General features: G+C 46.2%; 1 protein-coding gene across 1 annotated transcript; it reads left to right on the forward strand.

Moving 5' to 3' along the window:
- Positions 1 to 24,140: 24,140 nt before the first annotated feature.
- Positions 24,141 to 55,199, forward strand: LOC146076000 (uncharacterized). The gene is made up of 3 exons (XM_083185758.1): positions 24,141 to 24,301; positions 34,990 to 35,116; positions 47,969 to 55,199. Exon 3 carries the CDS (start codon positions 48,139 to 48,141, stop codon positions 49,258 to 49,260), a length of 1,122 nt encoding a protein of 373 aa, XP_083041884.1. The 5' UTR covers positions 24,141 to 24,301; positions 34,990 to 35,116; positions 47,969 to 48,138; the 3' UTR covers positions 49,261 to 55,199.
- Positions 55,200 to 64,100: the final 8,901 nt, after the last annotated feature.

The following is a 64,100-nucleotide window of genomic DNA, read 5'->3' on the forward strand; positions in this document are numbered from 1 at the left end:
GGGTTTCACCAATTTTGATACAACTGGGCTGTGCAAATGAAAAATTACATTTTTTACACAAAAATGCAGTTCTGGCTCAAAATTTTTCATTTTCACAAGGAATGAAGGAGACAAAGCACCCCAAAATCTGTGCCCCAATTTCTCCCGAGTACGGCAATGCCTCACATGTGACCAAAAAATACCATTTGGGTGCATGGCAGGACTCAGAAGGGAAGGAGTGATTTTTGGATTTTGCAGCTCAGATTCTGGTGGAATGTTGGGGGGTGCTATGTCGCATTAGCAAGACCCCCGAAGCACCAATACAGTGGAACCCCCCCCACAAGTGACCCCATTTTGCAAACTACACCCCTCAGGGAATTCATCTAGGGGTATAGTGTACATTTCAAACCCCCAGGGGTTTCACCAATTTTGATACAACTGGGCTGTGCAAATGAAAAATTACATTTTTTTACACAAAAATGCACTTCTAGCTCAAAATTTTTCATTTTCACAAGGAATGAAGGAGACAAAGCACCCCAAAATCTGTGCCCAAATTTCTCCCGAGTACGGCAATGCCTCACATGTGACCAAAAAATACCATTTGGGTGCATGGCAGGACTCAGAAGGGACGGAGTGATTTTTGGATTTTGCAGCTCAGATTCTGGTGGAATGTTGGTGGGTGCTATGTCGCATTAGCAAGACCCCCGAAGCACCAATACAGTGGAACCCCCCCACAAGTGACCCCATTTTGCAAAGTACACCCCTCAGGGAATTCATCTAGGGGTATAGTGTACATTTCAAACCCCCAGGGGTTTCACCAATTTTGATACAACTGGGCTGTGCAAATGAAAAATTACATTTTTTTACACAAAAATGCAGTTCTGGCTCAAAATTTTTCATTTTCACAAGGAATGAAGGAGACAAAGCACCCCAAAATCTGTGCCTCAATTTCTCCCGAGTATGGCAATGCCTCACATGTGACCAAAAAATACCATTTGGGTGCATGGCAGGACTCAGAAGGGAAGGAGTGATTTTTTGATTTTGCAGCTCAGATTCTGGTGGAATGTTGGTGGGTGCTATGTCGCATTAGCAAGACCCCCGAAGCACCAATACAGTGGAACCCCCCCACAAGTGACCCCATTTTGCAAACTACACCCCTCAGGGAATTCATCTAGGGGTATAGTGTACATTTCAAACCCCCAGGGGTTTCACCAATTTTGATACAACTGGGCTGTGCAAATGAAAAATTACATTTTTTACACAAAAATGCAGTTCTGGCTCCAAATTTTTCATTTTCACAAGGAATGAAGGAGACAAAGCACCCCAAAATCTGTGCCCCTATTTCTCCCGAGTACGGCAATGCCTCACATGTGACCAACAAATACCATTTGGGTGCATGGCAGGACTCAGAAGGGAAGGAGTGATTTTTGGATTTTGCAGCTCAGATTCTGGTGGAATGTTGGTGGGTGCTATGTCGCATTAGCAAGACCCCCGAAGCACCAATACAGTGGAACCCCCCCACAAGTGACCCCATTTTGCAAACTACACCCCTCAGGGAATTCATCTAGGGGTATAGTGTACATTTCAAACCCCCAGGGGTTTCACCAATTTTGATACAACTGGGCTGTGCAAATGAAAAATTACATTTTTTACACAAAAATGCAGTTCTGGCTCCAAATTTTTCATTTTCACAAGGAATGAAGGAGACAAAGCACCCCAAAATCTGTGCCCCAATTTCTCCCGAGTACGGCAATGCCTCACATGTGACCAAAAAATACCATTTGGGTGCATGGCAGGACTCAGAAGGGAAGGAGTGATTTTTGGATTTTGCAGCTCAGATTCTGGTGGAATGTTGGTGGGTGCTATGTCGCATTAGCAAGACCCCCGAAGCACCAATACAGTGGAACCCCCCCACAAGTGACCCCATTTTGCAAACTACACCCCTCAGGGAATTCATCTAGGGGTATAGTGTACATTTCAAACCCCCAGGGGTTTCACCAATTTTGATACAACCGGGCTGTGCAAATGAAAAATTACATTTTTTACACAAAAATGCAGTTCTGGCTCCAAATTTTTCATTTTCACAAGGAATGAAGGAGACAAAGCACCCCAAAATCTGTGCCCCAATTTCTCCCGAGTACGGCAATGCCTCACATGTGACCAAAAAATACCATTTGGGTGCATGGCAGGACTCAGAAGGGAAGGAGTGATTTTTGGATTTTGCAGCTCAGATTCTGGTGGAATGTTGGTGGGTGCTATGTCGCATTAGCAAGACCCCCGAAGCACCAATACAGTGGAAAACCCCCACAAGTGACCCCATTTTGCAAACTACATCCCTCACGGAATTCATCTAGGGGTATAGTGTATATTTCAAACCCCCAGGGGTTTCACCAATTTTGATACAACTGGGCTGTGCAAATGAAAAATTACATTTTTTTACACAAAAATGCAGTTCTGGCTCAAAATTTTTCATTTTCACAAGGAATGAAGGAGACAAAGCACCCCAAAATTTGTGCCCCAATTTCTCCCGAGTACGGCAATGCCTCACATGTGACCAAAAAATACCATTTGGGTGCATGGCAGGACTCAGAAGGGAAGGAGTGATTTTTGGATTTTGCAGCTCAGATTCTGGTGGAATGTTGGTGGGTGCTATGTCGCATTAGCAAGACCCCCGAAGCACCAATACAGTGGAACCCCCCCACAAGTGACCCCATTTTGCAAACTACACCCCTCAGGGAATTCATCTAGGGGTATAGTGTACATTTCAAACCCCCAGGGGTTTCACCAATTTTGATACAACTGGGCTGTGCAAATGAAAAATTACATTTTTTACACAAAAATGCAGTTCTGGCTCCAAATTTTTCATTTTCACAAGGAATGAAGGAGACAAAGCACCCCAAAATCTGTGCCCCAATTTCTCCCGAGTACGGAAATGCCTCACATGTGACCACAAAATACCATTTGGGTGCATGGCAGGACTCAGAAGGGAAGGAGTGATTTTTGGATTTTGCAGCTCAGATTCTGGTGGAATGTTGGTGGGTGCTATGTCGCATTAGCAAGACCCCCGAAGCACCAATACAGTGGAACCCCCCCACAAGTGACCCCAATTTGCAAACTACACCCCTCAGGGAATTCATCTAGGGGTATAGTGTACATTTAAAACCCCCAGGGGTTTCACCAATTTTGATACAACTGGGCTGTGCAAATGAAAATTTACATTTTTTTACACAAAAATGCAGTTCTGGCTCAAAATTTTTCATTTTCACAAGGAATGAAGGAGACAAAGCACCCCAAAATCTGTGCCCCAATTTCTCCCGAGTACAGCAATGCCTCACATGTGACCAAAAAATACCATTTGGGTGCATGGCAGGACTCAGAAGGGAAGGAGTGATTTTTGGATTTTGCAGCTCAGATTCTGGTGGAATGTTGGTGGGTGCTATGTCGCATTAGCAAGACCCCCGAAGCACCAATACAGTGGAACCCCCCCACAAGTGACCCCATTTTGCAAACTACACCCCTCAGGGAATTCATCTAGGGGTATAGTGTACATTTCAAACCCCCAGGGGTTTCACCAATTTTGATACAACTGGGCTGTGCAAATGAAAAATTACATTTTTTACACAAAAATGCAGTTCTGGCTCCAAATTTTTCATTTTCACAAGGAATGAAGGAGACAAAGTACCCCAAAATCTGTGCCCCAATTTCTCCTGAGTATGGCAATGCCTCACATGTGACCAAAAAATACCATTTGGGTGCATGGCAGGACTCAGAAGGGAAGGAGTGATTTTTGCAGCTCAGATTCTGGTGGAATGTTGGTGGGTGCTATGTCGCATTAGCAAGACCCCCGAAGCACCAATACAGTGGAACCCCCCCACAAGTGACCCCATTTTGCAAACTACACCCCTCAGGGAATTCATCTAGGGGTATAGTGTACATTTCAAACCCCCAGGGGTTTCACCAATTTTGATACAACTGGGCTGTGCAAATGAAAAATTAAATTTTTTACACAAAAATGCAGTTCTGGCTCCAAATTTTTCATTTTCACAAGGAATGAAGGAGACAAAGCACCCCAAAATCTGTGCCCCAATTTCTCCCGAGTACGGCAATGCCTCACATGTGACCAAAAAATACCATTTGGGTGCATGGCAGGACTCAGAAGGGAAGGAGTGATTTTTGGATTTTGCAGCTCAGAATCTGGTGGAATGTTGGTGGGTGCTATGTCGCATTAGCAAGACCCCCGAAGCACCAATACAGTGGAACCCCCCCACAAGTGACCCCATTTTGCAAACTACACCCCTCAGGGAATTCATCTAGGGGTATAGTGTACATTTCAAACCCCCAGGGGTTTCACCAATTTTGATACAACTGGGCTGTGCAAATGAAAAATTACATTTTTTACACAAAAATGCAGTTCTGGCTCCAAATTTTTCATTTTCACAAGGAATGAAGGAGACAAAGCACCCCAAAATCTGTGCCCCAATTTCTCCCGAGTACGGCAATGCCTCACATGTGACCAAAAAATACCATTTGGGTGCATGGCAGGACTCAGAAGGGAAGGAGTGATTTTTGGATTTTGCAGCTCAGATTCTGGTGGAATGTTGGTGGGTGCTATGTCGCATTAGCAAGACCCCCGAAGCACCAATACAGTGGAACCCCCCCACAAGTGACCCCATTTTGCAAACTACACCCCTCAGGGAATTCATCTAGGGGTATAGTGTACATTTCAAACCCCCAGGGGTTTCACCAATTTTGATACAACTGGGCTGTGCAAATGAAAAATTAAATTTTTTACACAAAAATGCAGTTCTGGCTCCAAATTTGTCATTTTCACAAGGAATGAAGGAGACAAAGCACCCCAAAATCTGTGCCCCAATTTCTCCCGAGTACGGCAATGCCTCACATGTGACCAAAAAATACCATTTGGGTGCATGGCAGGACTCAGAAGGGAAGGAGTGATTTTTGGATTTTGCAGCTCAGATTCTGGTGGAATGTTGGTGGGTGCTATGTCGCATTAGCAAGACCCCCGAAGCACCAATACAGTGGAACCCCCCCACAAGTGACCCCATTTTGCAAACTACACCCCTCAGGGAATTCATCTAGGGGTATAGTGTACATTTCAAACCCCCAGGGGTTTCACCAATTTTGATACAACTGGGCTGTGCAAATGAAAAATTACATTTTTTACACAAAAATGCAGTTCTGGCTCCAAATTTTTCATTTTCACAAGGAATGAAGGAGACAAAGCACCCCAAAATCTGTGCCCCTATTTCTCCCGAGTACGGCAATGCCTCACATGTGACCAACAAATACCATTTGGGTGCATGGCAGGACTCAGAAGGGAAGGAGTGATTTTTGGATTTTGCAGCTCAGATTCTGGTGGAATGTTGGTGGGTGCTATGTCGCATTAGCAAGACCCCCGAAGCACCAATACAGTGGAACCCCCCCACAAGTGACCCCATTTTGCAAACTACACCCCTCAGGGAATTCATCTAGGGGTATAGTGTACATTTCAAACCCCCAGGGGTTTCACCAATTTTGATACAACTGGGCTGTGCAAATGAAAAATTACATTTTTTACACAAAAATGCAGTTCTGGCTCCAAATTTTTCATTTTCACAAGGAATGAAGGAGACAAAGCACCCCAAAATCTGTGCCCCAATTTCTCCCGAGTACGGCAATGCCTCACATGTGACCAAAAAATACCATTTGGGTGCATGGCAGGACTCAGAAGGGAAGGAGTGATTTTTGGATTTTGCAGCTCAGATTCTGGTGGAATGTTGGTGGGTGCTATGTCGCATTAGCAAGACCCCCGAAGCACCAATACAGTGGAACACCCCCACAAGTGACCCCATTTTGCAAACTACACCCCTCAGGGAATTCATCTAGGGGTATAGTGTACATTTCAAACCCCCAGGGGTTTCACCAATTTTGATACAACTGGGCTGTGCAAATGAAAAATTACATTTTTTTACACAAAAATGCAGTTCTGGCTCAAAATTTTTCATTTTCACAAGGAATGAAGGAGACAAAGCACCCCAAAATCTGTGCCCCAATTTCTCCCGAGTACGGCAATGCCTCACATGTGACCAAAAAATACCATTTGGGTGCATGGCAGGACTCAGAAGGGAAGGAGTGATTTTTGGATTTTGCAGCTCAGATTCTGGTGGAATGTTGGTGGGTGCTATGTCGCATTAGCAAGACCCCCGAAGCACCAATACAGTGGAACCCCCCCACAAGTGACCCCATTTTGCAAACTACACCCCTCAGGGAATTCATCTAGGGGTATAGTGTACATTTCAAACCCCCAGGGGTTTCACCAATTTTGATACAACTGGGCTGTGCAAATGAAAAATTACATTTTTTTACACAAAAATGCAGTTCTGGCTCAAAATTTTTCATTTTCACAAGGAATGAAGGAGACAAAGCACCCCAAAATTTGTGCCCCAATTTCTCCCGAGTACGGCAATGCCTCACATGTGACCAAAAAATACCATTTGGGTGCATGGCAGGACTCAGAAGGGAAGGAGTGATTTTTGGATTTTGCAGCTCAGATTCTGGTGGAATGTTGGTGGGTGCTATGTCGCATTAGCAAGACCCCCGAAGCACCAATACAGTGGAACCCCCCCACAAGTGACCCCATTTTGCAAACTACACCCCTCAGGGAATTCATCTAGGGGTATAGTGTACATTTCAAACCCCCAGGGGTTTCACCAATTTTGATACAACTGGGCTGTGCAAATGAAAAATTACATTTTTTACACAAAAATGCAGTTCTGGCTCCAAATTTTTCATTTTCACAAGGAATGAAGGAGACAAAGCACCCCAAAATCTGTGCCCCTATTTCTCCCGAGTACGGCAATGCCTCACATGTGACCAACAAATACCATTTGGATGCATGGCAGGACTCAGAAGGGAAGGAGTGATTTTTGGATTTTGCAGCTCAGATTCTGGTGGAATGTTGGTGGGTGCTATGTCGCATTAGCAAGACCCCCGAAGCACCAATACAGTGGAACCCCCCCACAAGTGACCCCATTTTGCAAACTACACCCCTCAGGGAATTCATCTAGGGGTATAGTGTACATTTCAAACCCCCAGGGGTTTCACCAATTTTGATACAACTGGGCTGTGCAAATGAAAAATTACATTTTTTACACAAAAATGCAGTTCTGGCTCCAAATTTTTCATTTTCACAAGGAATGAAGGAGACAAAGCACCCCAAAATCTGTGCCCCAATTTCTCCCGAGTACGGCAATGCCTCACATGTGACCAAAAAATACCATTTGGGTGCATGGCAGGACTCAGAAGGGAAGGAGTGATTTTTGGATTTTGCAGCTCAGATTCTGGTGGAATGTTGGTGGGTGCTATGTCGCATTAGCAAGATCCCCGAAGCACCAATACAGTGGAATCCCCCCACAATTGACCCCATTTTGCAAACTACACCCCTCAGGGAATTCATCTAGGGGTATAGTGTACATTTCAAACCCCCAGGGGTTTCACCAATTTTGATACAACTGGGCTGTGCAAATGAAAAATTACATTTTTTACACAAAAATGCAGTTCTGGCTCCAAATTTTTCATTTTCACAAGGAATGAAGGAGACAAAGCACCCCAAAATCTGTGCCCCAATTTCTCCCGAGGACGGCAATGCCTCACATGTGACCAAAAAATACCATTTGGGTGCATGGCAGGACTCAGAAGGGAAGGAGTGATTTTTGGATTTTGCAGCTCAGATTCTGGTGGAATGTTGGTGGGTGCTATGTCGCATTAGCAAGACCCCCGAAGCACCAATACAGTGGAACTCCCCCACAAGTGACCCCATTTTGCAAACTACACCTCTCAGGGAATTCATCTAGGGGTATAGTGTACATTTCAAACCCCCAGGGGTTTCACCAATTTTGATACAACTGGGCTGTGCAAATGAAAAATTACATTTTTTACACAAAAATGCAGTTCTGGCTCCAAATTTGTCATTTTCACAAGGAATGAAGGAGACAAAGCACCCCAAAATCTGTGCCCCAATTTCTCCTGAGTACGGCAATGCCTCACATGTGACCAAAAAATACAATTTGGGTGCATGGCAGGACTCAGAAGGGAAGGAGTGATTTTTGCAGCTCAGATTCTGGTGGAATGTTGGTGGGTGCTATGTCGCATTAGCAAGACCCCCGAAGCACCAATACAGTGGAACCCCCCACAAGTGACCCCATTTTGCAAACTACACCCCTCAGGGAATTCATCTAGGGGTATAGTGTACATTTCAAACCCCCAGGGGTTTCACCAATTTTGATACAACTGGGCTGTGCAAATGAAAAATTACATTTTTTACACAAAAATGCAGTTCTGGCTCCAAATTTTTCATTTTCACAAGGAATGAAGGAGACAAAGCACCCCAAAATCTGTGCCCCAATTTCTCCCGAGTACGGCAATGCCTCACATGTGACCAAAAAATACCATTTGGGTGCATGGCAGGACTCAGAAGGGAAGGAGTGATTTTTGGATTTTGCAGCTCAGATTCTGGTGGAATGTTGGTGGGTGCTATGTCGCATTAGCAAGACCCCCGAAGCACCAATACAGTGGAACCCCCCCACAAGTGACCCCATTTTGCAAACTACACCCCTCAGGGAATTCATCTAGGGGTATAGTGTACATTTCAAACCCCCAGGGGTTTCACCAATTTTGATACAACTGGGCTGTGCAAATGAAAAATTAAATTTTTTACACAAAAATGCAGTTCTGGCTCCAAATTTTTCATTTTCACAAGGAATGAAGGAGACAAAGCACCCCAAAATCTGTGCCCCAATTTCTCCCGAGTACGGCAATGCCTCACATGTGACCAAAAAATACCATTTGGGTGCATGGCAGGACTCAGAATGGAAGGAGTGATTTTTGGATTTTGCAGCTCAGATTCTGGTGGAATGTTGGTGGGTGCTATGTCGCATTAGCAAGACCCCCGAAGCACCAATACAGTGGAACCCCCCCACAAGTGACCCCATTTTGCAAACTACACCCCTCAGGGAATTCATCTAGGGGTATAGTGTACATTTCAAACCCCCAGGGGTTTCACCAATTTTGATACAACTGGGCTGTGCAAATGAAAAATTACATTTTTTACACAAAAATGCAGTTCTGGCTCCAAATTTGTCATTTTCACAAGGAATGAAGGAGACAAAGCACCCCAAAATCTGTGCCCCAATTTCTCCCGAGTACGGCAATGCCTCACATGTGACCAAAAAATACCATTTGGGTGCATGGCAGGACTCAGAAGGGAAGGAGTGATTTTTGGATTTTGCAGCTCAGATTCTGGTGGAATGTTGGTGGGTGCTATGTCGCATTAGCAAGACCCCCGAAGCACCAATATAGTGGAACCCCCCCACAAGTGACCCCATTTTGCAAACTACACCCCTCAGGGAATTCATCTAGGGGTATAGTGTACATTTCAAACCCCCAGGGGTTTCACCAATTTTGATACAACTGGGCTGTGCAAATGAAAAATTACATTTTTTACACAAAAATGCAGTTCTGGCTCCAAATTTTTCATTTTCACAAGGAATGAAGGAGATAAAGCACCCCAAAATCTGTGCCCCAATTTCTCCCGAGTACGGCAATGCCTCACATGTGACCAAAAAATACCATTTGGGTGCATGGCAGGACTCAGAAGGGAAGGAGTGATTTTTGGATTTTGCAGCTCAGATTCTGGTGGAATGTTGGTGGGTGCTATGTCGCATTAGCAAGACCCCCGAAGCACCAATACAGTGGAACCCCCCCACAAGTGACCCCATTTTGCAAACTACACCCCTCAGGGAATTCATCTAGGGGTATAGTGTACATTTCAAACCCCCAGGGGTTTCACCAATTTTGATACAACTGGGCTGTGCAAATGAAAAATTACATTTTTTACACAAAAATGCAGTTCTGGCTCCAAATTTTTCATTTTCACAAGGAATGAAGGAGACAAAGCACCCCAAAATCTGTGCCCCAATTTCTCCCGAGTACGGCAATGCCTCACATGTGACCAAAAAATACCATTTGGGTGCATGGCAGGACTCAGAAGGGAAGGAGTGATTTTTGGATTTTGCAGCTCAGATTCTGGTGGAATGTTGGTGGGTGCTATGTCGCATTAGCAAGACCCCCGAAGCACCAATACAGTGGAACCCCCCCACAAGTGACCCCATTTTGCAAACTACACCCCTCAGGGAATTCATCTAGGGGTATAGTGTACATTTCAAACCCCCAGGGGTTTCACCAATTTTGATACAACTGGGCTGTGCAAATGAAAAATTACATTTTTTACACAAAAATGCAGTTCTGGCTCCAAATTTTTCATTTTCACAAGGAATGAAGGAGACAAAGCACCCCAAAATCTGTGCCCCAATTTCTCCCGAGTACGGCAATGCCTCACATGTGACCAAAAAATACCATTTGGGTGCATGGCGGGACTCAGAAGGGAAGGAGTGATTTTTGGATTTTGCAGCTCAGATTCTGGTGGAATGTTGGTGGGTGCTATGTCGCATTAGCAAGACCCCCGAAGCACCAATACAGTGGAACACCCCCACAAGTGACCCCATTTTGCAAACTACACCCCTCAGGGAATTCATCTAGGGGTATAGTGTACATTTAAAACCCCCAGGGGTTTCACCAATTTTGATACAACTGGGCTGTGCAAATAAAAAATAACATTTTTTACACAAAAATGCAGTTCTGGCTCCAAATTTGTCATTTTCACAAGGAATGAAGGAGACAAAGCACCCCTAAATCTGTGCCCCAATTTCTCCCGAGTACGGCAATGCCTCACATGTTACCAAAAAATACCATTTGGGTGCATGGCAGGACTCAGAAGGGAAGGAGTGATTTTTGGATTTTGCAGCTCAGATTCTGGTGGAATGTTGGTGGGTGCTATGTCGCAATAGCAAGACCCCCGAAGCACCAATACAGTGGAACCCCCCACAAGTGACCCCATTTTGCAAACTACACCCCTCAGGGAATTCATCTAGGGGTATAGTGTACATTTCAAACCCCCAGGGGTTTCACCAATTTTGATACAACTGGGCTGTGCAAATGAAAAATTACATTTTTTGACACAAAAATGCAGTTCTGGCTCAAAATTTTTCATTTTCACAAGGAATGAAGGAGACAAAGCACCCCAAAATTTGTGCCCCAATTTCTCCCGAGTACGGCAATGCCTCACATGTGACCAAAAAATACCATTTGGGTGCATGGCAGGACTCAGAAGGGAAGGAGTGATTTTTGGATTTTGCAGCTCAGATTCTGGTGGAATGTTGGTGGGTGCTATGTCGCATTAGCAAGACCCCCGAAGCACCAATACAGTGGAACCCCCCCACAAGTGACCCCATATTGCAAACTACACCCCTCAGGGAATTCATCTAGGGGTATAGTGTACATTTCAAACCCCCAGGGGTTTCACCAATTTTGATACAACTGGGCTGTGCAAATGAAAAATTACATTTTTTACACAAAAATGCAGTTCTGGCTCCAAATTTTTCATTTTCACAAGGAATGAAGGAGACAAAGCACCCCAAAATCTGTGCCCCTATTTCTCCCGAGTACGGCAATGCCTCACATGTGACCAACAAATACCATTTGGGTGCATGGCAGGACTCAGAAGGGAAGGAGTGATTTTTGGATTTTGCAGCTCAGATTCTGGTGGAATGTTGGTGGGTGCTATGTCGCATTAGCAAGACCCCCGAAGCACCAATACAGTGGAACCCCCCCACAAGTGACCCCATTTTGCAAACTACACCCCTCAGGGAATTCATCTAGGGGTATAGTGTACATTTCAAACCCCCAGGGGTTTCACCAATTTTGATACAACTGGGCTGTGCAAATGAAAAATTACATTTTTTACACAAAAATGCAGTTCTGGCTCCAAATTTTTCATTTTCACAAGGAATGAAGGAGACAAAGCACCCCAAAATCTGTGCCCCAATTTCTTCCGAGTACGGCAATGCCTCACATGTGACCAAAAAATACCATTTGGGTGCATGGCAGGACTCAGAAGGGAAGGAGTGATTTTTGGATTTTGCAGCTCAGATTCTGGTGGAATGTTGGTGGGTGCTATGTCGCATTAGCAAGACCCCCGAAGCACCAATACAGTGGAATCCCCCCACAAGTGACCCCATTTTGCAAACTACACCCCTCAGGGAATTCATCTAGGGGTATAGTGTACATTTCAAACCCCCAGGGGTTTCACCAATTTTGATACAACTGGGCTGTGCAAATGAAAAATTACATTTTTTACACAAAAATGCAGTTCTGGCTCCAAATTTTTCATTTTCACAAGGAATGAAGGAGACAAAGCACCCCAAAATCTGTGCTCCAATATCTCCCGAGTACGGCAATGCCTCACATGTGACCAAAAAATACCATTTGGGTGCATGGCAGGACTCAGAATGGAAGGAGTGATTTTTGGATTTTGCAGCTCAGATTCTGGTGGAATGTTGGTGGGTGCTATGTCGCATTAGCAAGACCCCCGAAGCACCAATACAGTGGAACCCCCCCACAAGTGACCCCATTTTGCAAACTACACCCCTCAGGGAATTCATCTAGGGGTATAGTGTACATTTCAAACCCCCAGGGGTTTCACCAATTTTGATACAACTGGGCTGTGCAAATGAAAAATTACATTTTTTACACAAAAATGCAGTTCTGGCTCCAAATTTGTCATTTTCACAAGGAATGAAGGAGACAAAGCACCCCAAAATCTGTGCCCCAATTTCTCCCGAGTACGGCAATGCCTCACATGTGACCAAAAAATACCATTTGGGTGCATGGCAGGACTCAGAAGGGAAGGAGTGATTTTTGGATTTTGCAGCTCAGATTCTGGTGGAATGTTGGTGGGTGCTATGTCGCATTAGCAAGACCCCCGAAGCACCAATACAGTGGAACCCCCCCACAAGTGACCCCATTTTGCAAACTACACCCCTCAGGGAATTCATCTAGGGGTATAGTGTACATTTCAAACCCCCAGGGGTTTCACCAATTTTGATACAACTGGGCTGTGCAAATGAAAAATTACATTTTTTACACAAAAATGCAGTTCTGGCTCCAAATTTTTCATTTTCACAAGGAATGAAGGAGACAAAGCACCCCAAAATCTGTGCCCCAATTTCTCCCGAGTATGGCAATGCCTCACATGTGACCAAAAATACCATTTGGGTGCATGGCAGGACTCAGAAGGGAAGGAGTGATTTTTGGATTTTGCAGCTCAGATTCTGGTGGAATGTTGGTGGGTGCTATGTCGCATTAGCAAGACCCCCGAAGCACCAATACAGTGGAACCCCCCCACAAGTGACCCCATTTTGCAAACTACACCCCTCAGGGAATTCATCTAGGGGTATAGTGTACATTTCAAACCCCCAGGGGTTTCACCAATTTTGATACAACTGGGCTGTGCAAATGAAAAATTACATTTTTTACACAAAAATGCAGTTCTGGCTCCAAATTTTTCATTTTCACAAGGAATGAAGGAGACAAAGCACCCCAAAATCTGTGCCCCAATTTCTCCCGAGTACGGCAATGCCTCACATGTGACCAAAAAATACCATTTGGGTGTATGGCAGGACTCAGAAGGGAAGGAGTGATTTTTGGATTTTGCAGCTCAGATTCTGGTGGAATGTTGGTGGGTGCTATGTCGCATTAGCAAGACCCCCGAAGCACCAATACAGTGGAACCCCCCCACAAGTGACCCCATTTTGCAAACTACACCCCTCAGGGAATTCATCTAGGGGTATAGTGTACATTTCAAACCCCCAGGGGTTTCACCAATTTTGATACAACTGGGCTGTGCAAATGAAAAATTACATTTTTTACACAAAAATGCAGTTCTGGCTCCAAATTTTTCATTTTCACAAGGAATGAAGGAGACAAAGCACCCCAAAATCTGTGCCCCAATTTCTCCCGAGTACGGCAATGCCTCACATGTGACCAAAAAATACCATTTGGGTGCATGGCAGGACTCAGAAGGGAAGGAGTGATTTTTGGATTTTGCAGCTCAGATTCTGGTGGAATGTTGGTGGGTGCTATGTCGCATTAGCAAGACCCCCGAAGCACCAATACAGTGGAACACCCCCACAAGTGACCCCATTTTGCAAACTACACCCCTCAGGGAATTCATCTAGGGGTATAGTGTACATTTCAAACCCCCAGGGGTTTCACCAATTTTGATACAACTGGGCTGTGCAAATGAAAAATTACATTTTTTTACACAAAAATGCAGTTCTGGCTCAAAATTTTTCATTTTCACAAGGAATGAAGGAGACAAAGCACCCCAAAATCTGTGCCCCAATTTCTCCCGAGTACGGCAATGCCTCACATGTGACCAAAAAATACCATTTGGGTGCATGGCAGGACTCAGAAGGGAAGGAGTGATTTTTGGATTTTGCAGCTCAGATTCTGGTGGAATGTTGGTGGGTGCTATGTCGCATTAGCAAGACCCCCGAAGCACCAATACAGTGGAACCCCCCCACAAGTGACCCCATTTTGCAAACTACACCCCTCAGGGAATTCATCTAGGGGTATAGTGTACATTTAAAACCCCCAGGGGTTTCACCAATTTTGATACAACTGGGCTGTGCAAATAAAAAATAACATTTTTTACACAAAAATGCAGTTCTGGCTCCAAATTTGTCATTTTCACAAGGAATGAAGGAGACAAAGCACCCCTAAATCTGTGCCCCAATTTCTCCCGAGTACGGCAATGCCTCACATGTTACCAAAAAATACCATTTGGGTGCATGGCAGGACTCAGAAGGGAAGGAGTGATTTTTGGATTTTGCAGCTCAGATTCTGGTGGAATGTTGGTGGGTGCTATGTCGCAATAGCAAGACCCCCGAAGCACCAATACAGTGGAACCCCCCCACAAGTGACCCCATTTTGCAAACTACACCCCTCAGGGAATTCATCTAGGGGTATAGTGTACATTTCAAACCCCCAGGGGTTTCACCAATTTTGATACAACTGGGCTGTGCAAATGAAAAATTACATTTTTTGACACAAAAATGCAGTTCTGGCTCAAAATTTTTCATTTTCACAAGGAATGAAGGAGACAAAGCACCCCAAAATTTGTGCCCCAATTTCTCCCGAGTACGGCAATGCCTCACATGTGACCAAAAAATACCATTTGGGTGCATGGCAGGACTCAGAAGGGAAGGAGTGATTTTTGGATTTTGCAGCTCAGATTCTGGTGGAATGTTGGTGGGTGCTATGTCGCATTAGCAAGACCCCCGAAGCACCAATACAGTGGAACCCCCCCACAAGTGACCCCATTTTGCAAACTACACCCCTCAGGGAATTCATCTAGGGGTATAGTGTACATTTCAAACCCCCAGGGGTTTCACCAATTTTGATACAACTGGGCTGTGCAAATGAAAAATTACATTTTTTACACAAAAATGCAGTTCTGGCTCCAAATTTTTCATTTTCACAAGGAATGAAGGAGACAAAGCACCCCAAAATCTGTGCCCCTATTTCTCCCGAGTACGGCAATGCCTCACATGTGACCAACAAATACCATTTGGGTGCATGGCAGGACTCAGAAGGGAAGGAGTGATTTTTGGATTTTGCAGCTCAGATTCTGGTGGAATGTTGGTGGGTGCTATGTCGCATTAGCAAGACCCCCGAAGCACCAATACAGTGGAACCCCCCACAAGTGACCCCATTTTGCAAACTACACCCCTCAGGGAATTCATCTAGGGGTATAGTGTACATTTCAAACCCCCAGGGGTTTCACCAATTTTGATACAACTGGGCTGTGCAAATGAAAAATTACATTTTTTACACAAAAATGCAGTTCTGGCTCCAAATTTTTCATTTTCACAAGGAATGAAGGAGACAAAGCACCCCAAAATCTGTGCACCAATTTCTCCCGAGTACGGCAATGCCTCACATGTGACCAAAAAATACCATTTGGGTGCATGGCAGGACTCAGAAGGGAAGGAGTGATTTTTGGATTTTGCAGCTCAGATTCTGGTGGAATGTTGGTGGGTGCTATGTCGCATTAGCAAGACCCCCGAAGCACCAATACAGTGGAATCCCCCCACAAGTGACCCCATTTTGCAAACTACACCCCTCAGGGAATTCATCTAGGGGTATAGTGTACATTTCAAACCCCCAGGGGTTTCACCAATTTTGATACAACTGGGCTGTGCAAATGAAAAATTACATTTTTTACACAAAAATGCAGTTCTGGCTCCAAATTTTTCATTTTCACAAGGAATGAAGGAGACAAAGCACCCCAAAATCTGTGCCCCAATTTCTCCCGAGTACGGCAATGCCTCACATGTGACCAAAAAATACCATTTGGGTGCATGGCAGGACTCAGAAGGGAAGGAGTGATTTTTGGATTTTGCAGCTCAGATTCTGGTGGAATGTTGGTGGGTGCTATGTCGCATTAGCAAGACCCCCGAAGCACCAATACAGTGGAACCCCCCCACAAGTGACCCCATTTTGCAAACTACACCCCTCAGGGAATTCATCTAGGGGTATAGTGTACATTTCAAACCCCCAGGGGTTTCACCAATTTTGATACAACTGGGCTGTGCAAATGAAAAATTACATTTTTTACACAAAAATGCAGTTCTGGCTCCAAATTTTTCATTTTCACAAGGAATGAAGGAGACAAAGCACCCCAAAATCTGTGCCCCAATTTCTCCCGAGTACGGCAATGCCTCACATGTGACCAAAAAATACCATTTGGGTGCATGGCAGGACTCAGAATGGAAGGAGTGATTTTTGGATTTTGCAGCTCAGATTCTGGTGGAATGTTGGTGGGTGCTATGTCGCATTAGCAAGACCCCCGAAGCACCAATACAGTGGAACCCCCCCACAAGTGACCCCACTTTGCAAACTACACCCCTCAGGGAATTCATCTAGGGGTATAGTGTACATTTGAAACCCCCAGGGGTTTCACCAATTTTGATACAACTGGGCTGTGCAAATGAAAAATTACATTTTTTACACAAAAATGCAGTTCTGGCTCCAAATTTTTCATTTTCACAAGGAATGAAGGAGACAAAGCACCCCAAAATCTGTGCCCCAATTTCTCCCGAGTACGGCAATGCCTCACATGTGACCAAAAAATACCATTTGGGTGCATGGCAGGACTCAGAAGGGAAGGAGTGATTTTTGGATTTTGCAGCTCAGATTCTGGTGGAATGTTGGTGGGTGCTATGTCACATTAGCAAGACCCCCGAAGCACCAATATAGTGGAACCCCCCCACAAGTGACCCCATTTTGCAAACTACACCCCTCAGGGAATTCATCTAGGGGTATAGTGTACATTTCAAACCCCCAGGGGTTTCACCAATTTTGATACAACTGGGCTGTGCAAATGAAAAATTACATTTTTTTACACAAAAATGCAGTTCTGGCTCAAAATTTTTCATTTTCACAAGGAATGAAGGAGACAAAGCACCCCAAAATCTGTGCCCCAATTTCTCCCGAGTACGGCAATGCCTCACATGTGACCAAAAAATACCATTTGGGTGCATGGCAGGACTCAGAAGGGAAGGAGTGATTTTTGGATTTTGCAGCTCAGATTCTGGTGGAATGTTGGTGGGTGCAATGTCACATTAGCAAGACCCCCGAAGCACCAATATAGTGGAACCCCCCCACAAGTGACCCCATTTTGCAAACTACACCCCTCAGGGAATTCATCTAGGGGTATAGTGTACATTTCAAACCCCCAGGGGTTTCACCAATTTTGATACAACTGGGCTGTGCAAATGAAAAATTACATTTTTTACACAAAAATGCAGTTCTGGCTCCAAATTTTTCATTTTCACAAGGAATGAAGGAGACAAAGCACCCCAAAATCTGTGCCCCAATTTCTCCCGAGTACGGCAATGCCTCACATGTGACCAAAAAATACCATTTGGGTGCATGGCAGGACTCAGAAGGGAAGGAGTGATTTTTGGATTTTGCAGCTCAGATTCTGGTGGAATGTTGGTGGGTGCTATGTCACATTAGCAAGACCCCCGAAGCACCAATATAGTGGAACCCCCCCACAAGTGACCCCATTTTGCAAACTACACCCCTCAGGGAATTCATCTAGGGGTATAGTGTACATTTCAAACCCCCAGGGGTTTCACCAATTTTGATACAACTGGGCTGTGCAAATGAAAAATTACATTTTTTTACACAAAAATGCAGTTCTGGCTCAAAATTTTTCATTTTCACAAGGAATGAAGGAGACAAAGCACCCCAAAATCTGTGCCCCAATTTCTCCCGAGTACGGCAATGCCTCACATGTGACCAAAAAATACCATTTGGGTGCATGGCAGGACTCAGAAGGGAAGGAGTGATTTTTGGATTTTGCAGCTCAGATTCTGGTGGAATGTAGGTGGGTGCTATGTCGCATTAGCAAGACCCCCGAAGCACCAATACAGTGGAACCCCCCCACAAGTGACCCCATTTTGCAAACTACACCCCTCAGGGAATTCATCTAGGGGTATAGTGTACATTTCAAACCCCCAGGGGTTTCACCAATTTTGATACAACTGGGCTGTGCAAATGAACAATTACATTTTTTACACAAAAATGCAGTTCTGACTCAAAATTTTTCATTTTCACAAGGAATGAAGGAGACAAAGCACCCCAAAATCTGTGCCCCAATTTCTCCCGAGTACGGCAGTGCCTCACATGTGACCAAAAAATGGCAGGACTCAGAAGGGAAGGAGTGATATTTGGATTTTGCAGCACAGATTCTGGTGGAATGTTGATGGGTGCTATGTCGCATTAGCAAGACCTCCGAAGCACCAATACAGTGGAACCCCCCACAAGTGACCCCATTTTGCAAACTACACCCCTCAGGGAATTCATCTAGGGGTATAGTGTACATTTCAAACCCCCAGGGGTTTCACCAATTTTGATACAACTGGGCTGTGCAAATGAAAAATTACATTTTTTACACAAAAATGCAGTTCTGGCTCCAAATTTTTCATTTTCACAAGGAATGAAGGAGACAAACCACCCCAAAATCTGTGCCCCAATTTCTCCCGAGTATGGCAATGCCTCATATGTGACCAAAAAATACCAGTTGGGTGCATGGCAGGACTCAGAAGGGAAGGAGTGATTTTTGGATTTTGCAGCTCAGATTCTGGTGGAATGAATGGTGGGTGCTATGTGGCATTAGCAAGACCCCCGAAGCACGGTGAAATGATGAACCTAATAATCCATAGATGTGTGGTATATTTTAAAACACTCCTTTATACATAGGCCGGGTTTGTCGGGGCAAGTTTCACAGTGGAAAATAGTTTCCTTTCTTATTCCCTTTTTATAGCAAACTTTGCACCTTTTTTGTGTCCTGCCCTTTCTTGCAGTGGAGGGGATTTCGTTAGGAAAATGCTGCCCTGGTACAATACGGGGGCCAGTACTAGAAGTACTGGGGCCCTCTGCCTGCTGGTTCCCAAATATTAGGCCCTTTATGACTTCCTCTTGAAAGTGCATAAATGTCCCCCTCTGGCTGGTAGAACGGAATAGCACGTAAGCGTTATACAGTGCCATCTGGATGATATACACGGCCAGCTTCTTGTACCAGATTTTTTTTTTCCGCAGGGGACTGTACGGCTTCAGTACCTGATCTGAAAGATCCACTCCGCCCATGTACTTATTGTAATCTAGGATACAATTAGGTTTTGAGGTGTGGGTACTGGTACCTCGTACAGGGATGGAGGTGGTACTGTCTCCATGAATTGTTGTCAGTATAAGGACATCCCTCTTGTCCTTATATTTGACCAACAACATATTTTCGGTGGATTGTGCCCTGCTTTCACCCCTTCTCAGTAATTGGGCAATGTGCGTTTTTGGGAGGCCTCTTTGGTTCTTGCGCACAGTACTGCAAGCTGCTGTACCTCTTGAACCAAGGGCCTTAAACAGGGGGATGCTAGTGTAAAAGTTATCCACATAGAGGTGGTAACCTTTATCCAGGAAGGGGTGCACTAAATCCCAGACAATTTTTCCACTAACACCTACGAGGGAGGGGGGGCATTCTGGCGGTTCAATTCTTGAATCCTTCCCTTCATATACCCTAAACCTGTGGGTGTACCCTGAGGTGCTTTCACACAGTTTATACATTTTTATGCCATACCTTGCCCTCTTACTGGGAAGGTACTGGCGGAATTTAACCCTTCCTTTAAAATGTATAAGGGACTCGTCGATACAAATAAATTTTTCAGGGATGTACATCTCTGCAAATTTGGCACTGAAATGATCAATGACCGGCCTGACTTTGAATAGCCGGTCAAAGGTGGGATCATCTCTGGGTGGGCACTGTGCATTATCGGTGTAATGTAAAAATTTAAGGATTATCTCAAAACGAGTCCGAGTCATGGCCATACGGTAAAGTGGGGTGCTGTACAGAACATCTGTACTCCAATATTGCCTAATTTCTGGCTTTTTTACTATGCCCATATGTAACACCAGACCCCAAAACGTCATCATCTCTACTGCATCTACAGGGGTCCACCTAGCAAATGATGACGTGGGGTTTTGAGCAATAAACTGCTGGGCATATAAATTAGTTTGGTCCACCATTAAATTTATAAAATCATCAGAGAAAAATAATTTGAAAAAGTCAATTTCTCTGAGACCTGCTGAATCAAATTGGATTCCTGGGATGGCCAAAAACTCAGGAACCTGGGGCTCAAAATTGTCTGGTGGTGGGGTCCATACGGGATCAATCATTTGGGGGGGGTCTCAGCTGCTCTACGGGGGCGTCTTTGAGGGGGTCCCTCATCAGCAGAGGAGGAAGAGGAGCTTAAGGCGAATCCTTCAAATTCCCCGCTTGCATCACTGGCTGTGTCAGAGTCAGAGTCAGAGGCAAGCATGGCATATGCCTCCTCCGCTGAATACATTCTTCTGGATGACTGGGATGACATTTGGGATGACATTTGGGATGCCATTTTTATTTTTGTGTTTCTGTAAGTGTAATGTTTCAACATGTGTATAGTGTAGGGGGGGTACAAACTTTATTTCAACACGGGGGTATGTAGTGTGTAGTGTGTATGTAGTGCAGAAAAAAAATACTTTATACAGGAATTTGATCCCAATAAAAAAAAAAAATTGAAGGGGTTAAAAAAAAAAAAGGTCCTGCGCCAAAAATTGAGCACAGATGTTGGTCAGTAACGTCCGTCACTGAACAGCGCTCAAAGGCAACAGGACACCCACAAAAGCAACGTGGGTGTAAAAACAATTAAAAAAAAAAATAAACCACAGCACTCTCCAAAAAAAAAACAATTTAAAAAAACTGCAGAAAAAAAATGATATCAACCCTGTGCCAAAAATGCTGTTCAGTGATGTACGTCACTGATCAGTGGCCACAGGACACCCACAAAAGCAACGTGGGTGTAATAAACCACAGCACTCTCCAAAAAAAAAAACAATTTAAAAAAACTGCAGAAAAAAAATTATATCAACCCTGTGCCAAAAATGCTGTTCAGTGATGTACGTCACTTATCAGCGGCCACAGGACACCCACAAAAGCACCCACAAAAGCAACGTGGGTGTAAAAACAAAACCCCACTGCAATCCCCCCCCCCCAAAAAAAAACTGCAGATCAGTGATGCAGTGATGCGACACTGATTAGCAGTGAGGGGCAGCAGGCAGACAACTGTGGGTGCAACCTGACAGGGTATATATATATAAAAAAAAAACCCTGGACCCCCAAAAAGTTGCTGATCAGTTAATTAATTTAAACTGATCAGCACAAAAGGGGGGGCAGCAGTCAGTTGCACAGGCAGCACAACCTTTGGTGCAACTGACAGGTATATATATATATAAAAAAAAAAGGTACTTATGTAGTATCTGGGCTGCCGATTTTTTGATTGTATGCCTTACGTTAAGGCATACAATCAGATGCGATGCGATGCGATATCGCATCGCATTGCATCGCATGCGACCATCGGATGCGATGACCCGATTTTTCCATAGGAATCAATGTTAAAATGGACTGAGTCCATTTTAACATGGAATTCAATGGGAAAAAGGGGTCCTTTTCATACCCCTACTATCCAAGTGGGCATGGAGTTGGATATAAACCTGTGGCGAGCGTAGCGAGCCACCGAGCCCGAAGCGTGGCGAGCGAAGCGAGCCCCGCGAGGGGACGGTATTCTGTGTCCCCTCGCGGGGCTCGCTACGCTCGCCACGCTTCGGGCTCGGTGGCTCGCTACGCTCGCCACAGGTTTATATCCAACTCCATGCCCACTTGGATAGTAGGGGTATGAAAAGGACCCCTTTTTCCCATTGAATTCCATGTTAAAATGGACTCAGTCCATTTTAACATTGATTCCTATGGAAAAATCGGGTCATCGCATCGCATCGCATCCGATGGTTGCATGCGATGCGATGTACCCGATTTAGAAATCGGCAGCCCAGATACTACATAAGTACCAAAAAAAACCCCAAAAAGTTGCTGATCAGCACAGATATACTGATCAGCACAAAAGGGGTGCAGCAGACACAAAATATAGCACTCTCTATCACTCTCTATCACTCTCTGTCACTATCTCTCACTATCTCTCACGATCTGTGACTCTATGACACTGCAGCAGCAGGACACAGGAAGTCACAAGATCCAGGAAGCATCCAGCTGCTGGCAGCACGCTACCAGCGGTGATCAGCGGTGATCAGGTAAGTATCAGGCAAGGTTCAGGTATGTATATCACGACAGAGTGGCCGGTGACCGCTCTGCACGCAATTCCAGACCGGAATGGCGTCTGCAGCGCAGTCACCGTTAGTTTAAATGACGCGCCTTGGCTGTGATTGGTCCGTCGGTCCGACGGACCAATCACAGCCTTGGGGGCAGGTGGGGTGAGGTGGGGTGAGGTGTGGTCATCACCGGTGACCCCCTCATGCCCCCTCACACCCGGCGGTGATTGACACCTGTGTTACTGAGCGTCTGATTCGCCGGTAACACAGGAAAACGCTGCGACTGGCTGTTCACATTGAACAGCCAATCACAGCGATCGCCGACGGGGGGGGGAAGCATCGCCACCCCCCCTGGGCATGCAGGGACATGTCTGCTGTCAGGGACAGCAGACATGTTTAAACTGTCCCCGCGTCTATAGACGCGGGGACAGTTTAAAGTCATGACGTATATATACGTCATGTGTCGGGAAGTACATCCCGGCCATGACGTATATATACGTCAAATGTCGGGAAGGGGTTAATGTGTGTTTCACCCATTAGCTACATTGTGTGCTGTGTTTTGAATGTTTAAATGTTTAATATCATTTTGAAGTAAAGTTAACACAAATGCTGAATGTCATTTTCCAATTATATATAAGTGACGCACAAAATTTAAATTTCCTTCCAAAGTTGCGCAGCCAAAATCTTTAGCCGCACACAGCCTTGGTCAACTTAGAGGGAACATTGATTTACAGTATATCTAATTGCATCCCACCAGGACTGTCCTGTAATCTGATGGGACTGCCATGCTATGGAATTCTATCCTTATGTATCCCTTCTATTATCCCTATAGATTGTAAGATTGCGAGCAGGGCCCTCCTACCTCCATGTATCTACCCAGTTTGTTTAATCACTGTAGTTTGCAATTGTAAAGCGCAACGTAATATGCTGTGCTATATAAGAACTGTAAATATAGGGGATGCAGTTACGATCCCGGCGGTCGGGATCCCGGCGTTCAGAATCCCGACGCCGGAATCCTGACCGCCGAAATGCCGACACTTTCTCCCTCCTGGGGTGTCCACGACACCCCTGGAGGGACAATAAATTAGTGTGCCGAGTGCAGCGAGGCACCGGGCCCGCTGCGTGGCGAGCGCAGCGAGCCCGCAAGGGGGGGCGATTCACGTCCCCCCTTGTCGGCATTTCGGCTGTCGGGATTCCGGCGTCGGGATTCTGAACCCCGGGATCCTGACCGCCGGGATTCAATACTGAATCCAAATATAGCCATCTTGGATTTGCCCTTAGTTAAAATGGCCACTGTAGCATCACCATATATACACCTCTCTAGAATAAAAAGGGGGTGGGGACTGACACAAACAGGAAGTGCAATGATAGCTGGGACCTGTATAAGAGTGCACCAGTGTGGCCAATTCCGCTTATAATTCTGCTTGGTTTTTCCCAATTAGCTTGTTTTCCTGCTAGTTGTGGGTAGCTTGTTTGTGAGGTTGTTGCCTTGTTCTCAGGGCCAGTCGTGGATTGGACGCTGCAGAACAAATCTGGCTCGTGATTTGCTGTGCAGGGATCAGGTGGGTGGGTCTGCAAGCAGCAGGGTAGTGCTCACTGCTTCCTGTAGCTGCTGTATGGTGTGCTGCCTGATATCTGCAGGGATCTGGGTGACGGATAGAAGCAGGTATGTGTATGTGTGCTGCAGCAGCCTGTACATCAGCAGCCACTCAGCCTCCACATTCCCTGGGCTTCCTTATAGTTACTTATCTCACACGGAAGCCGGGGCTGCTCTGGCCGTTCTCTGTGTGCTGCTGTACATTCCTCAGCAGCAGGGAGGGGGAGGACGGGGGACTGCTGCACTAATCTCACCCTGTACTCGGGCTGAGAACACAGATTTATCAGAGGTGCAGCAGCAGCAGGGAGGGGGAGGACGGGGACTGCTGCACTAATCTCACCCTGTACTCAGGCTGAGAACACAGACTTATCAGAGGTGCAGCAGCAGCAGGGAGGGGGAGGACGGGGACTGCTGCACTAATCTCACCCTGTACTCCGGCTGAGAACACAGACTTATCAGAGGTGCAGCAGCAGCAGGGAGGGGGAGGACGGGGGACTGCTGCACTAATCTCACCCTGTACTCGGGCTGAGAACACAGACTTATCAGAGGTGCAGCAGCAGCAGGGAGGGGGAGGACGGGGACTGCTGCACTAATCTCACCCTGTACTCGGGCTGAGAACACAGACTTATCAGAGGTGCAGCAGCAGCAGGGAGGGGGAGGACGGGGGACTGCTGCACTAATCTCACCCTGTACTGGGGCTGAGGACGCAGACTTATCAGAGGTGCAGCAGCAGCAGGGAGGGGAGGACGGGGGACTGCTGCACTAATCTCACCCTGTACTCGGGCTGAGAACATAGACTTATCAGAGGTGCAGCAGCAGCAGGGAGGGGGAGGACGGGGGACTGCTGCACTAATCACACCCTGTACTCGGGCTGAGAACACAGACTTATCAGAGGTGCAGCAGGGAGGGGGAGGAGGGGGACTGCTGCACTAATATTACCCTGTACTCGGGCTGAGAACACAGACTTATCAGAGGTGCAGCAGCAGCAGGGAGGGGGAGGACAGGGGACTGCTGCACTAATCTCACCCTGTACTCGGGCTGAGAACACAGACTTATCAGAGGTGCAGCAGCAGCAGGGAGGGGGAGGACGGGGACTGCTGCACTAATCTCACCCTGTACTCGGGCTGAGAACACAGACTTATCAGAGGTGCAGCAGGGAGGGGGAGGATGGGGGACAGAAGCAGCACTCCTCCTGTACTAAAGGTGCCCGCACTCTAGTATAATGCTGGGTGGTATTAGAAGAGTGATTGACAGCGTTATACACACAAAGTTCCCACCAAGCGTTATACACAAACCCGCCCCCCAGGAAAAAGTCCAGTGTTATACACACCACCACCCCCTTCACATCACCTTCCCCCACCCAGTCAGGGCTACAGTACACCATCCACCATTACTCCACAGCCACCAGGTGAGCGGCAGGTCTGCCCGCACCCCCGCGACCCACCCTCCCATGATTCGTGGGCCCCCGCGCCCCCCCCTCGCGATTTGCTGACCCCTGTGACCCCCCCTTCCCGCGATTCACGCCCCCTGCGATTCACGGCACCCCCTGTGACCCCCCTCCCACAATTTGCGGACCCCCATGACCCCCCTACCGCGATTCGCAGCCACCCTCCTGCGTTTCAAGGACCCCCGCGCCCCCCCTTTCCCGCGATTCACGTCGACCCCACTCTCGCGATTTGCGGCCCCACTCCCGCAATTCACGGACCACCACAACCCCCCTCCCGCAATTTGCAGACCACCACTACCCCCTCCCATGATTCACGCCCCCGTGATTCATGACACTCCCCCTGCGCCCCCCCCTCCCGCAATTCGCGGACCCCCTCAACCCCCTCCTGCAATTCTCGCCCCCCCTTCCCGCAATTTGCGGACCCCCCTTCCCATGATTCACGTCCCCCCGTGCCGCCCCCCTCCCGCGATTTGCGGACCCCCACAACCCCCCGTCCCGCGATTCACGGCACCCCCCCCCCCTCTGCTATTTGCGGACCCCCGCGACCCCCCCCCCCTCCCGCAATTTGCGGACCCCCCTTCCTGGGATTCGAGCAACATTCAAAAGGTCGACATGGGTTTTTTCACTGTTTTATTTACCCGAATGTCAACACATTCGACATGGACAAAGTTTATAGTGCACCACATCCGCTCGCTACACTCGGCTCACTATTTTATTCTCCCACCACGCCCTAAGCATGGGTCTTCAACCTGTGGCCCTCCAGATGTTGTGAAACTACATGTCCCAGCATGCATTGCCACATTTTTTCCTATAAGAGCATGCCAAAACTGTCAGGGCATGCTGGGAAATGTAGTTCCACAACATCTGGAACTACAGTGGATGCCCTAGTGGATGGTAGGGTATGAAATACCGCCTGTCGGCACAGGGCAGTTAAAAAACTGTCAAACCCCATGTCGACCTTTTGAATGTCGTCCTAGACACGGTCGAACTAATGACCTGTCGAACTAATGACCTTTTGACCTAGAATCATGTTCACCTTTTCCCATGTCGATCTAGACCTATGTCGACCTAATGACTATCGACCATCATTCTGTAGACCAAATGACCGCATCCCGTACTAGTGATAGCACTAACCACACTGACTGCCCTCTATAAGGAAACCACTATATATATATATATATATATATATATATATATATATATATATATATATATATATATATATATATATATATATGTCACTCACCAGTCTTGCAGCTTACATAAGTGTTTTTAATCAGGCAGCATGGCAGACAATTGTCCGGTCAACATTTCGATCCACCTCTAGGACCTTTGTCATGAGTCCTATACATGGAAAGCAGACTCTTGTGTCGCGCCCAGAGAATTGATGTAATTTTTTGTATGTTGGGGCTGCCTATCTCACAAGATCCCCGGTTGGAGGGGGAATATGGGAGCACAGTTGTGAGTTGGCGCCACTAATGATGATCTTCACAATTTCATCAGTCCATCCTTAATAGAATTCACTCTAGTATATAGAATGAGTCCAAATAATTAAAAAAATTTATTAAAAACGTCTCTTAATCAACAAAGTGGCAACAAGTCATCCAGATCTTAATGGTTTTCATTGAGACAATTCAAACGCTTGATAACAGCAGAAGAAAGCCAACGCGTTTCGCCCTTAAAGGGACTTCATTAGGGGTTAACTACAAAATTAATTGATAACATTTAGAATGTAAATTTGTTTAAAAATTGTAAAAAACAACAATGGACTACATAATGGCATACTGGTACAGTACATTTTTTGGCTACATATGTCATGATTTCTTTACATGAAAGGGATAAAAACATCAAGGGAGAAAATGGAGACAGGTGAACCGACATGGAACAGCAAAACAGATATACCATTTATGGTACAAGATAATGTGGTTAATTACATACCGCATCGTAAGGATTTAATAAGGCAGTCTTTCCCAAGAGGAATTAATTCCTATTAGGTGGTAAGTGAGTCCTTGAAACAGTATAACACCTAGTAAGGGATAATGAGAATTCCTTATCATAAATAGGTTTATTCCTTATCAGAAATAGGTTTCTCCCATTCAAATGGAGATTATTTGTTAAGCCATCTGTACAATTTGAGAGGAGTACCCCACTCCATTGGTTGAGTAGACAAATGAAAGAAGTACCAATTAGTGTGTTTTCTGTGGATAAACCAACCGGCTGGGTGGCGGAAGACCTTTCTCCTGGATATGCTGCTAATATATTTGCAGTCTGATGTTACGTTAGTGGATAAGGTCTCTCTTTAATGGCAGTACCTATGTACAAATGTTCCATTTAGTGTGAAACCACTTACTGGGACTAAGAGGGTTATTTTGGTTCACTCTTTCTGACAAATTCCTTCTTAGATGGACAAAACCATGTGCACTGCAGGCGGGCAGATGCAACTTGTGCAGGGAGAATTAGATTTGGGTGACTTATTCTCAGTACTATTGGGATGGAATCTGACATAATTAAATCCCCTTAAATGTAACATCTGGTAGGAATACATAACAAACTACAGATTAATTCATTACAAGCATATATCAGTTATGCAAAGTTCTACATACTATCTGCAATAGTCAATTTAGGTTGCTTACCCTTCAATGAGTGTGCTCTGGTCACAGGCTCTGTCTGAATGAGACTGCTCTATTCTCTGATGAGGGTTAAATAGGGCTAGGGGATGACATCACTTCCTCTCATTGGCTAAATAACTGGGATAATAAGACTGTTGATACTCTGTCATTTTGATACCCAAACGCCTTCCTGGTAAAGGGTTTGCCTGGAACTGAAGCCTCGGTGGGGGCAGACAGGATCCTGCAGACTGGTGGGTGCCTGCAGGCCAGAAGACCATGTGTGCCACGGCCAGGTGGTCCTTCTGGTCCAGCCTCCTCTTTCCTCATTGCGGGGGGCTGAGCTGATGCCTGCGCGTCACAGCCGGGTGAAGCGGCCAGGGGATCCTGGATACTTTTATGTAACAAAATCAAGCGCTTGTGTTGTGAATATTGCTAATGTGCATGCCCCACAAAATAAGTAAAATAAAAATAAATATAAAAATCAAATTAATAATAATAATAATAAGGGCCAGGGGATCCTGCTGGAGGCTGCGGTGGACTCCTCTGGTGGGGCCGTGGATGCTGCCACACTCTGGCGCCCTCTGTTCCTTCTCCACCTCCCTTCCACCTCTTCCTCTGTCTCTGTGTTAAGCGCCGCAGGAGCGCTCCAGGAAGGACAGAGCGGCATGTTCGTTCAGCCGCCTGTCCTTCCGGCTCTGACGTCCGTTTGCTAAGCAACCAGGGACGCCGAAGGACGCCGGGGGGACTTCCTGCCCACGGCAGCGCCGTTGCCTAGCAACGGCAGACGCTGCCGGGCAGAGAGGCAGGATAGCCTCTAATACTGTAGGTTAAAATAAAGCAGACCACAGGTGTCTGAGGGGGTTTATCAGGGCAGGCGGGGCTCAGGCCCCAGTTCCATTGGCTCCTGTCTTCTTTATCTAGGGAGCCAGCCCAGCAGTCCTCGCCGGTGATAGCTCCTGTTTGGTCCTATCTGCCAGCTCCTGTCCGGTCTGCTTCCCTGCTGTTCCCAGTGGTATCCTTGTGGACATCCCATCTTCAGGGTTCTCCCAGCGTCGTGAGTTGCCCCACTTGGGGTAGTTTCCTTTTGCCTTTTTTCATTATTGTTCCTTGCCTTGTATATCTTCTTTCTGTCTGCCGGTTTGGCAGGTCCTTTTCGTTGGGGCATCTATTTTCAGCTCCCATCCTTTTCCTCCCCTTGCTTCCCAGTCCACCTGGGAATCTCAGTCCCTCTAGTTCTATTGTGCTTTTGTATTTTGCTTTGTATTCTTTTTGTTCCCTGGGCGACTGTTGTCGCGGGTTGTGGCTGCGTTAGCCAGGGTTCGGCAAGTTGCCGTTTGTTAATTTTAGTTAGGACCCTTAGCCAGCTTTCCTCTTGGCCGTACCCTAGGGGGGTCCCCGGCTCCTTGTCCTTCCGTAACTCCTGGCTGCACCGGAGCTTGGGCGGGCGTAACTCGCCCATTCAAACGTGGCGGCTACAGGCGAAGCCTAGAATATCTGCAGGAGTCGGTCACCCAGCCTGGGGGGTACAACAGAGGTAGTGTAGGGTTTTTGCCGTGGCTGTCCTAAACAGCAGTCCCGGCTGTGGGGTCACACCCGAAACCTAACACTCGGCCTCCCTCGTGCTCGTCCTCTCCCTTCTGCAAGGCTCCCCATCTCCGGTGGCCGGGGAGGAAAGCTCCGGTGGATGGGAGCTCGCATGTGTGTGGCCATCCTTGGCCCCACCAGATGCAAAAAAATATATATATTTGTATATATAAATGTCCAAAAGAACAGCACTCAGGAGGCAGTAATTAAACAAAAAAACAAGTCTGTATTAAAGAACAAGCTTTCGGGGTGTGACCCCCTTCATCAGGTCTGTACCTGATGAAGGGGGTCACACCCCGAAAGCTCGTTCTTTATTACAGACTTGTTGTTTTGTTTAATAACTGCCTCCTGAGTGCTGTTCTTTTGGACATTTGCATAATTTTTCTTCGGGCACCGGGGCCTATTGTCATTTGAGCTACTAGAGAGTGCCGGTTGATTTGGATCTTTATTTGTATATATAGATATGCTTTCTTACAGGGATGTTATTAGTCTAGTGCTATTCGGTCCCTCACACCATTAGTACCAACAAACATATTCAAAAAATAGAAAATAGAAAACTGGATGTGTTCCAGGTCCATCTCCATCACCAGAAGCAATTTAATGGACTATTTTCATTTAGGCTTTGCGGGGCTACAGTGTCCAGTGTGTAGATTGATTTCACTTTGCGTTGCCGTAAAGTTCTCATTCGGTCCCCACCATGAATTGGTTTGGATACATGGTCACTCAACATTGATTTAATGCTGGCTTCTTGGTGTCCATATTCCAGACAATGTTTTGCCACTGGTTTTATCCATTTTACCAGTCTCTAAAGCCAGTCTGATAGTATACCTGTGGTTGGCCATGCGATCTCGGAATGGTCTTGTAGTCATCCCAACATAATATGACCCACAGGGACATATCAGCATGTATATAGCAAATGCCAAAGTACGTGTTAGTCGATATCGGATCTTTATCCGCTTTCCAGTTAGTGGATGTGCCAATGTCCCTCCAATCAGCATTGCACTACAAGTAGTGCATCCTTTGTATCACACACATCCAGGTTTATTGGCCTGCAGCCATTGTGAACAACTGATAGGGACACTTTGCTACAAGCCACCAGCCAGCATCTGGTACAACTAAAGTAAAATTTACTGATTTCACAATTTTTACGGGTTTTACGAACAAACTCCCCAGAGGAACTTTTGGTGATACAACTAAATGAAATGAAGTTTAGATCTTAGTATGACCAACTTCAAAGGGTTCACAATGGCTGCAGTCCAGTAATACATCTCATGTGAAATAGAAACTCCCATCTCAGTGACCTTCCCCCACAGAGCGTGAATCCGCACCGGATTTCCACTGTTCTCTTAATGGTTAGACCCATCTGTGTGCAGAGACAGCAGTGTCCGGTGAGCGTATCCATCACCATGGTGACTGTAACTAAGCAACACTAAGAGCATATTGATTGGCTTATACTATACAGGTAGAGATGCAAAGCTAGAGGGCAGAGAGACTGAATGGGGGACATTTACTAAGATGTGTTTTCTACTTTACATGTGATGTTGCTATGGGCAACCAATCAGAATCCACTTCTTATTTATTTCGCACCCTCTAGAAGATAGTAGACAGGGTCTGATTGGTTGCCCATAGCAACATCACATGTGAAGTAGAATAAACATCTTCGTAAATATCCCCCTTTGATTCCTATTGGGAGAAAATGCTGTATACTGCAAATAACTTATTATTATTATTATTATTATTATTATTATTATTATTTACAGCACAAGCATTAGAGAGAGCTGTTGTTGCAGGGAGGTGGAAAGTTGTGGAGACTGAATAGCATTAGTGTTTCTGCTTTCCAGTATCATACGCTAGTCATCAAATACTGGACGAGAGATTCCACCATGTCCAAGGCACTGATAGTATTAGCTTCTGCTTGTCACAAATGACTGCTCAGAGCATCTCTGTTGCATTTATTGCAGTGCAGAGTGTCCGCTCGGCTGTCTGATAAATGTAGGGTAGGGATTTATATCACTGTATATGTCCCCTATAGATAGAGAGAGTCTGGGAAATTAGACAGTATCTGTTCTGCTGTCTGACATCTGCTATATAAGCAGATATATAAATTATAGGCCCTTATTCTGATCGGTGCGGTAATATCTGCGTGCAGTCGGTCCTCCGATGTTTTGTGTCTGCGCATGTGCAGAGGCGTCTCTGCGCATGTGCGACCGGGACGCATGTCCAAATTCCGCATGAAATGTGTACACTACGAACAGGGGGTGGAGAGGGGCGTGAAGGGCTGTTTGGGCTCATTACCATATGTTTACACCCCGCGTTTCATGGGCGTTCCCATGCAAACGCTGGGCGTACGTATGGTAATGCAGTCGTGACGCATGTGTAGGGGGCGGACATATGACATCGCCGGATGTCAGCTGCCCGCCCAGATCCCTGCTTTTGCACGGAGAAATGTCCGTGTGGTCTGAGCTCGCGGGAGCTGCCTGACCACTCGGTCCTGCATTCGATGGTCTGCGACCATCGAATGATGGGGGAGGTTCCCTGAGATGGAGGAGGCGTATTCATGAGAAATACACTCGTGCTCCATGCGGTCAGCGGCTTACCGTATTCGGACGGAGTGAGCGATCCGTACGAAAGGCGGGGTTTAGGACGCACGGTCCTGGCCGCATATTCGGCTCCAACCGCACCGACCAGAATAAGGCCCATAGAGACAGGTAGCGGTTTCTGCTGTCCTGAACTGGCTGTAATCACTATTTTCTGATGCTCTGGCAGCGTTTCTAGCTGTCAGAATGAGAGAACCGTTGTAGTATAGAGATCTATGTATAGAGCCACTTAGAATGCGTCAGATCGGATTTTTAAACAGTTTGTTTAAACTATCTAAACAGTATTACACATGAAGGCAATTTGATACAATCGTTTATAAAAAGTAGCTTTCTCAGCACACATGAAGCAATTTAAAACAATTGATATACAGAGGCACTTGTTTCTGTTTATTCAGAATCTCTATTTATCAAATGAATACACCCAAAATGCGAGATCTATGTATAGAGCCACTTGGAATGTATCAAACAGGATTTTTAAGCAGTTTGTTTTAAACTATCTAAGCAGTATCCAATATAAAGGCAAATTGAAACAATTGTTTCTGGAAAGTAGCTTTTTTTATCACATATGAAGGAATTCAAAGCAATTGATATGTGGGGGTACTGTTTCTGTTTATTCAGGACCTGTAATTGCCAAATTATTACACTCAAAATGCCAATTTCAATGTTACTGAGAAATATAACAGTATATCAGTATATCTATAGCAAAGTTCAAAGGATAAGAGGGTAAGGAAAAGCCGGGAGCTTCCTATGTGGCAGGAACACATATGATATATTGTATGCAGCCCTTTCACAAGCAGGGGTGCCGAGAGGGGGGGGGGGGCAGGTACAGTTTACCCGGGTCCGGGCCTGTCATGGGGGCCCTGGTCTGGACACACAGTTTTTTTTATTTCTTGGCGAGTGTGCCGGGTCAGAATGCTCTTCAGGAGTGGCATTGGGAGTGCGGATGTGGGCGGATGTGGGCCGGCGTGGGGGCAGCAGCATCACAGAGGTCCTTCTGAGCTTTGTTCCATCCTCTGACTCCAGGGCCTGCTGAGAGCCAGCCACGTGACTTGGCAGTTTACCATGGCTCGGTGACAGGAGGATACTTAGGGTAGGTAGTCCATGGGTGCCGGGAGGAACTGAGTCAGAGAGAGGCCACCTCCCGTGGGAGCACCACCCACTCCACAGATTCCAGCCCACAACGCTTCCCACATTCCCATCCCAGCCGCCACCAGCAGCAGCAGGTGCCATGTCTCCAGCCCAGCAGTCACAGACCTGGTTCCCCACCCATGTCCAGGTCACTGTGTTCCAAGGTGGAAGGTGGGTGGCTGGTTGCTCTGTGTCTGCTGCCTCCCTCCATGGTGCTGGGGCTGAGATCCAACTCTGGAAGTCAGCATGTAACCCCTGGCAGAGCATGTACTGGAACTCCATGGCAACGAGCGTGTTAACCCCTGGCAGAGCATGTAACCCCTGGCAGAGCATGTACTGGAACTCCATGGCAACGAGCGTGTTAACCCCTGGCAGAGCATGTAACCCATGGCAGAACATGTAAATCCATGGCAACGAGCATGTTAACCCCTGGCAGAGCATGTAACTCCTGGCAGAGCAGGTTAAACCCATGGCAAAGAGCATGTTAACCCCTAATATGCAATCAACATTACAGTGTGTGGAACAACATGTAATGGGTATTATGGCATGTGGTAAAATATGTAATAGGTATTACGGTGTGTGGCATAATGTGTAATGGGTGTGTAACATGTGTAATAGGCATTACAGTGTAAAGTTTTGTCCCTGTATCCACCTTGGAAGCAGTGGCGTAACAATGGGTCCACAGAGCAGGGAGCTCTGTCGGTGGGGGCCCCAGGAAGTTTTTGTACCGGGGCCCAGGATTTCTCTTGGCGGCCCTGTTCACAAGTGATGTATCACATGCGACCCCTGTTCCCCGCATGCAGGTCCGACCTTCGACTCAGGCCTGATATGCACAGGGCATCGCATCGGATCCGATGGCATGTCATACAGATGGGGCCATTCTCCTCAGTGCCACCTGCTCACCATATCTCAGTAGCTGGTGGGTTAGGATGTGTGGGCACCCCGTTCTGTCGGACAGCACGATGGGAGCCACTCTAATGAGAGTGGCCCCATCTGTACACATCTAGTTTGGGCCAATTTCTCAGCCCGATCCATCGGAGATGGATGAAATTGGCCCAAATCGCTGTAAAACTTCTCCGAGCTTTGTATCTCTACCCGTATAATATAAGTTAATGATGTGCTCTTAGATCAGTATTGATTATTTACAGTTACCATGGTGATGGATACACTCTGTTAATTAAGAGAAGAACGGAAATTCGGGGCAGATTCACGCTCTTTGAACCTACACCGGAAGGTAACATTTATACCGTTGTGTCTGACGACGGTTGGAATAAAGTGAAACGTTATATGAGGTGACGGACTATCTGACTTACTGAGACCAGTCTGTGAGTGCCGCCAATTTACACCAGTATATGTGAGTTATTCCTATAACCATTGTCTCCTTATACTCAGGTGCAGATCTGTATTGCCGTGACTGCTGTATGATCTCTGTAACTGGAGGCAGAAACATAACCGGACCCTCCTCTCCCCTCCGGTGTATGTGGGAAACTGCAGCTGGCCAGTGATACGGGAGAGCAAGGTGAGCAGAGCAGCTTTTTATGCCAAGCCATAGCCTGAATTGAAAGTGACAGAGCAGGTCGTGTAGCCAAGCCAGGCAGGCCTGAACTGAAAGTGACAGAGAAGGTTGCGTAGCCAAGCCAGGCAGTCCTTAACTGAACGTGATAGAGCAGGTCGTGTAGCCAAGCCAGGCAGTCCTGAACTGAAAGTGTCAGAGCAGGTCGTGTTGCCAAGCCAGGCAGTCCTGAACTGAAAGTGACAGAGCAGGTCGTGTAGCCAAGCCAGGCAGTCCTGAACTGAAAGTGATAGAGCAGGTCGTGTAGCCAAGCCAGGCAGTCCTAAACTGAAAGTGACAGAGCAGGCCGTGTAACCAAGCCAGGCAGTCCTGAACTGAAAGTGACAGAGCAGGTTGTGTAGCCAAGACAGGCAGTCCTGAACTGAAAGTGACAGAGCAGGCCGTGTAACCAAGCCAGGCAGTCCTGAACTGAAAGTGACAGAGCAGGTTGCGTAGCCAAGCCAGGCCGAACTGAACTGAAAGTGATAGAGCAGGTCGTGTAGCCAAGCCAGGCAGTCCTGAACTGAAAGTGATAGAGCAGGTCGTGTAGCCAAGCCAGGCAGTCCTGAACTGAAAGTGATAGAGCAGGTCATGTAGCCAGGCCAGGCACACCTGAACTGAAAGTAACAGAGCAGGTTGTGTAGCCAAGCCAGGCAGTCCTGAACTGAAAGTGACAGAGCAGGTCGTGTAGCCAAGCCAGGCAGTCCTGAACTGAAAGTGACAGAGCAGGTCGTGTAGCCAAGCCAGGCAGTCCTGAACTGAAAGTGACAGAGCAGGTCGTGTAACCAAGCCAGGCAGTCCTGAACTGAAAGTGATAGAGCAGGTTATGTAGCCAAGCCAGGCACACCTGAACTGAAAGTGACAGAGCAGGTTGTGTAGCCAAGCCAGGCAGTCCTGAACTGAAAGGGACAGAGCAGGTCGTGTAGCCAAGCCAGGCAGTCCTGAACTGAAAGTGACAGAGCAGGTCGTGTAGCCAAGCCAGGCAGTCCTGAACTGAAAATGACATAGCAGGTCATGTAGCCAAGCCAGGCAGTCCTGAACTAAACGTGATAGAGCAGGTTGTGTAGCCAAGCCACGCAGTCCTGAACTGAAAGTAACAGAGCAGGTTCTGTAGCCAAACCAGGCAGTTGTGAACTGAAAGTGACAGAGCAGGTTGTGTAGCCAAGTCAGGCAGTCCTGAACTGAAAGTGATAGAGCAGGTCGTCTAGCCAAGTCAGGCAGTCCTGAACTGAAAGTGATAGAGCAGGTCGTCTAGCCAAGTCAGGCAGTCCTGAACTGAAAGTGACAGAGCAGGTTGTGTAGCCAAGCCAGGCAATCCTGAACTGAAAGTGACATAGCAGGTCATGTAGCCAAGCCAGGCAGTCCTGAACTAAACGTGATAGAGCAGGTTGTGTAGCCAAGCCACGCAGTCCTGAACTGAAAGTAACAGAGCAGGTTCTGTAGCCAAACCAGGCAGTTGTGAACTGAAAGTGACAGAGCAGGTCAGGTAGCCAAGCCAGACAGTCCTGAACTAAAAGTGACAGAGCAGATCGTCTAGCCAAGCCAGGTAGTCCTGAACTGAAAGTTACAGAGCAGATTGTGTAGCCAAGCCAGGCAGTCCTGAACTGAAAGTGATAGAGCAGATTGTGTAGCCAAGCCAGGCAGTCCTGAACTGAAAGTGATAGAGCAGGTTGCGTAGCCAGGTCAGGCAGTCCTGAACTGAAAGTGATAGAGCAGGTCGTGTAGCCAGGTCAGGCAGTCCTGAACTGAAAGTGATAGAGCAGATTGTGTAGCCAAGCCAGGCAGTCCTGAACTGAAAGTGATAGAGCAGGTTGCGTAGCCAGGTCAGGCAGTCCTGAACTGAAAGTGATAGAGCAGGTCGTGTAGCCAGGTCAGACAGTCCTGAAGTGAAACTAAACTGTGCGTGTGTGTGTGTGTGCGTGTGTGTGTGTGATTGGAGAGTGAGGTGCAGGAGAGTAGTGGAGTGGCAAATATTTAACCAATAGTTTTTGTTGCTCTAAGTGTCACAAATATTTGCAGTAGATTTTTCTACTGAACTCTATTCTGACGAATAAGATTATACAATTTATCCTACCCAAGCAAGGGGACATAAATTCATAACCTGAAAGGTGTTCTTCTAAGAAGTGTAAATATTATATGTTTTGTGTGTCCTTATGTATGTGTGTGTGTGATGTATAGACTTATCTTATAAAGAATTAATAAAAGCGAAGTTTTACGAAAAAAATCCATAGGGGAATTCCCCCTACTACACCCCAATAAACACTAAATTACCACTTAGATTCCTAGGACTTGTACAACCCTCTAATTGACTGAACGCTATCATAACAATCATATTGTCTGACAAGAGTGCCCCAACAAAAAGGGTCTTTTTCTTTCTATCTTCCACACTCAGACTGATAAAAGCACTCACATACTCTGCCAAACAAGTGCATACTGAGCACTGGCATGGAGGGCCTTGTGATTACGTCAATGGGTCACGGATACTGACTCAAAATGCAGTGTGGAGTGTCTACTCTTCATGGGGGAAAGGTTGTTTGGGAGCGAATTAGATGACTAGATTTCTAAGGCTACTGCCGGGAAATGTACATTTCTCCCTATGGTATCCAAGCAGGTCTGCCGTCCCTTCTCAGGACCTAGCCAGCAGTCCTTTTGGGCTTCCAGGTTGTGCCCAAAGGTCAGAGGTGCCTCCAATGTCAACAAACTAGGGTGTAGTGCTCAATGTAATATATTGCTCAATGTAATATAGCAACAAAAAAGGCCAACAAAACTCTAGCATGTATCAAAAGGGTCCCCGCACTATAAAAAGGATGTCATAGAATTAGAAAAAATCCAAAGAAAAGCCACAAAGCTTATTAGGGGAATGGAGAATATAAGCTACGAGTAAAGATTAAGCAATCTGGGACTATTTACACTAGAGAAGAGACGTTTAGGGGAGACATACTCAATATGTATAAATACATTAGGGGCCACTATAAGGAACTGTCAAACACCCTTTTTTCTGCTAGACAGGAATCTAGGACGCGAGGGCATGAGTTTAGATTAGAAGAAAAAAGATTTACTTCATCTAGAAGAAAAAAATTATTTACAGTCAGAACAGTCAAACTTGGGAACTCTCTTCCTGGAGAAGTGGTGTCAGCAGACACTATAAATACATTTAAAATAAGGTTGGATAAACATTTATTGGTTAAAAACTTCCACGGGTACGAATAAGTAACATAATCTGTCTTTAAAATATCGGAACATACTATACAACAAGGGAGAAACTATTATAAACATAGGTTGAACTAGATGGACGCAAGCCTTTATAAGCCTCACCTACTATGTAACTATGTTACAATGCCAAAAGAGTTCCATGAGAAAAATTCAGAAAGGCTCTGATGTTGGGGACCCAAGACCATAGCTCAAGTGCAGCTGCGTCTAAGCCCTCTGCATTACGGTGTTCACCCACCCAGAGAAATGCTCATGGTGGGAGCTTGGCTGTTGCACTTCAGTCACATGTGGGATGCCTCGTGCCTAGGTTCCATGGATCTTATTTCACAGGGCTACAGACTGGAGTTCAACAGATCGACTCCCTGAAGATATTTCAGGTCAGGACTTCCAGCAGCTGTGAAGGACAAGGTTATACAGCCGCAAGCAATCACAAAGCTGATGCAATCCTGGGTCATAGTACCTGTCCCATTGCAGGAACGGGGTCTGGGGCATTACTCCTACTTCTTTGTGGTACCAAAGCTGGATGGTTCGGTCAGGCCAATCCTGAATCTGAAATCCTTTAACCCCTATCTAAAGGTGTTCAAACTCAGGATGGAGTCATTGCGGGCCCTACGGGATTATCAGTTCCAAGTCTCGACTTTCATACTGTCAACAGCTCGGTGCATCTTCACGAAGGTGATGGCAGAAATGATGCTCCTGCTCAGGTCACAAGGGATAAATGTGAGTCCCTGAAGAAGACCCTTCAAGGGTCGCAACGCGTTGGAGAGACACCACACCTATCCAAGTCCAAGTCTCCTCCCGGCTGGGAGTAGAGTGCACGGAGCGTGTAGGGACTGAGACGCCGGTGCCGGGATCTCGCGCTAACGGTACCCGGAAGTCTCACCCCAAACACAATCTGTGAAACCCGGCGGGCTGCACGACTGAGGTGCGCATCGAGAGGTGATCGCGGCGTGGGACCAGAGGAGGACACAGTCCGGCGAACACAGGTCAGAGGTGTACTGCGGTCGGGACGGGACGCCAGCCCCCCGCACCACCAGTCCTGTGCAACTTAGACTTTCTCCCCCCCCCCCATTCCAGACTGCCTTTTGCCACCACACTTGTGCAGCATATCCCGCTGCCCACCACCTTGGGAACTTGAGCCACAGGCTCGTCACACTTGCACTACAGCACTTGCTTATTGTTCTGCAACACTGGACATTGTCAATTACATGCGTAGCAAGACACATGTTATAACTTTGTTCCTCACCGCAGCAATAAATGTGTGCTTTTTTCACCTGCAATCACGTCCAGCATTCATTTGTATATTGATATATGTAGACATACTGAGCGCAAGACCTCATAAAAACCCTTTGTCCATACTATCCAATAGAGGGCAGCCCCCCCTCTTTGAGGACCTGCAGCTTGTATGCTATCACACCCCCAATTGGGTTAGCGCCAACCAACCTTTTTCTGTTTAAATGTGAGTCCATACCTGGATGACCTACTGCTAAAAGCAAGGTCGGAGGGTGAATATATTCTCGCAATCAATCATACCATACAGGTGCTGTCAATGCGCAGGTGGCTCTTGAATCTACCAAACTCCTCCTTGGTCCTGAGCCAATGTATCCAATTTCTGGGGATGATCTTGGAAACAGTGGACCAGAAGGTATGCCTCCTTGAGGACAAGGTGATAGCACTTCAGTAACTGATAGCAGAAGCTCTTGCTCAGGACCTCATTTCCGTCCATCAGTGTATCAGGTTACTGGGCAAGATGGTGGCATCCTTCTAGGCAATCCAATATGGGAGATTCCACTCCAGTATTTTCCAATTGGATGTGCTGAGCAAGTGGTCCGGCTCACACCTCCACATGCACAAGAGGATAAGTCTGTCGTCTCAAGCCAAGCTATCTCTGCAGTGGTGGTTTCAGTCTTCCAACCTGTTGGTGGGACCGATTTTTGGGCTCCAGGACTGGATTCTACTCATGACAGACACCAGACTGCTAGGTTGGGGGGAAGTGACATAAGAGGTACACTTCTAGGGCAAGTAGACTCTGCGGGAATACAAGTTGCATGTAAACAACTTGGAATTAGGAGCAGTGTAGTCTTCTGCAGGCTGGCAGAGAGGCCAAGCAATACATGTCCAGTCGGAAAACGCAACAACGGTTGCTTATATCAACTGCCAGGGAGGTACACAGAGCGTAGCGTGCAAGAGAGAAGCACCAAGATTCATGGGCAGAACATCATGTCAGGGGTATCTCAGCAATCTTTGCTCTAGGAGAGGACAACTGGGAAGTGGACGATGCTCTGACAACAAGTTGGTCATACGATGTAGTCTATATCTTTCCTCCAATCCCCTTGCTCGCAAGGATCCTAAAGAGAGTGCGAAGTCTAAGATTAGAGGCAATACTGGAGCACCAGACTGGCCTCGAAGGGCCTTGTACGTGGATCTTCAGGCCATGTTAGTAGAAGATCCTTGGCATCTACCTTTCAGAGATGACCTATTCCTTCAAGGCCCGTTTGTCTACCAGGACTTAGGGCGGCTTTATTTGGCAGCCTGGAGGTTGAGCAGCAGATTTTGGCCCACAAGGGCCTTCCTGCCTCTGTAATCTGTACCATGACCCAGGCTAGAAAACTGGTAACTGCATCCCACTACCATTATATTTGGAGAAAATACTGTATATTGCCTGGTGGGAAAAAGAGAGCTTTCCATTGGCAGACTTTAAACTAGACTGCTTCTTGCAGTTTCTGCAGGCAGGTTTGGAATTGGGCCTTCGTTTGAAATCTTTAAAGGCTCATATCTCGGCTCTGTCCATTTTCTTTCAAAAGAAGTTGGTGGTCTTGCCTGAGATTCAGACCTTTCTCCAAGGGGTTCTGAAAATCCAACCCCCCCCCCCCCTTCGTGCCATCTACGGCACAAAGGGGGAGTTTGATGCGCTGTTATCATTTCTGAAGTCATCCTGGTTCAAGCCTTTGGAAACATCAGAAATGAAGCACGTCACGTAGAAGATGGTGGTGCTTTTGGCACTGGCTTCGGCTCCATGTGCAGTGGCGTAACTACAGTGGGTGCAGGGGATGCAATTGCTATGGGGCCCGAGGGCTTGGGGGGCCCAAGGACCTAGCACGCTATCTCCTGCTCCCTTTTAATTATTTTCTATATTGCCGCGTTGCCGTCCGTGCCCACCCCCCCTTCAGTGGCTATTAGCGCAGATGACAAGCAGCCAGCACACAGGAGACCTGCCGGGGTGCAGAACACCACACTCGCCACCACTGCGATTGCTGGAGCCGGCGCTGGGGAAGACACTCATCACCCGACTGCTACAGCTGGTGCACAATAGATCCACCGGCGCACAGTACACCAAACCCACCACCTCCATGATTGCTGGAGCTGGCACCAGGGAACAGGACACTGCACCGGTCACCCCAACTGCTGCAGCTGGTGTACAAACTGCCGGCATTGGGACGCAGTTACACACTACTGCAAGTGCTGGAGCCGGGGCTTTGACTCGCTGACGCCTGGACACAGTACCGCCCACACCACCACTGCCGGAGCCTGCTTGAGTAGAGGAGATTCATCCACTACTTCCAACGCAGGTGAGAAATAGACCAGTCTTGCAGGGAGGGAGGTGAGGGGAATTAAAGTGATGCCTGGCCACTGTTCCAAGTTTCAAATCATTGCACACCCCTCTGTCTGCTCTATCCCCTCCCCCCATGTATCCCGCTCTTCCTCCTCTTCTTTTCCCCCCTTCCCCTCTACTCCTCTTTTCCCATTCTACTCTCCTCCTCGCCCCTCCCCTCCTCTCTCCTCTTCTTCCCTTGTCTCCACGTACCCTCTTGCCTTGTCTCAGCTCCTCTATCTCACTCCCTTCCCCTCCCCCCTTTCCCTGTCTCACTCCCTCTCTCTCCCTCTTTCCCCTGTCTCACTCACCCTCTCTATCTCATCTATCTCCCCTCTCTTTTTCTCCCACATCGTTTTTACTCTCGACCCATCCCCTTCTCTCTCCCCTTTTTTTCTCTCCCCTTCTCTCTTCCCCTTTGAGATGAAAAATGCAAAGGGCAGCTCTCCTGGTAAGAGCTGCCCTTTGTGATCCCTGAAGCTGTCTGGACTTTAGGGTTTGTGACACAGGACTCCGCCTGCACGTGGGCAGAGACGCCTGTGACTGCAGGGCATGTTAGGAGGGATCCATGTCAGATTCCTCACCCAGCACTGCAAAGAGAAGCCATAGGTTTCTATGGGTAATGTCAGTTACAGCTAGCACTACCCTCAGCAGCGGAGCAGGGTTTTTAATGCATTTGTACTTTAATGCATCATGGCCTTTGCCACTCAGTTCCCTCACGCTTTGTTCTCTCCCCCTAATGTGCATTGTAGTGGCAATTTCAAAATGTTGCTATGGGGCCCATAAAGTTCTAGTTATGTCCATGTGTGTTGGAATTGGGAGCCTTGTTATGCAAGAGCCTGTATCTTGTCTTTCATGAAGATAGGGCAGAGCTTTGGACTTGTCCGCAGTTCCGGCCTAAGGTGGTTTCGGCATTACATCTGAACCAACCCATTGTGGTTCCTTTTAGTTCCAATCATCCTGGAATTCCAGAATTCTTGGATGTGGTTCGAATGCTTAAGGCGTATGTTAAATGATCTGCTCGAGTGCGTAAGACAGAATGGCTTTTTGTGTTTTATGGTGCACACAAGAAAGGTTGTCCTGCTTTAAAGCAGATGATTGCCCGTTGGATTTGTTCTACTATACAACAGGCTTATGGGGCAGCAAAATTGCCTACACCAACCTCATTGAAGGTTCATTCTATAAAGGCAGTGGGATCATCCTGGGTGGCTGCCCATGGGGTTTCAGCCCTGCAGCTCAGCAAAGCTGCTACGTGGTCAAGTCAACATACCATACAACATTTTTAAAGTTTGATACTCTGGCCAGAGAGGATACCCAGTTTGGGCAGGTGGTGTTACAGAAGTCTCCACACATTCCCGTCCGTTCTGGAAACTTTGTGACATCCTTATCGTATTGAGACCCCATATGGATGATAGAGAAAATAGGATTTTATTACCTACCAGTAAATCCTGTTCTCATAGTCCATATGGGATGCTGGGCGCCAGTTCTGTTAACTGTTATTGTGTTTGTTGTGTTGTGCTGGTATGAATCTCACCACATATCATGTATACGCATATCCTTTTCTCACATACGTTCATTCTCCTTTGGGCAGTTTTCCTTAACTGGCTTGTGGGTGTGAATGTGGAGAAAGTTATATGTGCCTGTCTCCTGCGGAGAACCCTCAATTCTCATTATATTGAGACCCCAGTATGCCATATGGACTATGAGAATAGGATTTGCCATTAGGTAATTAAAATCCTATTTTTGTTTTTTTTGTATCTGATTCCCAAGCACCAAACCTCTCCAGATCTCTAACATAGAAATGTGTGAACCCTGGTTCCTCTGCACACTTCACACTGAGCTGAGTGAAAGTGAGATGATCACTTTGTTCATATACCTATGGTGTGCCTGGAGAGTGTGGTGACATCCTACTGCATCAGCTGACCGTAGGGGGGATAGGATCACTAGCATGTGCTACCCATGTATGGTCAGTATTGTATGTTCTGTACATCTGAGGTCAGAGGAAAAACATTATACAACAATGATAGACACATTAATATACCGTGTATACTGTAGGAGGGTAGAGGTCTTTGTGCTGCCTGTGTGACTGCAAATAGAGTCCCGGCAATTTGGGAACACAGAGATGTGTCCACATGCATCTATCCCCCACTCACCACAAGTCGGGTTACACATAACATGTGAGCGCACTATGACTGGGTACCGCCAAGCGTCTGATCATGTGACTTTTTTTGTTATGCGCATTATTCACAAAGTGATGCGATAGGACACACAAGCAGCTTCTGCTTATTAAAATATGTGGCATTCCTATATATTGTGTGTGACCACTGCTGTATCTGCATATGAAAAACTGGAAAACACTAAAGTAGCATTTCTTATGTAGACACAATGCAGGGATTCCACATATTTTAATTATCAGAAGCTGCTTGTGCGTCCTTGTCACATCGCTCTGCGAAGAAGATGCATTTTAATGGAAAAGACAGGTGTTTAAGCAGCGCTGGTTGGAAAAAAATGTGTGATCTATTGGAATGGTTTCACAATAGAAGCATGCAATTTATTATACACAATGTAGTCAAATGATTAAGAAATGAGCAGTATTTGTATTACTAAGCAATTGCTGTAAGATAATAAAAAATGAAAAAATAAAAAAATATATAAAAACTATAAAAAAAATGCTAGTGCACTAGACTAATGTCCCATGATTCCTGGTGTAGTAGGGGGGATATGTGGCAATATTTGTGGGATCAGTCTGTTCATATTATGCCCTTTTTACATCATACCCAAATTATTGAGTGTATTACCGTCCACTGGTGGGTAGTCATCCTGTGCTGTCAGCAACCTCCTCAGCAGATGTTATGCTGTCCAAGTGGATGTCCAAATTAACTTGAAAGGTGCAAGGCGCTGGCAGTAAATGGAGATACGGCTCCTGTTCTGGAACTAGTGGAGGTTTCAATAAAGGGCTGGTTCGGATAGGTCCCAATCGAGAGTGACAGGAAAACAAATGCCAGGAATCTGGGTAGTACTCCTTCAATAGGGTCTGGGTGGCACGTCTGACGCGTTTCGCTGTATTCCACAGCTTTACCAAAGGATAGGGTGTGCTTGTTCCCAGGGGGGTATTTATACTGCTTCAGGAAGTAGTAATTGATCACATGATACATGGTCACATGGTACATAAGAATGAAAAGGAGGCAAAGTACATTCATATCAACAACATACATAATGTTTTTTTTTTATATAAACTTTCTAGAATGGGAGTTGTTTAAGGATATTTCTAATATTATGGTGGTGATTCATTGGTGGACAGAGGTCATGTGTCCCGGCTAGTCTCTCAATAATCTGTGTTCTTACAGGTGTTGTTAGTATTGTTATTGGCTGTTATACATTCACGTCTGGGGATTCCCAAAAACAAACGCCACCAAAAAGTGTGGCGTTTATTTACTCTTTCTATAGGTTAGTTGACCAAGTGGGGTGGAAGTGTTAGCAGGAATGCCGCACTTCATTCTCCCTCCAGAGAAGTGAAGGAGCATGCACCCGGTGACCGGAAGTGTATACAGCGCACACGCCAAGGACGGAAGTGCGTCATTCGAAGTGCGGGTGTTCCCAGGAACAGTGCCCTGCATAACACTATGATCTGGCTGCCGGAAGTGGGGCTTTAATGGGACTATAGGATGACAGAAGTGGGGCATATATGCGTCCCATTTTGGATATATAAGGATACATGTACAAAAAAAAGGGTCTTTGCAAAGAATTATTGCTGAAAGTGAAAAAGAAGAGATTTTAATTTTATGTATACAGTGGCAGATTCTTATAATACAAATATACAATATTTGTATGAAATACTTTTGATGTGAGATTGTGTTATCGGTGAACAATTATTTCCATTCAAGTCCTTTAACTGACACATTTCCTATCAAAATATACAGAAGGGAAAGAATGGGGAGAGAGAGAGAGGGGGGGGGGGGTGGTGAATGATTAGTGTTCTAACAGCTCAAACTGTTGCAATATGGATTTATTTCGCATAATCTTAGTAAATAGTGATTTATGACAGAAAAAATATTTTCCTAATCAGTTGTTTATTTTTTATTAATATTTATATTATAAATTCTATGCATTATTTATTTATTGTAAAGGTTCCTTTTTCACTTTTTTTTTATCTCAGTCATTTTCTCCTTTGATAAAGCAGGGAAGGGGAGGGGGGAGAGAAAAAAGGGGAGGGGGGAGGGGGGAGAGAAAAAAGGGGAGGGGGGAGGAAGGGAGAAAAAGTGGGGGGAGTGGGGATATATCGAAAATAGGTTTAATTATTAACAGATAGCTTAGTTAGGCAAACTCATAATAGAATATTTAGTTCAACAGACTCCTTTCGGCCTCCTGGATGAATTGAACCTAGTTGATGCTTCCAGAAGACCTCCTGACGGGCAAGGCTTCTAAAGAGGTCTCCCCATCTTGGTGTTGCGGCAATGTGTTCTATCCCGACAATTTTCAATTCTGAGGGGTCCATATTATGGTGAAGGAAGAAGTGTTTTGATACACTATGCGTTAGAATCCCTTTCATAATATTTTGTCGGTGCTCAAGGAACCTAATTTTTAGTTATCTGGTCATGCGACCTACATAGTGAAGGTTACGGTTACACCTCAGAACATATATGATATAAGTGGAGTTACAGTTTATGAATTGTGTTAGGACATAAGGTTTTTCTTTTTGTGAAACTTGATAAGTCTTTGTGTTCATCATATGTGTGCACGTGTTTCATTTATAGCAGCCCTTTGGTTTGGTTGGAAGCCATGTGTTCATAGAATCCGGAATCTGATCTATATTTTTCAAAAAGCTGGGAGCCAGTTTTTTGAGAGTGGTATTCTTCTTCAAGATAAATGGGGGTTCAACTAGAAGGGATTGGTTCAGTATTGAGTCTTGTTTGAGGATGTTGTAGTTCTTTTTTTATGATTTTTGATCTTACTGCTTGCACTGTTATAAGTGGCAATGTACGCCAGTTTTCTAGTCAGAGGTCTTTGAGGGCCTTCATCCTATCTTCTATTCTTCCCTTTAAGGAGTTGTTCTCTTTCACAGTTTTGTGATTCCATGTATGCTTTCTCTCTTAGGTCTGGAGGATAGTCTCTTTGTAAAAAGGCGGAAGTCATTTTTTTGGACTGGAACATGAAATTTTGAGTGTTGGAGCATTTCCTTCTCAGACATGTAAACTGACCTTTAGGTATTGCTCATTTCCAGGGGAGGTAGTGCTCACTTTGAAAGTGTAAATAGGCATTTATCCCTACTTCTTTGTTATGGTTCTTTGTGGCTATCTGATTTCCCATGATCTCCAATGAGATACCCAAAATTAAATATTGGTGGGGTGAAAGTGATGGGTGAACTTGAAATTATTATCATTGTGATTTTAAATAGTCTACAAAAGATTGTTCTGAAAGTGCACCCCCATCCCAAATAATAAAAAGGTCATCGGTGTACCGCCCATAGAAAACCAGGCTTGCGCCAAACTCTCTCCCCCAAATCAGTTGGTCCTCAAATTGCCCCATATATAAATTGGCGTAGCTTGGTGCGAACCTGGTTCCCATTGCGGTATCCATGACTTGTAAATAGTGCTTGTCCAAAAAAAGAAAATAATTGTGTTGTAAAATAAAAAGAATAGCATCCTGAAGAAGGTGTTGGTGTTCCACTCTCAGGTCATTATCCTTACCTAGCCTTTCGGCTATAGCTTGGACTCCTAAGTGATGTGGAATATTGGAGAATAAGCTTTGGACGTCCAAGGTTAGAAAATTGTAAGAGCTTTTCCAGGTTTGTTAATGGAAAAAATGCTCAGTGATACAGTCCCACTATGGAATGGAGCAACTACAAGGACTGTTTAACACACAAGGAGGCTGGATGCATGTGGTCACATCTGTACACAAATATAACATCATGGTCAGTGTCTGTGATATTTGCTATTGTGTATAAATATACATCTTATACAATAAAAGTAGCGTTATCCTGGTAACCGTTATGCTTTTACATATTAACTTTCTTACAGGACATATAAGGAGCAAGATTCAAATGAAGACGACGTGGAAAGGGAAATTGTTCTGCGCTCAAGCCAACTAAATACATCATATCTCCTTACACCTCAGGAGGAGGAACAAACACTATTTTATTTTCTGGATAGAAGAAACCTTCAGCAACTAATTTGTTCTCACCTCATATATGATGAGTCTCACAGGAGAGAAACCACATGTGTGTTCTGAGTGTGACAAAGGCTTTACATGTAAATCACGGCTTCTCATACATCAGAGGAGTCACACAGGAGAGAAACCACATGTGTGCTCTGAGTGTGGCAAAGGCTTTACATGTAAATCACAGCTTTTCAGACATCAGAGGAGTCACACAGGAGAGAATCCACATGTGTGCTCTGAGTGTGACAAAGGCTTTATATATAAATCACAGCTTCTCATACATCAGAGGAGTCACACTGGAGAGAAGCCATATAAATGTTCTGAATGCAGAAAATGTTTTTCCCAGAAGTCAAAGCTTGTCATACATCAGAGGAGTCACACAGGAGAGAAGCCATATATATGTTCTGAATGCTGCAAATGTTTTACCCGGAAGTCACTTCTTCTTCGACATCAGAGGAGTCACACAGGAGAGAATCCATATAAATGTTCTGAATGCAGCAAATGTTTTTCCCGGAAGACACATCTTGTCCTACATCAGATGATTCACACAGGAGAGACACCGAATAAATGTTCTGAATGCAGCAAATGTTTTTCTCATAAGGCAGATCTTGTAATACATCAGAGGAGTCACACAGGAGAGAAGCCATATACATGTTCTGAATGCAGCAAATGTTTTACTCAGAAGTCACATCTTGTCCTACATCAGAGGATTCACACAGGAGATAAACCATATCATTGTTCTGAATGCAGCAAATGTTTTTCTCAGAAGGCAGATCTTGTAAAACATCAGAGGAGTCACACAGGAGAGAGGCCATATAAATGTTCTGAATGCAGCAAATGGTTTTCTCTAAAGTCAGATCTTGTCCGACATCAGAGGAGTCACACAGGAGAGAAGCCATATAAATGTTCTGAATGCAGCAAATGTTTTTCCCAGAAGTCAGATCTTGTCACACATCAGAGGAGTCACACAGGGGAGAAGCCATATAAATGTTCTGAATGCAGCAAATGCTTTTCCCTGAAGTCACGTCTTGTCCGACATCAGAGGAGTCACACAGGAGAGAAGCCATATAAATGTTCTGAATGCAGCAAATGTTTTTCCCAGAAGTCACATCTTGTCCAACATCAGAGGAGTCACACAGGAGAGAAGCCATAGAAATGTTCTGAATGCAGCAAATGTTTTTCCCAGAAGTCAGATCTTGTCCTACATCAGAGGAGTCACACAGGAGAGAAGCCATAGAAATGCTCCGAATGCAACAAATGTTTTACTCAAGAGTCACATCTTGTCCAACAACAGAGGAGTGTGTTGGCAGTATTAATAAACAGATGGACAGACAGCACTATATGGGGTATATACAGACAGCGCCATATAGAGCAGATTGGAGGTGGTATACACAGACAAATGTATGCATAGAATACCATATGGAGGTTTTGACGGATGGATACAGTAGGTGACTAGGACAGACAGAGCACCATATGGGGGAATAGCTTGCCAGGAGAGGGCATAAAGACATAAAGACGCCTCTCTCCCTGTGTAAATACACTGCTGGGCTTTGCCTCCCCCTCTGTACATACACTGCTGGCTGGTCTTTGACTCCCTCCCTGTGTTAATACACTGCTGGGCTCCGCCTCCCTCTCTGTGTTTGTGCACTGCTGGGCTCTGCCTCCCTCCCTATGTACATACTCTGCTGGGCTCTTCCTCCCTCTTTTTGTACGTGTACTGCTGGGCTCTGCCTCCCTCCCTCTCTGTGTACGTGCACTGTTGTGCTCTACTTTCCTCCCTGTACATACACTGCTGGGCTTTGCCTCTCTCCCTGTGTACATTCACTGCTGTGCTCTACCTCCCTCCCTGTGTATGTTCACTGCTGGGCTCTGCCTCCCTCCCTGTATACGTGCACTGCTGGGCTCCACCTCCGTCCTTGTGTATGTGCATTGCTGGGCTCTTGCTTCCTGTACAGACACTTCTGGGCCCTGCTTCCCTTCCTCTCTGTGTTTGTGCAATTCTTGGATCTGCCTCCCTCTCTCCCTGTGTACCTACACTACTGGGCTCTTCCTCAATCCCTCTACATACACTGCTGGTCTCTGCCTCCCTCCCTGTGTCCGTGCTCTGCTGGGCTTTCCCTCCCTCCCTCTCTTTGTACATGCACTGCTGGGCTATGCCTGCATCCCTGTGTACATACACTGCTGGGACCTGCCTCCCTCCCTGTGTTCATACACTGCTGGGCTCTGCCTCCCTCCCTATGTATGTGCACTACTGGGTTCTGCCTCCCTCCCTGTGTATGCACAATGCTGGTTTCTGCCTCCCTCCCTGTACATACAATGCTGGGCCCTGCCTCCCTCCCTCAGTACTTGCACTTGCTTCCCTCCCTGTGTACGCGCTCTGATAGGCTCTGCCTCCCTTCCTCTCTGTATAAATGCACTGCTGGGCTCTGCCTCCCTCCCTCTCTGTGTATATGTGTATATGCACTGCTGGGCTCTGCCACTCTCCCTGTGTATGTACACTACTGGGCTCTACCTCTCCCCCTCCCTGTGTATGTGCACTGCTGGGCTCTGCCACCCTCGCTGTGTACATGCTTGGCTCTGCCTCCATCCCTCTCTGTGTATGTGCACTGATGGGCTCTTCCTTCCTCCCTCCCTTTGTATGTGCACTGCTGGGTTCTGCTTCCCTCCCCATGTAGGTGCACTGCTGGGCTCTCCCCCTCCCTGTGTATGTGCACTGCTGGGCTCTGCCTCCCTCCCTCTCTGTGTAGGTGCACTGCTGGGCTCTGCCTTCTACCTCCCTGTGTCCATACACTGCTGTGCTCTGGTTCCCTCCCTGTGTATGTACACTGCTGGGCTCTTCCTCCCTCCCTGTGTATATGTACTGTCACAAATTACCCCTGTTGGGTCTGTGTGAATGCAGCCTGACTCCTGTGTCCTCAAGGTGCAATGCAGCTGTTGTATAATTAGGCCAATAGCTCTGGACCTTGTTTCTCAGGCTGATCATCTGTAGTAAGTCCCCTCGTTAATGGAGCTTAGGTATTCTGATTGGGAGTGTTCCCTTTATCTCCCATGCTGCCTTTCACCCAGAGGCCTGTGATTGGTACAGTCTATCTGAATCTGTTCTCTGGTCATCAGCCATATTCCTCAGCCCTCCTGACCCTTCCTTGGTCCAGTGTTCCTAGTGCTTTCTGTTCTGCAGAGGATTAAGTGCTGGTTTTTCCATCTACAGTATTTCTGCTGATCCCTTTTAGAGTGTATATGTATGGAGTGATATGGGGTTTGCCATCCAGCCCCACACGGGTTATATTGTGTATTATTAACATCTTCATGCATTGTTGCATTTATGCCAATAGCAAGGACATACTGTCTTCTGTGTTTTTGTAGTCAGTGTGGTAGTGAGGAATTACTTATTTGGTTGCATTGTTGCATTCCTGGGAGTTCAGTGGGGGATTGCTCCCATATTCTTCCACTTAACTCCCTGGTGTTTCTGACTTAAGTAGGGGTTACTTATAATTGTACGTTGGTCTGCTGAAGGATCGCTTCCCGTGGAGTAAAGCCGTGCCACATTTTGCTTTGTTTCCCATTTCAGTTGGTTTTAGTTAGTTTCCCTCTTGTCCGCTCTGGAGGTGTTTTGCATCTTCTTTCCTTTCAAACTCCTGGTGGCACTGGGGTTGTGGTGAACCTAATTTACCCCTTTTATAGTTGAAGTCTTAGCTCTGCAGGTGCCTATAAGCTCTGGAGGTATTAATAGAGTTAGGGTTGGGATTGTGGCCTGTCCATCCCGGTAACCTTTTGTCTGAAATCCCAGCAGAGTCCTAACCAGTACACTGCAGGGCTCTGCCTCCCTCTCTCTCTGTGTATGTGCACTCCTGTTCTCTGCCACCCTCCCTGTACATACACTGCTTGGCTATGACTCCCTCCTTGTGTACATGCACTGCTGGGCTCTGCCTCCCTCCCTGTGTATGTACACTGCTGGGCTCTGCCTCCATCCCTCTCTGTGTACACTGCTGGTAACATTCTCCCATCCTGTCTTTGTATGTGCACTTCTGGGCTCTGCCTCCCTCCTTGTGTATATGCACTGCTGGGCTCCACCTTCCTCGCTGTGTGCATACACTGCTTGGGCTCTGCCTCCCTCCCTGTGTACATGCTCTGCCTCCCTCTCTCTCTGTGTATGTGCACTCCTGTTCTCTGCCACCCTCCCTGTACATACACTGCTTGGCTATGACTCCCTCCTTGTGTACATACACTGCTGGGCTCTGCCTCCATCCCTCTCTGTGTACACTGCTGGTAACTTCCTCCCACCCTCTCTTTGTATGGGCACTTCTGGGCTCTGCCTCCCTTCTTGTGCATATGCACTGCTGGGCTCCACCTCCCTCGCTTTGTGCATACACTGCTTGGGCTCTGCCTCCCTCCCTCCCTGTGTAGATACACTGCTTGGCTCTGCCTCCCTCGCTGTGTGCATACACTGCTGGGCTCTGCCTCCCTCCCTGTGTACGTGCACTGCTGGGCTTTGCCTCCCTCCCTGTGTGCGTGCCCTGCTGGGCTCCGCCTCTCTCCCTGTACATACACTGCCGGCCCTGCGTCCCTCCCTTTGTATGTGCACTGCTGGGCTCTGCCTCCCTCTCTCCCTGTGTACGTACACTGCTGGGCTCTTCCTCCCTCCCGTTGTACATGCTCTTTTGGGCTCTGCCTCCCTCTATCTGTGTATGTGTACTGCTTGGCTCTGCCGCCCTCTATCTGTGTATGTGTACTTCTTGGCTCTGCCTCCCTCTATCTGTGTATGTGTACTGCTTGGCTCTGCCTCCCTCTATCTGTGTATGTGTACTGCTTGGCTCTGCCTCCCTCTATCTGTGTATGTGTACTTCTTGGCTCTGCCTCCTTCTCTCCCTGTGTATGTTAACAAGTATTTATTTTTACAGAGTGCAGTGGAATTACCTTTGGAGATCCTTCCAAGCAGCCGGGCCCCATAGTAATCTCTATAGTTACACCACTGATTATAGGAACCCTGTATGCGGCCTTGTACCACCCTACAGGTCTCCTCTGGTCTCTCTCCTTTCCCTCATGCCTCCATATTGCTGCCTAACCTCACACACTCTGAATACTATGTACTACCTGTATCACATAGTAACCAATCATTATTAAATGTGTTAGGTTGCTGACACTAGACTGCTAATAGTGGATTTCTAGTTGCTATGGGTTACAGCACATCCTTGCTTTTCACATGTTATTAACCAGGTCTGATGGAGAGCACAATGTGTAATAGGCAAATACTAACATCCTCCATAATAAATAGCAGCACAGTAACAGTATACACGTTACTATGACACAGTATATACCGATATAATCTGCATGAAGGACGATGTTCTAACTAGAGATGTGTGTGCTTGGATTCCCCAGATCCGACCCTGCACAAACAGTAGCAATCTGAGCCCGGGTCCGAGCACCGCTCTGAGCTTTCCGTCTGACTCGTTTCCAGGCACGTGGGCAAAATGTCATTGCCCGATGCTGGATTCTCGCGAGATCCGGACCGCTATGTAAATAGCAAGTGCCCGGCACCATTTGTCCTTTGTGAGTTAGGAGGGTTAGGGATAGGAGTGTGCTTAGTACTGTGCAGAGCTTTGTTAGGTTAGGTAGGTTAGGGACTGGAGCTGTGTTTTTATTTTTGCTGCTGGGGCAAAAGCCAGTGCCTACTAATGTCACTGTCTGCTCTGCTCTCTGCTGTTGTGTGCTCTGCACTGCCAGTGAGTGGCTGCAAGCCCAGTCAGTATTACCTCTACCTGGCCAATTCAATCAGACGTGTATATGACTGTGCAGTGTACACTGTTGTTAAACTTATTAACCACTTGTATACCAGTCTGCTGGTGCATCTGCTGGTGTATTTTTTACTTCCCTGCTGGTGTATTTTTTTACAGCGTTATATAACTAGTAAAGATATTCTCTGCTGGTGCATCTACTGTACTGAGTCTGACATATAAATAAATATTAATGAATTAACAGTGTACTGGTGCATCTACTAAATAAAATAATATCTCTGTTGATGCATATTAATTATACTGCCGTGTATATATAATATCTCTTTGGTGATGCCTAATTAATTTACTGCCATATATATAATATCTCTCTTGTGGGGTCTAATTAATTGCTGCCATATATATAATATCTCTCTGGTGGGGTCTAATTAATTTACTGACATATATATATAATATCTCTCTGGTGGGGCATAATTAATTTACTGCCGTATATATAATATGTCTCTGGTGGGGCATAATTAATTTACTGCCGTATATATAATATGTCTCTGGTGGTGCATAATTAATTGCTGCCATATATATAATATCTCTCTGCTGATGCATATTAATTATACTGCCGTATATATAATATCTCTCTGGTGGGATCTAATTAATTATACTGCCATATATATAATATCTCTCTGGTGGGGCATAATTAATTTACTGCCGTATATATAATATGTCTCTGGTGGTGCATAATTAATTGCTGCCATATATATAATATCTCTCTGCTGATGCATATTAATTATACTGCCGTATATATAATATCTCTCTGGTGGGGCATAATTAATTTACTGCCATATATATAATATCTCTCTGGTGGGGCCTAATTAATTTACTGCCATATATATAATATATCTCTGGTGGTGCATAATTAATTTACTGCCGTATATATATAATTTCTCTCTGGTGGGGCCTAATTAATTTACTGCCATATATATAATATCTCTCTGTTGGGGCATAATTAATTTACTGCCGTATATATATAATTTCTCTCTAGTGGGGCCTAATTAATTTACTGCCATATATATAATATCTCTCTGTTGGTGCATAATTAATTTACTGCCATATATATAATATCTCTCTGGTGGGGTCTATTTAATTTACTGCCGTATATATAATATCTCTCTGTTCGGGCCTAATTAATTTACTGCCGTATTTATAATATCTCTCTGGTGGGGCATAATAAATTACTGCCGTATATATAATACAGGTTGAGTATCCCCTATCCGAAATGCTCGGGACCGCGAGCATTTCGGATAGGGGAATTTTCCGGTTTTTGGAATATTTTTTTTGCAGCCATACTTACCTGTCCCCTGATGGTCCCCGGGCGTCCACAGCAGGCCTCCGGCATCTTCTCCTGGTCTCCAGCGGTCCCAGGAATGCATTGCGTGAGTGTGCGCGCGCACCGGTGACGTCACCGGCGCGCGCGCACACTCGCGCAATGCATTCCTGGGACCGCTGGAGACCCTGGAGAAGATGCCGGAGGCCTGCTGTGGACGCCCGGGGACTTGGTAAGTATGAAAAGAGGGTTAGGGGTTAAAAAAAAAAAAAAATTCGAATGATTCCAAAAACCACGGTTTTTGGAATAATTCGGATAAGGGATGTCCGGATACCGGATACTCAACCTGTATCTATCTTTTGGTGCATCTACTGCCGTATATACTTGCACTCCAGTGGTGCTGTCCTGTAGTGTAATATATTGCACAACTCCACAAAAATAATGGAGATCCAAAATATGGAGAATCAAATTGGGAAAGATGAAGGGCCGCTTCCTCTTCTGAATCTGCTGCATATGCAAGTAGTAATGATGACATAGACGATGATATGCCATCAACGTCATCTGCCAAGGCTGATGTCCAGTGTCAAAGTACGGGGCATGTAAAATCCAAAAAGCCAAAGTTGAGAAAAAGGAGGACCAAAAAAAATAAATTCAAATCATTGGACGAGAAATGTAAAATTGGCAATGTGCCATTTACGACACGGAGTGGCAAGGAACGGTTAAGGCCCTGGCCTGTATTCATGACTGGTGGTTTAACTACACATGACCATGCAAGCCCTCCTACTCCCCCCTTTAGAAATTTGAAGAGATTTCAGGTGTCATCAAAAACACAGCAAACATCTCTGCCTACTAAAGAAGCCATGTTGTCACAAACCCCCAAGCAGAGTCCAAGGGTGTTGGTGGTTGCGATGCTTGACCTTACCATCGCTGTATAGGAAGAGCTGGCTCCTTCCACCATTTTCAGCACTCCCTCTGCATATGCTGGAAGGATCACCCACAGTGCAGTTCCTGATTTAGATAATGAAGGTGTCGATGTTGTAGACGGAGGAGGATATTGATGTAGCTGGCGCTGAGGAGGAAGTTGACGAGGAGGATGCTGAGGTGGTTTGCTTAAATGAGGCACCAGAGGGGGAAATAGTTGTTGTCCATGGGATGAAAAAGACCATCGTCCAATAAATCCACCTCTATGGTCTGGAATGTATTGCCATATGTATGGCATATGGGCAGAGGACCAATAAATCCACCTCTACAGAAGAATCCTTGGCTCAGGTAATAAACACTCTCTTTGTTCTTATCAGTGGTACCCAGAAACAAAAGAAGAGAGAAACACAATAGTGTAATACATTAAGTCACATAAGTGAATATAAATGTTCACACAGGTGGTATGACTCGTACCCTTGGTGTAAGTCTACTTTTCAAGGTAGACTACAATCGCATATAAGGGAGCGGTAACGTCACTGTCACATCCAAACAATTCCAGATCCCAACAGCATATAAAATGAAGAAAAAAGCTGATATGGTGAAGTACAGCTTTTTATTATTAAAACAATTTCATAAAACAAAGAACAAGGTATGCCACAGCTGACTCTCACCGAGTGGTGTTGTCTACAGCAGAAGTGGTAGACAATATGCGCAGATGTAACAACAACAAACAGGCGTCCCTGGAAGTTGATCACCCCAGCTGGTCAGATGTCCTCTATAATATATTTATCCCTAGAAAAACTAGGTTTTTCATATTGGTAAATTTCCCCCATTATGCCACATACCGCAATGCCCCAGACCCAATATGCCACATACATACCACCCAACAGAGAAGAAGGGACAGCTGTGCTTGCCAAAATTAGGGGGCAGGACCTACTATTGGGGCACTCCTGCGAGGCCACATCCCCCATTTTTTTCTGCTATGGGGCATGGCCAGCATTCTGAGAGCTGCTGGCCATGCCCCCAGCCTCTCTGAATAAACGCTGTGCCATATATACACAGTTCCAGTAAAATGGGCGTGGCATGCACACAGCGTCTATTAACAGACGACAGGGAGACTCCCAACTGCCCCCCCCCCCCCAGCGGGACACTGCTGACCACGGGAATGACACTGGAATGTCCCAAAATACTGGGACGTTCCCGCGATAGGCGGTACGGTTGGGAGGTATGGTCAGTGAGCAGTGTGAGTGTAGTGAGCTGCTACAGTTAGCGGCTCAACATGGTGGTTCAGAGCAGCCAATCACCTACAGACAGGTCTGACAGAGAACCGGCACACTCCAGGAGTCAGTGAACACCAGCGACGGTTCCTGGAGCGAGTGAGTCAGTTGTTCTCATCAACACTTGTCTATGAGAAGAACTTCCACTCACCCATACATGCCTACATTTGAAAACTAGTTTCAGGGATATTATAGTTGGTAGCAGAATTTTGCACAGCACCCCATTGAGGGGGTGTGTCATGCTCCACCCAAAGGGCGGGTCTAGTTCCATATATGGAGACACTATAAAAAGAGATTGTGAATATGGCACCTAGAAGTGTGGGGTGTGTGTGTGTTGGGGGGGGGGGGTTATTTTGGTTTACATGCAAAGGCAAATTCACTCTCTAATGGACAAAACCATTTGGGTACTTGTGTATTTTGGCGGCGCCCATCGCATTGCATACCATAACGTAATGGGTGCTCACAATGTTAAATGCACCCCCACGCCACCCCCCAACTATAAACGTGAACCAGAAGCGTGGCGAGCGGCGGCGGTACACGTCCTACGACCTTTTCATACCCCCACTATCCACGTCGGCGTGGAGTTGAGCATAGAAAGTGTGGCGAGCGCAGCGAGCCCGAAGCGTGGCGAGGGGACGCGGATACCTTCACAGGTGTCCGCGTGGCGAGGGGACGCGAACACCTGTGAAGCCCGCCAGGGGACGCAGATACCTGTGAAGGTATCTGCGTCCGCTCGCCACCCTTCGGGTTCACGTTTATAGTGGGGGGGGGGGTAGCGTGGGGGTGCATTTAACATTGTAAGCACCCTTTAGGGTGCTTATATGATTTTTCATCGCATAGGGGGTCAAAATCGAATCGCATCGCATGCCATCGGGTACATGGCATGCGATGCGTTCATCGTACGATGCTGAAATCGGGCGCCGCCAAAATACACAAGTACCACCATTTGCACTGCAGGGTAAATACGGCTGCTTTATTTTTACACTGTAATATAGATATCAGTATGATGTACAAACCCCACCTAAATGTAACACTCTCTGCACATGTTACATCTACCCCACCTGCAGTGCATATGGTTTTGTCCATCATTAGAGAGTGTTAGAGAATTTTCCTTTGTGAGTGAACCAGAATAATCCCCTGGGTGAGTACTGCTACATCTGAGAGGAATTTTTTGAAATGACTTACTGTATATCCAAATGTAGATGAGCCCCAAAGCAGTTAGTAAGGAGATACTATACTTGGTAAAGTGCTGGGAATGGTGCTGATGATTCAATGTAAATGTATCTGTCTCTCATTTCGTTTTTCCCCCCAAAATGTAACAGTGTAATGTGGGCTAGGTGAAATGAGGGAGATTGCTAGACTAATAAGGGAGAGAGGGAGAATACTGCTATGTCAGGGAGTCTCCTTCAGAATGCAGGAGGGTAGGTAACTATTATGTAACAGTGTAATGTGGGCTAGGTGACATGAGGGAGATTGCTAGACTAATGAGGGAGAGATGGAGATTGCTGCTATGTCAGGGAGTCTCCTACAGAATGCAGGAGTGTAGGCAACTATGGTGTAACAGTGTAATGTGGGCTAGGGGACATGAGGGAGATTGCTAGACAAATGAGGGAGAGAGGAAGATTGCTGCAATGTCAGGGAGTCTCCTGCAAAATGCAGGAGGGGATGTAACTATGATGTAACAGTGTAATGTGAGCTAGGTGATATGAGGGAGATTGCTAGACTAATGAGGGAGAGAGGGAGATTGCTGCTATGTCAGGGAGTCTCTTGCAGAATGCAGGAGGGGAGGTAACTATGATGTAACAGTGTAATATGGGCTAGGTGACATGAGGGAGATTGCTAGACTAATGAGGTAGAGAGGGAGATTGCTGCTATGTCAGTGAGTCTCTTGCAGAATGCAGGAGGGGAGGTAACTATGATGTAACAGTGTAATGTGAGCTAGGTGATATGAGGGAGATTGCTAGACAAATGAGGGAGAGAGGAAGATTGCTGCAATGTCAGGGAGTCTCCTGCAGAATGCAGGAGGGGAGGTAACTATGATGTAACAGTGTAATGTGAGCTAGGTGATATGAGGGAGATTGCTAGACTAATGAGGGAGAGAGGGAGATTGCTGCTATGTCAGGGAGTCTCCTGCAGAATGCAGGAGGGGAGGTAACTATGATGTTACAGTGTAATGTGAGCTAGGTGATATGAGGGAGATTGCTAGACTAATGAGGGAGAGAGGGAGATTGCTGCTATGTCAGGGAGTCTCCTGCAGAATGCAGGAGGGGAGGTAACTATGATGTAACAGTGTAATGTGGGCTAGGTGACATGAGGGAGATTGCTAGACTAATGAGGGAGAGAGGGAGATTGCTGCTATGTCAGGGAGTCTCCTGCAGAATGCAGGAGGGGATGTAACTATGATGTAACAGTGTAATGTGAGCTAGGTGACATGAGGGAGATTGCTAGACTAATGAGGGAGAGAGGGAGATTGCTGCTATGTCAGGGAGTCTCCTGCAGAATGCAGGAGTGTAGGCAACTATGCTCACCTCAAGTGGCTCACTGCTCACACGGCTTGATGAGCTCATAAGTGAGCAACCCATCTCTAGTTTGGATGTCAGGGATCTTAAGATTTGAGCAACTTCCTCGCTTGCGTGATATCAACTGCCCATGCGCTAGATGCCGGTGGCGGCAGCAGCAGTTGGGCCAGCTCTTCCGGGATCCTGCTGCTACAGACGCTTTCTGGGTCCAGCCCCCTGTCCCTGCTGCTGCCGACTGGGCCGTTACGGCGCCTGTCCCGAACAGGAAGGAGCAGGACTCAGGATAGGAGCAGCGCTGAGCGCAGGCGGCGGTGGGAGGTGAGCAGCAGTGGCGGCAGCAGGAGGAGAGGATGGCCGGTCTCCTGTGTCTGCCAGAGCCCCTGACGGCTCTGCAGCTGCGGCGGCTGGACGAGCACAAGTACAGCGTGTCCTGCTGCTCCCTGGTGGAACCCTACATGGAGATCTACTGGAACTGGCTGGTGAGGAAGGTGCCACAATGGATGGCCCCAACACTATCACCATGGTGGGATTGGTCATGAACCTGATCACCACCCTCATCCTCATCTACTACTGCCCCACGGCCACTGAGGAGGTAGGTGCCTGCATGTTGAGTATGGCTGGCAGTCGGTGTCGGTGCAGGTATGTGTGTGTATGTATAGGGAGGGAATAGGGTCTCCATGGTCAGTCTCCAGTCATTGCAGTGTTTGCCCTCCCTGTTGTGTCACCTGATAGTGCACATTCTGCCAGCTCAGCATCCATCTGACATGCCACATGCCCTGGTGTCCAGAGTGTGACAATCAGACTGCTCACTCAGTATGTACATATGCAGTGACCCTGTATCTGTCCTCATGTTATTTATAGCGGATCCGGCCACCTGACTCCCCCCTGCCTGGTCTCCCAGCACTGTCCCCACTACACTACTCATCTCTTGCATTCCACTGACTCCCCTCTATCTGTTCTCCCAGCACTGTCCCCACTACACTACTTCTTCCTTTCCCTCTCCCCTGACTCCCCTCTGCCCTGGTCTCCCAGCATTGTCCCCACTAGACTACCCATTCCTTGCCCTCCCCTCTGTCTGGATTCAGTATGAAATCCCGGCGGTCGGGATCCAGGCGTTCAAAATCCCGACCGCCGAAATCCCGACAAGGGGGGGACGTGGATCGCCCTCCCCCTTGCGGGCTCGCTGCGCTCGCCACGCAGCGGGCCCCGTGCCGAGCGTACGCTCGTCACGATAATTTATTCTCCCTCCAGGGGTGTCGTGGACACCCACGGAGGGAGAAAGTGTCTGGATTTCGGCGGTCGGGATTCTGAACGCCGGGATGCCGACCGCCGGGATTTTACCTGCATCCCCTCTGTCTGGTTTCCCAGCACTGTCCCAACTACCAATCTTGCTCCATGCTTATCAAAATACTGTAGGGGCCCCCTGGCGACGCAAGGCCCGCCCCCTGGTGATGCAAGGCCCGCCCCCTGGTGATGCAAGGCTTGCCCCTTGGCTTTTATATTTCTCCCTGAAGTGAAATGATTTTTCAAAAGTAGGCAACACTGTGATACCTTCAGCCTAAAGCTGATCTATATTTTTATTAGATCTAAACCCACATTTCTCAATATGAAAACGAAATTTATTACACATGTATTCCCTTATTATCAAGGATATAGTGGGAGAAAAAAATTTCACTGGACTATCTGTATTGTTATGGTTATCAATGAGGGAAACAAATCTGTTTTTTTCTGAATCAATAGTGGCAGAGAAAGTCTATGCCTATTTTAGGTATATAGACGACCTCCTCATTTTTGGAGGGGTTCAAAAGAAGAATTTGTTTCCCTCATTGATAACCATAACAATACAGATAGTCCAGTGAAACTGACCTACCAAATCAGTGAGAATACAGTAAACTACCTTGACGTTACTATCACCAAAGAAGGGAGTACCCTACGTACCAATATTTTTCAAAAACCCACTGATAGAAATAATTTATTATTAGCGTCCAGTGCACACCCCAAAAATTTAAAACAAGCCTTACCATACAGTCAATTCTTGAGGGTCCTTAGGATTACTAGTGATAGGACTGAGGCCATTAAAGCACTAGACGACATGAGTGCTAAATTTTATGAACGTGGATATGATAATAAACACTGTCCAACAAATGAGAGATAGGGCACTTAAAGTCCCACAGGCTCAATTGATGGGCGAGGATAGGGGAAGGAAAGAAAAAGACAAACAGGGCCAGAGCAATAAATTCATTTGGTCCAATACATACAATCACCAATCACCTTCCCTCACCAAGAAGATTAAATCCTTTTGGCCAGCCATCAATACAGATCCCCACCTACACCTGTTGAATACTAGGTTAATGCCTGCATATCGCAGGAATAAGAATCTCAGAAATCACCTGGTACGTACAGACATCACAGAGATGTCAAAGAAAAAAGGTGGCACTTTTCTAGGGACCCCCAAGAAGGGCTGTTTTCGATGCCCAAATTGCACGACATGTGGATTTATGCAAACTGGTGGTTCATTTAATCACCCGTTTTCCGGAAAAAAATTCAATATCAATTTTAGGTTGTCATGTACATCCAAGTACGTTATTTATATCATCACATGTCCGTGTTCTTTACAATATGTGGGCAAAACTGAACGACAATTTAAGGAGAGAATGGCATTACATCGTTCTGCCATCAAAGCCGCCATTCTAAAGGGGGACAGTGATCAGCCTCTAGCCAGGCATTTCGCTAAAGCTAAACATAACATCACAGCGATCCGCTATATGATTATTGACCAAGTACCACCACTTAAGAGGGGAGGGGATAGAAATATCATCCTTCTCCAAAAAGAATCAATGTGGATTGAAAAATTGGGTACCCTAGCCCCTAGAGGGCTTAATGAAACTCTAGGACTGCATTGTTTTTTATAAACACCAATAGATCGCTTGAGTTAATACAGATATTGTTCTCCCCATTAGTGTGTACTGTATGATTTTTTATGTCAATGACCTGCATTATATAATGGTTCGAGTTAAAATATAACTGTATGGTTTTATTAGATGCATACTTGCTTGATTGTGGCCGGTACGGGCTAGACATGATGCTTTACAGGTTAGAAAATGTTTAGATCCCTTATATGGGTCAGATAATTTGATTATTGCAACTTTAGCATACATTTATAAGCACATTTGTGATTAGTCGACATCGTGTCAACCTTTAGCGGCACATAAGCAATGATGTGAATTTTAAATATATTTTTGTATCTTCTGCAAGATCTTTTTACTGTGTTGCACTTAGCACTTTTTATAGGCATATATGCACTATGCACTTTACCTATTTCGATTGATATGTGAATTTTTAATTGCGTGTTATTTGTTTTTAGCTGTTGCCACGCAACAGGATCACATGGGGTGAATCTGACGTCAGAGCCGCGCGACCAGCAGCTGACTGGAGCGGGCGGAAGCAGCGTCTCTTCTGAGGGGTTGGCGTGCTATTTATGGGGGTAAGTTTTGTTATTCACTTACACTGTTCTTGATAAAAGTGCTATGCACTGAAACGTTGGACACACAGACAGTCTTGTTGTCTTATTATTCCATCCGTGAGTGCCGCCATCACTGGAGATATACGTTGTACCCGCTGCACCAACGGGGAATTTTTTGAAGGCACCGGGCAAGCTGAGTCTAGTGGCCACGGAGTGCCGGCCCCACGCAGGCTATATATATATATATATATATATATATATATATATATATATATATATATATATATATATATATATATATATATATACTGGTTCCCTTATAGAGAGCAGTCAGTGTGGTTAGTGCAATGCTGTATGTATGTATGTATGTATGTATGTGTATATATATATATATATATACATATATATATATACATACACACACTGGTTCCCTTACAGGGAGCAGTCAGTGTGGTCAGTGCTGTTATCCCCAGCACTGCCCGCTGTTAGTAGAACAGACATATATAACACAATACTCGGCATGGTCAGACTGATCACATACCTTGCTGGGTATTACAGACCCCTCAGGACCACAGTAATCCGGGTCTCCCAGCTGCTGGTACCAATGTGTAAGTACAGGAGGAGTCAGTGCTGCTTCTGTCTCCTACTTACACCCCTACTTCCGGGTCAGTGTGTGCACTATTTGCTGGTCCTCCACTTCCGGGTCAGGCCGGGTGCGTCCCTGCTATCATTGTACTTCCTGTCTGTGTCAGTCCCCACCTCC

Source organism: Crinia signifera, chromosome 4 (genome assembly GCF_055691185.1).
Source record: "Crinia signifera chromosome 4, ASM5569118v1, whole genome shotgun sequence".
In the NCBI taxonomy this organism is placed as follows: domain Eukaryota; kingdom Metazoa; phylum Chordata; class Amphibia; order Anura; family Myobatrachidae; genus Crinia; species Crinia signifera.

Excerpts from the sequence above, each read along its gene's own strand:
- LOC146076000 (XM_083185758.1), top strand. The coding sequence starts at position 48,139 with ATGATGAGTCTCACAGGAGAGAAACCACATGTGTGTTCTGAGTGTGAC.